General features: G+C 43.6%; 1 protein-coding gene and 1 pseudogene across 1 annotated transcript in view; both read right to left on the minus strand.

Annotated features, from left to right (window-relative positions):
• Positions 1-31,539: 31,539 nt before the first annotated feature.
• On the minus strand, positions 31,540-32,190 carry LOC113628143 (uncharacterized; annotated as a pseudogene).
• A 23,324-nt stretch (positions 32,191-55,514) lies between these two features.
• Positions 55,515-72,089, minus strand: part of ERC2 (ELKS/RAB6-interacting/CAST family member 2) — a 759,104-nt gene continuing 742,529 nt past the window's right edge. Inside the window, exons 14-15 of the mRNA XM_027121473.1 lie at positions 70,607-70,741; positions 55,515-55,664 (exon numbers count right to left, since the gene is read on the minus strand). Coding sequence (XP_026977274.1) covers positions 55,515-55,664; positions 70,607-70,741 — 285 coding nt within the window. The remainder of the gene's footprint in view (positions 55,665-70,606; positions 70,742-72,089) is intronic.

The following is a 72,089-nucleotide window of genomic DNA, read 5'->3' on the forward strand; positions in this document are numbered from 1 at the left end:
ATGTGCCAGGCACTGGTCTAGAACCTGGGGCCATAGCAGTGAAAAAATGGAAATAGACGAAACAGATGAACTCATACACAGTAAATCATAAGCACGTGAATTAATATACACAACCTAACTGGGAGGCAGATATGCATTATTCTCATTTAAAAGGTAAATGAAGTTAATAAGTGACTTGCCTCTTGTGCCCAGCAAGTTGGGGGCAACAAGCCAGGAGATGAGCTCTTGTAAAGTTGTCGCTGAGACACATTACTGTTATTCTAATGCATAGGCTTCCAGGTGATTAATATCCTCAGACTGTAACAACTAGATTATCAACCTCATATTGCCAAGATGAGTAAAAACAATAATCTCTAACATTCAGATAGCACCTTTTCTATCTAATCTCTTTCACTCTACCATTATTTCATTTTAAAGATAAGGAAGGTGAGGCCTAAGGAATATCTTACCTAAATTCACATAGTTAGTAATTTCGGATACTTCTTAGATATATTTTCTTAAATATGGAATATGGATTTTGTTTTGTAGAATATATATTTGACCATTTAATCTTTTACTTCTAGGTTATCTATATAACTTATTTATTGAACAAACATTATTGAGGCCCTAATATACTCGGGGTACTGTGGTAGATTCTGAGGATACTTGAGGGGATAATTTATACATGGTTCATTTCCTATAGAATTTACAGTTTGTTGGGGAAAGACAGTTACTGAACAAGTTTTGATTCTTATAAAACACTTTCAAGGAATTCTCTTCCAATTTGCACCCTGGTTAGTCACAGATATCACATGTATCTTTCCACTTGCCTTTTGTGTTCTATAGCCTACTGGTAGACCCAGATACATTGGCCATTAGTTAGGTGGAAGAACCAAGACTCATCAGCTGCACATAAAGAGGGCCAGTGGTGTTCAGGGTACAGGGATTGAAATTAAGTATTCTAGAGGTTCAGTGAAATGGGTAGGCTCTAAAGTTGAATTCTAAAGCAGAAGCCTAGCGGTGAACATAAGCAATAATACGAAGGTGGAATTTCCTAAGGCAGGAGGAGCATGTTGTTGGGACCAAATTCAGCATATGCAGGGACAGAGTCCATAAACGATATATTCAGTAGAAGCGGGTGAGGGGTGGCCAAGACAGGGTCAGAAGTAAAGGCCATAGTGAATCTCAAAAGGACAGTTGTGGCATAGATGGCGGGTGGACTGACAGATGCTGCCTGTAATGGGGTAACTAAAGGCTTCCCTTGAGAGCCTGCTCTGGGACTAGACAGTCCCTGAGAGAAGAATATTTCCTAGTGCGCAACTCAGGGTCAAATGAGAAAGCCCTTTATAATTCTAATGAAATTGGGAGGGGGAAGGGTGGGTCTCATTTTTCTTAGCAGAAAAATCTCCTTCTAGGTAAAGACTCACTTTTGTTGGGTGAATATCTTAATATGACTGAGGCTGCCAAAAGGCAAGTTGAATAACAATGGATTGTTGATAAATTGCCTTTTAAGAAGGATGCGTCCAGTCAACCTGAGTAGTTCTTTAAGGTCATTTAAGTTTTGAGTAGAATCTGAATTTTTTAGGACGATAGAACATAATTTAGAGATTTATGGGGAAAACATCAAGAAGGAAAGTCTATTCGTTGGTATACCTATTGGCTAGTAGCCAAAGAATCACTCCTGGAGAAAAAAAATCTAATAGAGATTATCATTAAGCGGTCTGCTGTAAGGTATGCAATGTAAATTTACTCCTTTATTTCTTCAATTAAAAACCGTATCTTCTCTTTAGAAATTCTTAGATCAGGATTTTACTTTTTTCACCTACCTCAGAAAAGGTATCACTTTCATTTTTATGGGAAATCAAGTGAATGTCATATGCTTAATATGTCATCTACTCTTCTGTAATAGAACATGTCCAACCAAAACATCTGCATGAGATATTTAAGGGGGGGATTACAAGGTCAATTAGTGAAATTATTAGTTTTCCAAACTGGAAGGTTCCATATCCCTGTCTTGCCATATTTATTTCTGCTCTGAAGTGACAGCTAATGTGAAGTAGAATATTCTAATAAAACCTGAAAAATTGAGGAAAAAAAATCTGCATTGCTCCTTAATGCTTCTGTGAAGTACACTTGACTTTGGAGCACATGACCAAGTACTGAGTCCTTACTAAAGTTGGTAAAGGAAAAACTAGAGGTTATTCATATGGGGAGTCATATACAGATTACAATATTAATAATAGTTGATGCTACTTAGCACTACTATGTCTTAATGCTTTCCTTACATTACCTCATTGAGTTTAATCTTTACTCCAATGATATGCTTTAGAGTATAGCTATGGTGTTAATTACCTTGGCCTTGAATGGACACACATTACTACTTCTCATTTTCCACCGGCAAAACTTAGTTCTGTGGTAACATTAGATAGAAAAGAAGCTGGAAAACGCATTCTCTTCCTAGAAATAATTCTGTACTTTGAAAGAGAGAGCACACACTTGACAGACAGCCGGTCATATTGGCCATATCAGCCAGGTGGATAGTATCCCCATTATATAGATGAGAAAACTGAGGCTTAGAGCAACCAACTTCCTCAATGTCTCACAAATAGAAGTGGAAGAGCCTGCTCCATGCCGGATATTTTTCTAGATGCTTAATGCATTTTTAAGTTTAAGGCAAAGATCCGTTAAGTTAGATGAAACAAAGTTAAGCCAATAGTCGCAACGAACAGAAGGAAAAGACAGCAGGAGCCATTAAATAGAATAAATAACTTCTCTATTTACTGATAAGGAATGAACTCCAAGATATGTTGTTAAATGAAAAAGAAAGAGCAAACCAGGTTGATACAATCTGTATATCTTAAAATCGTCTTTATACACACTCATTTGTCCTCATGCATACACAGGCTGTCTCTGGAAGAAGGATACACAAACTGCTGGCACAGTAATTTCTTCTGGGGAAGGGAAGTGAAGGCTTGGAGAGGAACTGACCTTTCATTATAAACCCATTTATACCTTTTGAGTATTCTATTTTGCACATGTAATTACCTATGAAAAATTTAAGATTTAAACAAAAATACAAAAAGTGATCAGAAGATGGCATAAACCTTTGAGAAGTGCCGCTCTTCTTCCAGGCTGGAGAGAACTCCTCTGAGCTGACCTTCCATCCACACTCTGACTGCTGCCCAGTTTGCAAGAACACTATCCCTGACTCCCTTTGACCTGACACCATAGTGTCAGACCTGACAATCTTAGGGGACGCTGACCATGGTGCCATTGCCGATAAACAACTCTTAGACATGGTTCTGCTTCCCCATTTCCTGGCAACTGAATGATCCAGGTCGACTAATCACCAGTCCAACCCCCCCCCCCCCAAATTTACCACTTGTGTCTGCATCTACTTCCTGATGACTGACTAGCCGTCATCCTGGATAACTGGCCCAGGGCAGCACACACATAGAAAATCTGCAGAAATAAACGGAGATGTACAGCTTGGTAAAAAAGTGATTTTGAGAACATTATCCTTTGAGAACAAAGGATAAGGAAGTTTCAAATGTGAATTTTTATGATTAAGGATTTTAAAAGAAAACAGGTATCACTCTTCTCCATTCTCGCTTATCAGAGCAAATCATTAGTGATTTTTATGCCAGCTATCTCATTAGGTCAAGCTTTACCTCAGCCAGAACTAATTTTCACAGACATGAAAGGAGGTGCAAACAACCTAAAAAAAAGAGAGCGGGAGCGAAGTGTCTGCCCTTATGGAGTTTACTTACATTCTCCTGAGTCCAGGAAGAATAAATACATTTCTCCTTTGACCCTTCATGCAAAAGCAAATTTAAACCTTAAAGGACTTTGTCCTTGATTCTTTTTAATCAATACAAAGATGATTCAGATACACATCTCTCCAGGCCCCTTTCCTTTCTGGCTATAGGCCGCATCATAAAACATACCATGCCTGGGAATAAAGGATCTCAGATGGGAAAGGCCTCTTGCTCTGCCTACCTCCCACATGGCCCGCTAGTGGCTCCATTTGTGTTCCAAGAGCAGGGGACCTGTCACTCCAAAGGGGCCCCTTCAGATGTGGTGAGTTTGTGACACTTATCAAATGCTGCAGAGACCTCTGCATTAGGCCAGCTTAGTACAAAAGGGTCTGGTTCCCTTCTCTTCTCAAGTCTGTGGTTTTTACAGGGGATCTGAAGGGGTGGTTAGGAATTCAGGTCATGGAATGCCCCAGACATGAATGCCGTTTATAAGAATCTGCTCATGCCAGAAGTAATAGACAAAAGTTGAAGTAATTTATCTCCTTTGAATATTACATTTTATGCATTCATGCATCCTCCCAGGATATCCAATCCACAGACTGCCTTGAAGCTACTTGGGATGTATGTACCCCATACATCCACGCTCCTACTATTTATTGGGACCAGCTTGCTCCATTTCTACCATCCTGTCTGATTCTACCTATTAAATATTGTCAGTCTCGGCTGTAACGTAATCCTGGCTGAGATTCACATGCGAGATGTAATCTTGACAAGCCATTTGGAATCTCTTCTAAAAAAATGTAAAAGCCAGCTTTCTGCCAGAGGAATGAATCAATCTGATAAAAATGTATACAGGGGAAGCCTAATCAGTTCATATGAGAACTTGTCAGTAGAACCTCTACTTGGACTGTAAGATTAAACCATCTTCATAAATTGTCATTAGAAGGAGGCATGGTCCATTCAGCTGTCCTCCTATTTCTAGTTAGAAACTCTGGTTTGCATTTCTCGGGTGGAGACGTTGGCAAAAGCCAGGTCAAGGATGAGCATCAGAAGGATAATGAAATCTCACTTTTACTCACTAATAGTGGTTCATTTTTTATTTTTCTTTTTTCTTTTTGCTGTGTTGGGTCTTCGTTTCTGTGCGAGGGCTATCTCTAGTTGTTGCAAGCGGGGGCCACCCTTCATCGCGGTGCGCGGGCCCCTCACTATCGCGGGCTCTCCCGTTGCGGAGCACAGGCTCCAGACGCGCAGGCTCAGTAGTTGTGGCTCACGGGCCTAGTTGCTCCGCGGCATGTGGGATCCTCCCAGACCAGGGCTCGAACCCGTGTCCCCTGCATTAGCAGGCAGACTCTCAACCACTGCGCCACCAGGGAAGCCCAGTGGTTCATTTTTAACCTGTGAAAGCAGGATGGTAGCTCTTCCCTCTCCCACAGCAGTTTGGAGAGTTCTGAAGGGGAAAATCTGCCTCGCTTTATTATTTCTTTCTTCTAAACATCCTCTTTTTTTGACCTCTTACCAGATAATCACCCACTGATTATTTTAAAAGTATGCTAATATTTAGACAAATCCTCCAAGATCTCTCTCAGGTTGGAACAGGAAATGCTTTATGTCATTTTAGTGTTTATCAACATTAGTGGTGAAATCATATCATTATGAAGGAAAACATTTTCAGATGATTTTTTGATACCGTCCAAAGCGATCTGTGTGTGAGTTCGGGATGACGCACAATGAAGAAGCATCTCGAACACAAGCTTTGCCAAATGAGTTAGCGATTTCACGCACCTATCACTTTAAATAGCAAGACTTTCCATCAGAGAGTTAAAAAAATCAATTTTCAACCTTTCTATCTTTCTTCCCTTCTCACAGTAATCCACACTAACAGGGGGAGATTAAGGACAAACGTGAGCCAGGTTGTCAGAGAGTGAAGTTGACAGCACAGGATTTGGAGACTAACAGGCCTGGTTCCAGCCCTGTCTGTGGCTTTCTGGCTTAATGACCTTGGGAAAGTTACTCAGCCTCCCTCAGCCTCCATTTCACCGTCTGCAAAATGGACTGATAACATCATCGACTCACACAGTTGTTACAAGGATTGAGCACAGTGCCTGAGATACTCTGTGGGCCTAGTGTGGTGTATAGAGCACCTTGATGATGGGTGATTATTTGTTCCATGAATTAATGAATGGGTCAGTGAATGAATCTATTCCCACCAAAACAGTAATGTTTTAAATCAGGGGTTAGTTGGCAAACTTTTCCCGCAAGGGGCCAGAGAATAAATGTTTTAGGCTTTGTAGCCCACACGGTCCCTGTTACAACTTCAGCTCTGCTTTGTAGCAGAAACCAGCCACAGACAAGAAAGGAATGGGTGTGGGCTGTGCTCCAATAAAACTTTATTTGCAAAGACAGGCAGGGGACTGGATTTAGCCTGCAGGCCATAGTTGGGAGACCCATGTTCTAATGATAAACCAGACTGACTTTCAAAATAAGTGCTCAGTCATGACTGAGAAGCCCAGTGTCAGAACAAAGCATTCACAGGGAAACTTGGAGGTGATTTGAGGTCAGACCCTCCCAGCTCTACTCCAACCATTCCCTGCGCCCTGTCACACTCTCCCCCACCATTTTCAGGACCCATCATGGTCTCACAGTTATGCCGGGGTCCTCCTATCTCCCAGTTCCTCTCCTGGGGACTCACCCAGCCAACAGACCAGCCTGTATCCAGTTGCTCCCTGGGACCAGTCCTGTGGTGAGGTTCTGGCAGGGCAAAGGTCCTCTGGGAACACATCCCTTCTTTTTCTACTCAAACCACTGACAACCCTCTCTTGCCCCAAATCCTCAGAGATGGAAATGGAAACCTTCTTGTCCACAGCCAGGCCAAGAAATGGAAATGCTATTCCCTATCACACTCCTTTTAATCTCAGGAAGATGGAAATGTTGCTGAAGATGGAAAGGCATGGGCCAGAGCTGCTAAAAGAATGGGTTGCGGCTTTGTTGAGGTAGCATTTCTATGTGCTGAGCGCCTATCGTGTTCCAGGCACTGCCGAGAGCCCACCCCCCATACCTTACCGCCAAAGCCCTCTGTACAGAGGGAGAAGCTGAGCTCGGAAAGCCTGGAGGACTTGTCCAAAAACACAGCCTGAGAGCAAGGACTGGCACCAAAGCTGCAGTGACCCAGGTCTGACCAATTCGAAAGCCCAAGTTATGAAAATCCATTCTCTGCCCCTGGGCACACATGGCAGCTCTAACCCACTGAGTATTCACTGGAGTCAGGCTTTCAAATTTAGTACAATCTGCAAGCATTTTCCTTACTGACATGTTCACTTGTTTTTTGCCATCTTCCCTGCTAGACTATAAACTCAAAAGAGATTGGTTTGTATACCCAACATAGTCCCTGGCACACTGTAGGTGTTTATTACATATCTGTAGAATGAGTTAAGAAAGAATAATAATGAGGACATTAGATAGTAGTACTATTTATGGGCCAGGCACTGGGCTGAGAATTTTTTTTTTTTTTTGCGGTACGCGGGCCTCTCACTGCTGCGGCCTCTCCCGTTGCGGAGCACAGGCTCCAGACGCGCAGGCTCAGCGGCCATGGCTCACGGGCCCAGCTGCTCCGCGGCATGTGGGATCTTCCCGGACCGGGGCACAAACCCGTGTCCTCTGCATCGGCAGGCGGACTCTCAACCACTGCGCCACCGGGGAAGCCCTGGGCCGAGAACGTGACACACATCAGCTCAACGATGCCTCCAGCTCCACGAGTTAGTTACTGTTTTTTCCCGTTTTATTGATGATAAAACTAAGGTTCTGAAAGGTTAACCCTGTAGCTCAAGGTCAGAAAGCTAACGAATGGCAGAAGCAATAACTGAACCCAATTCTGTTGGTCTCTTAACCCAGATTCCTCTTATTCCATTCAGTTCCTACCACACAATGATCGCCCTTGTCCCAACCCAGGCAGTGAGCCCGCTGGCCCAGGGCCCTGTTCCTTCCACGACAAAAAGTCATCTTTTCTCTTTCTCGCTGACCATGTTTGTTCCTAGTGTCTGGAAATTGCCCTCACCTATAAAATCAGGATAATTTTCCATTGTCAACACACATCCCAACCTCCTCCATGGGGTTTTTGTGAGAACTAACTCCATTTGCAGCCATTAATTAAGTTGTTAAAAGTACAAGTAGCTTTTTCTCCATTTTTACATGGCTTCCCAAATGGTTAATGCTGATTTCTTTCTTGATGCAAACACAAGGCGCTCATAACTTTTCAATGGATTATGAAAGTTATTCCCCCAGGGGCTCGGCAGTCATCGCTGAGCATAGCTTTGACATGATGTCAGTGAATTTAGTCCTTACCGCCCTAATAGTGGTTCTTAATAATATTATTGGAATTGTTATTACCTTCAATTAAAAGGTTGGCCATGAGTGACTTACTACTTCAGAGAGATTCCCCAAAGATTCTCATTAGAGTTTGCCGTCCTTTCGCCAAAGGGCACCATAAGAACAGGAACCAAAGTCCTTGCCCATCCCCCAAATAAATATATTAATAAATACACAGCAGTCAAATATTTTATGTTTTTGGCTGGCTACCAGGTTTTAAATTGACTTCCTTAAAGGTGGCTAGGGCTGGCTAATCACTACCACTTTGTTTTTAAAAACAAAAAGGAAATCAGAAAACCGTTAAATTTTTTTCTTCATTTTTACTCACCAAACTATATTAGAATAGTATTAAGAGTGCAGCTGCAGCCTTCACAAAATGGTCCACCTCTTATCTTGCTAGAGACTCGGCAGCACAGAGGTTGGTTTCAAAGACAATATGATGCATGGTCCCTGGTAAACACTACCTATTACATCTCCCTTGACCGTACTTGAGGGTTGAGAACACCCTGGAGAAATGCCTTCGAGGTCAGGTGAATGGCTCATTGGATTCAGGGTCAGTGAGCTGACTCTGTAAATGAGCCTAGAGCTGTAGGTAGGTCTCAAGAGAAAAACAGGAACATGTAGGTTGGATCAAAAGAGGGCTTAGACTGTGCCCAGAATTTGATGCTCAGACATCAAGGAAACATGTCACCCACCTCTGGGGAGACTGAGTCCAAGTGCTAGGACAGGAACACTACCTGCATCTTCAGAAGGAGTATCAGAATGCCCCCAGACCTAATGGACAGCGAAGAGAACTGTCTCAAGGATATGGGAATGAATCCTGGGGACCCAGCTGCAGAGCTTCAGGGGAGGGTTTTTTTAGGGCAGGACAGACAGTCAATCCATACCCAGGAGATCAGGGAAGCTGGAGTGCCCACAGGAGAGAGAGAAAGCACAAGCTGGGGCCAAAGAGGAAGAAGACACTGGAACACAGTATCTGGTCCATAATGGACACACTCACATTTGTTAGATGGATGAACAAATGGATGGATGACTGGGAGAGACCTAATATTCTGCTTGGCCTGAAAGCTCCGTCAACGTAAGTCTGCATCAGCTAAGAAAGGTTATCTGTGTGTTACACCCAGGCTCATTTCGTCATATATTCCAGAAAACTCTCCCCTGCTTTTAACCCAACCAAACCCAAGCCGACCCACTTGCATGAATTTATGGTACTTTTGTTCCTGTGGGGTATGCGTGTGTTTAATCTTTGTTTCTAAAAAAATTACTTACTTAACCCCCCGGGCTGCTTTTGAGTTTATCAAGGGCAGGAAGCAGATGTTTTCACACTTGGACCCAGGCTGTGAGAGAAGAGGTGCTGCATCACTGTGTCGAGTAGGCAGACCCACGGAGGGCTGGAGCCCCGAGGAGAACCATGTCAGACTGGGAGGAAATGACTTTAGGAGCACTGCCTAGGAAATCCTGCACTGCCTGATATTAAAGAATGCCACGATTCACAGGTCCTGCGGATGCATCTTACCTCCCCGGGAGAAGAAGTCTGTTGGCTGTGCTGGGGCAGCCAAGCCTTGGCTTTGATTCTTTGTCTGCCTCTTTGGTGGCTAACAGGGCCTTCCTGCCTCTTTGACACCCCATTCTTTGTTCATCCATCTTTGTCAAGGAATGACATTCCAGGTCTTTCAGCAAGCCTCCCATTCCAGGAATAGCCTTGCAGCCTGGTTCTGCCCAAATTTCTTTCTGTTCTCGACACATACTAATGCTTTCTCTGTCATATTTTTCTAGAGATCCTACCTTATCTACAGGCCTCGAAGGAGAAACCCCACAAACAGCTTGATCTGTCCTAACTTGCTAGAGTTGACTGTACCGAGAGAGGACTCGTGCTTCAGGCAAAGACATCTGTAACTCTAGCCAGTGACCTGTAGCTTGTGGCCTGGTTCTGAGATTGACCAACGAGTTTCCTCCCCTAGAGATTGAGAAAGAGGGATTTCAAGAGACTGAGTCAGTCCAGGAAAAGGTTGTGGGGACATGCAGGCCATGGCAAGAGTATAATGAAGGTAGAGTAAGTTGGATGAGAGGGGAACAAAAGAACAGATGAGAAAATAGAAGACAGACATCTTGATATTCCACTCTCCAGATCCAGTCCTGTACAGCTCGGCTATGCTCCCAGCCCTTCAACTCTGTGACAGTCCCCTGCAGATTTTCAACAAATCCCTTGCATCAGATGCTCTTTTTGCCTGCACGTCGTTAAGTATAGTTTCATTTTGTAGCAGGACCTTGATTTTTCCTTTGGGGCATCACAGTCCCCCCACTGTCAGACCCTGGGGAGGGAACGTGACACAGGCCTAACTAATCAAAATATTCTATTTCTTAGCTACACAGTGATTGGTTCAGGGATGGGAATGTGACAAGAGTTGCTGTGGTGAGATTCCAATATAGAGATTTTTGCTGGAACTATTGGGAGAGTGAGACTTTCACATTTCTCGGGTATCTATACAGTTATATAACCATCTGGGGATGTCAGCAGCTGTTTTTCTATCTTATGGTAAATCTCTTGGTGGAATTCTGCTAAGGAACGAGATTTCTTTAGGGGAAAGCAAAGCCAAGAGGTGGTGAGAGACAGAGTCCGAATAATATATATATATATATATATTTTTAGCCCCTGGATCCAGCCATACCTGAAGGCATGACATCTTGATTTTTAAGATATAAGAGCCAATATATCCCTCTTCCTTTTATTAAAAAAATAGTTTGAACTGATGCAAGAGTCCTAACTACTACATATTCCTTTTGAATTCCGATAGCCTGGATAGGTCACTATACCTTGCAGCACAGAAGCCTTCCCTCCCAATCCTGTCCCCCTTTTCCTTCCACCACTTACTCTGTCATGAACAAGGTGTTAAAAGAAGAGCAGAAATTTTGACTTTAGCTATCTTGGTGCCTTTGTAAACTGCATATTCACCATCTGACCATCTTTTCCACCCATCTTGCTATCCCATTAAGTTTCTCAGTTTGATTCATGTAGTCTTAAATGTGTTCTGAGAGCATAAGAGGGTCATGAAGAATATTTTACGGTGAAGAATAGAAGTGTTGCCCATCACTTCCATCCAAACCCCGTTAGCCATTCATTCTGCAGAATCAAGCCCCAGTACCTCCATTTTACTATCTGCAAAATGAGAATAGTAATAATACCTCCTCTTTCTTCAATTGAAAATGAAAAAAGGAGAATGAGGAGTACTTCAAAAGTGAAGAGTTACAATGTGTAACTGTTCTACAACAAGCATGCATTTCTTACGTAATAAGGAAAGACTTTTAAAAGTTACTTATTAAGAAAAGAAGTCAGTGTAATATGTGAACACACAGAGTTGACTGAATGCTACAGAAAAAGTGACAGTTTAGGCCTTAGAAAAACTTAGTGGTGTTTGAAATGCAATACCAGACACTTACTATGACCTTAAGTGAGTTACCTAACTTTTTTCAAGGTTTTTCCATATGTTGAAACTAGGGCAATATCCCACATGCCATAGGCTCACTGTCAGCAATAACAAAAATAAATAAACATACATAAAGTGCTTTGGCACTTAGTAGGTACGTGTGTGTGTGTGTGTGTGTGTGTGTGTGTGTGTGTGTGCGCGTGATAAACAGATAATATATGATGGGAAGACAGGGGTGTAGATCAAAGTTACTTATATCTATGATCAAGTATCTCTGTCCATGGATAGACATCAACAGTGTCGGTGAACCCCTTCAAATTTATTTTGTGCATGGGGATTTTCTAGAAGGCGCCTCCTCAATTATCATGTTCTCCATCCAAACGGTCCAAGACCTTGGAAAGATTAAGCATCATCAGTGTAAACAGAGAGATATAGACTGATGGATACTTTGTTCCCATGTTGCCCACTGCCCCTAATTCAGAGCACATAAACAGCAGTCATCTAGAGTAAGAACCTCTCCAATGGAAACACACCAGGTTCTCCTTATTGGAGTTAAACTGGGACCTGGATGAGAACACCCCTTTGACAGGGATCAAAATTTCAGAGTACATATTGGAGAAGAGAGTTGGGACATCAGAAATGAGACTAAAATTTTTGGAAATTAATACACATATCTTATTCTTAATAAAATTTAGGTTACAATTTCAACAACTCACTACTTCCTGTAAAGCAGGTACCAGTCCGTGGCCTGTTAGGAACTGGGCTGCAGAGCAGGAGGTGAGCAGTGGGTGAGCAAGCGAGGCTTCATCTGTATTTTTTTTTTTATACAACTTTTTTTTTGAATTTATTTTTTTATACAGCAGGTTCTTATTAGTCATCCATTATATACACATCAGTGTATACATGTCAATCCCAGTCTCCCAATTCAGCACACCACCATCCCCACACACACCCCCGCCGCTCTCCCCGCTTGGTGTCCATACATTTGTTCTCTACATTTGTGTCTCAATTTCTGCCCTGCAAACTGGTTCATCTGTCATTTTTCTAGGTTCCACATATATGCGTTAATATACGACATTTGTTTTTCTCTTTCTGACTTCCTTCACTATGTATGACAGTCTCTAGATCCATCCACATATCTACAAATGACTCAATTCCATTCCTTTTTATGGCTGAGTAATATTCCATTGTATATATGTACCACAACTTCTTTATCCATTCGTATGTCGATGGGCATTTAGGTTGCTTCCATGACCTGGCCATTGTAAACAGTGCTGCAATGAACATTGGGGTGCATGTGTCTTTTTCAGTTAGGGTTTTCTCTGCATATATGCCCAGTTGGGGGATTGCTGTGTCGTATGGTAGTTCTATTTGTACTTTTTTAAGGAACCTCCATACTGTTCTCCATAGTGGCTGTATCAATTTACATTCCCACCAACAGTGCCACAGGGTTCCCTTTTCTCCACACCCTCTCCAGCATTTCTTGTTTGTAGATTTTCTGATGATGCCCATTCTAACCGGTGTGAGGTGATACCTCACTGTAGTTCTGATTTGCATTTCTCTAATAATTAGTGATGCTGAACAGCTTTTCATGTGCTTCTTGGCCAACTGTCTTCTTTGGAGAAATGTCTATTTAGGTTTTCTGCCCAATTTTGGATTGGGTTCTTTGCTTTTTTTTAATATTGAGCTGCATGAGCTGTTTATATATTTTGGAGATTAATCCTTTGTCCGTTGATTCGTTTGCAAATATTTTCTCCCATTCTGAGGTTTGTCTTCTCGTCTTGTTTATGGTTTCCTTTGCTGTACAAAAGCTTTTAAGTTTCATTAGATCCCATTTGTTTATTTTTGTTTTTATTTCCATTACTCTAGGAGGTGGATCAAAAAAGATCTTGCTGTGATTTATGTTATAGAGTGTTCTTCCTACGTTTTCCTCTAAGAGTTTTATAGTGTCCGGTCTTACATTTAGGTCTCTAATCCATTTTGAGTTTATTTTTGTGTATGGTATTAGGGAGTGTTCTAATTTCATTCTTTTACATGTAGCTGTCCAGCTTTCCCAGCACCACTTATTGAAGAGACTGTCCTTTCTCCACTGTCTATCTTTGCCTCCTTTGTCATAGACTAGTTGACCATAGGTGCGTGGGTTTATCTCTGGGCTTTCTATCGTGTTCCATTGATCAATATTTCTGTTTCTGTGCCAGTACCATATTGTCTTGATTACTATAGCTTTGTAGTATAGTCTGAAATGAGCGAGTCTGATTCTTCCAGCTCTGTTTTTTTCCCTCAACACTGCTTTGGCTATTCGGGGTCTTTTGTGTCTCCATACAAATTTTAAGATTTTTTTGTTCTAGTTCTGTAAAAAATGCCATTGGTAATTTAATAGGGATTGCATTGAATCTGTAGATTGCTTTGGGTAGTACAGTCATTTTCACAATGTTGATTCTTCCAATCCAAGAACATGGTATATCTCTCCATCTGTTGGTATCATCTGTAATTTCTTTCATCAGTGTCTTGTAGTTTTCTGCATACAGGTCTTTTGTCTCCCTAGGTAGGTTTATTCCTAGGTATTTTATTATTTTTGTTGCAGTGGTAAATGGGAGGGCTTCCTTAACTTCTCTTTCAGATTTTTCATCATTAGTGCATAGGAATGCAAGAGATTTCTGTGCATTCATTTTGTATCCTGCAACTTTACCAAATTCATCGTTTAGCTCTAGCAGTTTTCTGGTGGCATCTTTAGGATTCTCTATGTACACTATCATGTCATCTGCAAACAGTGACTGTTTTACTTCTTCTTTTCTGATTTGGATTCCTTTTATTTCTTTTTCTTCTCTGATTGCCGTGGCTAGGACTTCCAAAACTGTGTTGAATAATAGTGGTGAGAGTGGGCACCATTGTCTTGTTCCTGATCTTAGAGGAAATGCTTTCAGTTTTTCACCATTGAGAATGATGTTTGCTGTGGGTTTGTCATATACGGCCTTTATTATGTTGAGGTAGGTTCCCTCTATGCCCACTTTCTGGAGAGTTTTTATCATAAATAGGTGTTGAATTTTGTCAAAAGCTTTTTCTGCAACTATTGAGATGATCATATGGTTTTTATTCCTCAGTTTGTTAATATGGTGTACCACATTGATTGATTTGCGTACACTGAAGAATCCTTGCATCCCTGGGATAAATCCCACTTGATCGTGGTGTATGATCCTTTCAGTGTGCTGTTGGATTATGTATGTTAGTATTTTGTTGAGGATTTTTGCATCTATATTCATCAGTGATATTGGTCTGTAATTTTCTTTTTTTGTAGTATCTTTGTCTGGTTTTGGTATCAGGGTGATGGTGGCCTCGTAGAATGAGTTTGGGAGGGTTCCTTCCTCTGCTATAATTTGGAAGAGTTTGAGAAGGACAGGTGTTCGCTCTTCTCTAAATGTTTGATAGAATTCACCTGTGAAGCCATCTGGTCCTGGACTTTGGTTTGTTGGAAGATTTTTAATCCCAGTTTCAATTTCATTCCTTGTGATTGGTCTGTTCATATTTTCTATTTCTTCCTGGTTCAGTCTTGGAAGGTTATACTTTTCTAAGAATTTGTCCATTTCTTCCAGGTTGTCCATTTTATTGGCATAGAGTTGCTTGTAGCAGTCTATTAGGATGCTTTGTATTTCTGCCATGTCTGTTGTAACCTCTCCTTTTTCCTTTCTAACTTTATTGATTTGAGTCCTCTCCCTCTTTTTCTTGATGAGTCTGGCTAATGGTTTATCAATATTGTTTATCTTCTCAAAGAACCAGCTTTTAGTTTTATTGATCTTTGCTATTGTTTTCTTTGTTTCTATTTCATTCATTTCTGCTCTGATTTTTATGATTTCTTTCCTTCTGCTAACTTTGGGTTTGGTTTGTTCTTCTTTCTTTAGTTCCTTTAGGTGTAAGGTTAGATTGTTTATTTGAGATTTTTCTTGTTTCTTGAGGTAGGTTTGCATAGCTATAAACTTCCCTCTTAGAACTGCTTTTGCTGCATCCCACAGGTTTTGGATCGTCGTGTTTTCATTGTCATTTGTCTCTAAGTATTTTCTGATTTCCTCTTTGATTTCTTCAGTGATTTCTTGATTATTTAGTAACGTACTGTTTAGCCTCCATGTGTTTTTTATGTTTTTTCCCCTGTAATTCATTTCTAATCTCATAGCGTTGTGGTCAGAAAAGATGCTTCATATGATTTCAATTTTCTTAAATTTACTGAGGCTTGATTTGTGACCCAAGATGTGATCTATCCTGGAGAATGTTCCGTGCGCACTTGAGAAGAAAGTGTAATCTGCTGTTTTGGATGGAATGTCCTATAAATATCAATTAAATCTATCTGGTCTATTGTGTCATTTAAAGCTTGTGTTTCCTTATTAATTTTCCGTTTGGATGATCTGTCCGTTGGTGTACGTGAGGTGTTAACGTCCCCCACTATTACTGTGTCAGTGTCGATTTCCTCTTTTAGAGCTGTTAGCAGTTGTCTTATGTATTGAGGTGCTCCTGTGTTGGGTGCATATATATTTATAATTGTTATATCTTCTTCTTGGATTGATCCCTTGATCATTATGCAGTGTCCTTCCTTGTCCCTTGTAACTTTATTTTAAAGTCTATTTTATCTGATATGAGTATTGCTACTCCAGTTTTCTTTTGATTTCCATTTGCATGGAATATCTTTTTCCGTCCCCTCACTTTCAGTCTGTATGTGTCCCTAGGTCTGAAGTGGGTCTCTTGTAGACAGCATACATACGGGTCTTGTTTTTGTATCCATTCAGCAAGCCTGTGTCTTTTGGTAGGAGCATTTAATCCATTCACGTTTAAGGTAATTATCGTTATGTATGTTCCTATTACCATTTTCTTAATTGGTTTGGGTTTGTTTTTGTAAGTCCTTTTCTTCTCTTGTGTTTCCCACTTAGAGAAGCTCCTTTAGCATTTGTTGTAGAGCTGGTTCGGTGGTGCTGAATTCTCTTAGCTTTTGCTTGTCTGTAAAGCTTTTGATTTCTCCGTCGAATCTGAACGAGATCCTTGCGGGGTAGAGTAATCTTGGTTGTAGGTTTTCCCTTTCATCACTTTAAGTATATCATGCCACTCTCTTCTGGCCAGTAGAGTTTCTGCTGAGAAATCAGCTGTTAACCTTATCGGAGTTCCCTTGCATGTTATTTGTCGTTTTTCCCTTGATGCTTTCAATAATTTTTCTTTGTCTTTAATTTTGCCAATTTGATTACTCTGTGTCTTGGTGTGTTTCTCCTTGGGTTTATCCTGTATGGGACTTGCTGCGCTTCCTGGACTTGGGTGGCTATTTCCTTTCCCATGTTAGGGAAGTTTTTGACTATAATCTCTTCAAATATTTTCTCAGGGCCTTCTCTCTCTCTTCTCCTTCTGGGACCCCTATCATGCAAATGTTGTTGCGTTTAATGTTGTCCCAGAGGTCTCTTAGTCTGTCTTCATTTCTTTTCATTCTTTTTTCTTTATTCTGTTCCACAGCAGTGAATTTCACCATTCTGTCTTCCAGGTCACTTATCTGTTCTTCTGCCTCAGTTATTCTGCTATTGATTCCTTCTAGTGTAGTCTTCATTTCAGTTATTGTATTGTTCATCTCTGTTTGTTTGTTCTTTAATTCTTCTAGATCTTTGTTAAACATTTCTTGCATCTTCTCGATCTTTGCCTCCATTCTTTTTGCAAGGTCCTGGATCACCTTAACTATCATTATTCTGAATGCTTTTTCTGGAAGATTGCCTATCTCCACTCCATTTAGTTGTTTTTCTGGGGTTTTATCTCGTTCCTTCATCTGGTACATAGCCCTCTGTCTTTTCATCTTGTCTGTCTTTCTGTGAATGTGGTTTTTGTTCCACAGGCTGCAGGACTGTAGTTCTTCTGGCTTCTGCTTCATCTGTATTTACAGCCGCTCCCCATCGCTCACATTACTGTGTGAGCTCCACCACCTGTCAGATCAGTGGCGCCATTAGATTCTCATAGGAGCGTGAACCATGCTGTGAACTGCGCATGCGAGGGATCTAGGTTACACGCTCCTTATGAGAATCTAACGCCTGATGATCTGACGTGGAGCTGAGGCAGTGATGCTAGCACTGGGGAGTGGCAGCAAATACAGATTATCATTAGCAGAGAGGTCTGACTGCACAGAGACCATAATAAATCAATTGCTTGCAGACTCATATCAAAACCCTATCAGTGAGTGGCAACTGACAATTAAATTGCATCTGGTGGCAGGCTTTAGAGTGGCAAGTGAGTTGATGTACTTCAGTTGTAAAGCTGCATCTGGTGGCAGGCTTTAAGTCAGAATCCGACACTTATTTTAGTCTGCGCATGGCCTGCCCATTATTTTATTTTCCACTTCCTTCCGTTCCTCTTGTCTGCACTGCACACTTGTCTCAGTCACAGTTTTGGTAAACCCACAAGTTAACCCTAGCCAAAATGAGTAAAAAATAAATGTCGCTGGAGAGCTTCTTTGAAAAGGAGGAAAGACCCAATCATGAAACAGCAGAAGACTCTAAGACTGCCAACAAAAAGAAAGCTGCATTTAAAAGAAAATACCAAGAGTCCTACTTAAATTACGGGTTAATTGCAACAGATGATTCACGTTCTCCAAGCCCGCTTTGTATACTATGTGGCGACCAGCTACCCAATGAAGCCATGAAACCTTCAAAACTGCTTCGCCACACGGAGACCAAGCACCCTGCATTAAGAGACAAGCCTTTGGAGTTTTCCACAAGAAAAAGGCGTGAACACGAAGAACAGAAGCAATTATTGAAGGCCACCACTTCATCAAATGCGTCTGCACTGAGAGCATCATTCTTAGTGGCTAACCTCATTGCTAAAGCTAAGAAGCCCTTTACTACTGGTGAAGAGTTGATCCTGCCTGCTGCTAAGGACATCTGTCGTGAACTTTTAGGAGAGGCCGCAGTTCCAAAGGTGGCACGTGTTCCTCTTTCAGCTAGCACCATAACTAGAGAAGCTGATGAAACAGCAGAGGATACTGAGGCACAATTGTTACGAGAGGATTAATGAGTCACCGTGGTACGCAATCCAGGTTGATGAGTACGATGTTGACAGCAAGGCCACAATGCTTGGTTTTGTGCAATATATTTTCCAGGAGGATGTGCATGAGGATATCCTCTGTGCACTTTTGTTGCCAACCAACACCACAGCTGCAGAACTATTCAAGTCTTTGAATGATTACATACCAGGAAAACTGAATTGGTCATTTTGTGTCGGTATATGCACGGTTGGAGCGGCTGCCATGACTGGACGGCTTTCTGGTTTCACTACTCGGGTCAGAGATGTCGCTTCTGAAATGTGAGTCTACGCACTGTGTCATCCATAGAGAAATGCTGGCTAGCCGAAAAATGTCACCTGAACTTAACAACATTTTGCAGGATGTGATTAAAGTTATCAACCACATCAAAGTACGTGCCCTTAACTCACGTCTGTTCGTGCAGCTCTGTGAGGAGATGGACGCAGAGCACACACGTCTTCTCTTACACACAGAAGTGAGACGGCTTCCTCAAGGTAGATCACTGGCCAGAGTTTGTGAGTTACAAGAGCCACTCCAGAGATTTCTTTTAGAAAAACAGGCACCACTGGCGGCACATTTCAGTGACACAGAATGGGTCGCAAAACTTACTTGTGTGACATAGTCAACCTGCTCAATGAACTCAATCTGTCACTTCAGGGGAGGATGACAACTGTGTTCAAGTCGGCAGATAAAGTGGCTGCATTCAAAGCCAAACTGGAATTACGGGGGTAATAAGTGAATACTGGGATTTTTGACATGTTTCAAACATTAGCAGAGATTTTGAAAGCCACTGAGTGAGGGCCTTCTTTCTCCCAGCTGGTGCATGGTCACCTATCTCAGCTTTCAAAAGAGTTTGAGCATTACTTCCCAACCTCAAAAGACGCCCGGACTGGGAAGGAATGGGTCCATGACCCATTGGTGAATAAGCCAGGTGAATCGACTTTGTCCGTGCTAGAAGAGGATCAACTGCTTGAGATTGCAAATGACGGTGGCCTTAAAAGTATGTCTGAGACAACTTCAAATCTCCATACGTTCTGGATTAAAGTCAAGGCGAACATCCTGAGATTGCCACAAAAGCACTGAAAAGCCTGCTTGCATCTCCAACATCCTATCTTTATGAAGCAGGGTTTTCCGCAGTGACAGCGACCAAAACGAGATCACGGAGAAGACTGGACATAAGCAACACACGTCGGTGTCATCGCCTCCCATCACCCCCAGATGGGACCATCTAGTTGCAGGAAAACAAGCTCAGGGCTCCCACTGATTCTGCATTATGGTGAGTTGTGTAATTATTTCATTATATATTACACTGTAATAATAATAGACATAAAGGGCACAGTACATGTAACGTGCTTGAATCATCCCCAAACCACCCCAGCCCCGGTCCATGGAAAAACTGTCTTCCACGAAACCGGTCCCTGGTGCCAAAAAGGTTGGGGACCGCTGCTGTAAAGAGCAAAGAATAAAATGTGTTGACTTATTTGACCCATTTTTTGCTTAACGTGGCTGTATGAGTGTATGATTTGACATCCTTTACTTCCATTAGCCCAGGCATTAAGAGGGTGACATTTGCAAAAATATTTGAGACTTCTGCCATTTCCCCAAGGATATGTCATAGCATCTAACACCCAGTCACTCACTTTGAAGCCCCTGATGTGTCATCATGCTTACTGACTTTTCTCTTTTTAACTGATACAAGTTGTCTTCATTCGTTAATGAATGTGCATGTAATACAAACTTGGTTTCTAACATCGCGATAAACGCTTGCATCTTGTGAAAAATTTGTTGCTTCATCTTGCAAGTAATGTATGATCTATTTTCACTGTATTTCTGGATGCTGGATAATCCAATAAAGACAGATACGCAAAGGAGCTGACTCTTAACATAGTGGGAGGCCCAACATGAAATGGGGACGATGTCTAAGTGAGGCTAATTTGATAAGTGGTCAATTAATTCATGAATGTTTTCATGTTATGACAATGTTGGCTTTCCTGCAACCTTTAAACCACTGGCCTCAGAGGGTGAATTTTCGGATAAGGGGACTCCTGTATAGTTAGTACAAACTAGTGCCAGGTTGGTACAGGGACAAGAGAGCCTTTCAGTGCGTCTTCCCATAAAAGCCATGTTGCACATAGCGGCTGGTGAGGGGGAAAGAATACATTTCAGATAAGTGCATATTAAGTAAGCCCTTGAGGATCAGTCCATGAACTCTAGACTAGTGAAAATGAGGCCCACATTCCAAAACAATTTTGCAACCCCCCCTTTTTTAATAACAACTCATTTTTACGTAGGGGTTTGCCTGTTCTGCAATTCGGTAATAGTGAATTTTTGTTTATTGTGTTTCTGGATAACAAGGTGTGCCTGTGTTTCTTGCTTGCTTGCATATCAGTTTGCAGAAAGTAACTGCCCTGCAATTCTTAATCCAACCCCTTCACGCATTCCTTTCTGCATTGTTCCAGTTTGTCATGTCTGAGCTGTCACCTGAGAGCTGATCTTCCTTTGCTCAAGTCCATTCAAGAAGCATCTTTATCCTTCAAGATGTCTGGTGCATAGATGGACTGTTTTGACTGAGCTGGCAAAACATATACAGAGCATCTTTTCCCAAAGTATGCATGGGTTACTTCCCAAAGAAAAAAAAGCTTATAAAATAAAATAGTGGAATTTAGATTCATGACTTTTTTTTAGGGTAGGGTGTTACTTTGTAAATGGACCTAAAAAACAATAATATTAATATTTGCTCCTTTTTACCAAAATCTTTTTACATGCCAGACACTGTGCTAGCCATTTTATATGCACAATCTATTTTGGTCCTTATAATAAATAACCTTCCCTGAAAGTTTTTTTTAACCAGTAAAATGGAAGTTCCATAAGGGCAGGGATTTTTGTCTTTCTGTTTATTGCTGCATCCCTGGTGCCTAGAACAGGGCCTGGAATAGAGCATTCCACAAATATTTGTTGAATAATGAATGAATCCCTATTTGCACAGAGAGAAACTGAGGCACAGAGATGCCGATTCTAAGCAACTTGCCTAAGGTCACAGAGGTAATAAGTGATGAATGATATTTCAAACAAAAATCGAACACCCAAACCTACCGTCTTAAAAGATATGCCCTCTCTCCCATCCAATACACATACATACACCCACACATTCACACACACCAACACACACACACACACACAGGCCACGCAGCTCATCTGCTTCCTCAGCTCGCTACTGGACAATTGCTGAAGGACAAAAACCCAACCCCTACCTCTACAACGTGTCCTCCTCCACCAAAGGTCCTCCGTGGGCCCTTTTCGCTGGCAGTGTTCACTACTGTTTGGTGACCTCCCGGCCCAGTTCTCATTCCCTGTGCTACAGCCCCCCGAAGACTTGTTAATCGTAACCACCGCACAGTCTACACCCGTCCAGGAGACAGGCTGTTTGTCAGCCGCTGCGAAAGCTGAACTAAGTCATTTGGGGATTAATCCGCTGCTGAATGTAGTCTTACAAGCATGGCTTTGGGGGAAAAAAAAAAGATAAAGGGAGCTAATGCCGTTCGTATAAATGTGAACTTATATACAACACAGACACAGGCACACCCCCGAGCACGTTGACTAAAAGTTAAAATATGATTATCAAAGGATAAGAAGGACTTACAACTGTAATGTAAAACATTAAGCAATACGTCCCAGCTTTTCTGTGTTCTGCAGGGATACAAGTATGCTCTGAGCCAAGGAGGGGGGGCGGGGAAGAGAGAGAGCAAATTGAAATATCTTTAGGTAGACTTAAATATAGCTTCGGAGATTATAATTCAGATCAAGGCTAGAGCTCCATTTCAACGTTCCTTAACTGCTAGTAATATGACAAAGGCCTGCAAATTGGGAGGTACGTCTGCTTGGGAAGGGATGCTTATCTGATCTCAGCCCATCTTTCTTCATGTTTCAGTCCCAGAACAGCTGCCCTTCTCTTGCTGAGAAACTCAGCAGTGGCACCGTAAACCGCAATAGGCTGAAACCCCGGCTGAGATCCAGCTGAGGCTGCCTCGCCCTGGGTGGGGGGGGGGGGTGTGTGCCCACCGGTGGGTGGAATCGCTGTGGGCTGCTGCTGGGACAATAAGGTGGTGCCCACTTGTAACCTGGTGGGAGGGGATGACAAGACAGAGAGAGAGAATGTGACCTTCAGAGAGTGGTGGCTCAAAAAGGGCATGGTTGCTTTCCCCCATGGCCAGGCAGGTTTCCTAAAGCTGCGGGTGAGATGGTGGGAGGTATCCTTCCCTCACACGTTCATCCATTCACTCATTCATTCATTCACCTTCTACTCATCCAAACATTAATAGAGCAATGCAGTACAACCATCCAATGCAGACCTGGGGGGCGGCCTTGGGTGGGACTCCAGCCCCCACATGCACTGGCTGCGAGACTTCTGAGGAGCGACCTGACCAAGCTTCAGTGTCCTCACCGTTCAGTAGAATAAAAACAGTGCCCATACCTCATAAGGCTGCTGACAGGAGACTATGAGTCAGTGCAGATAAAGCTCTTTACACACTGTCTGGAGCATTGTAAGTGCTCAAAAAAATAGCAGATGTTAGGATGAGGATAACAGTCATGTGGGCGCTGTTAGAGACGCACCATGCACACAGGCTGGTACCTCCTGAGGCATCTCGCGTGGCTGCCAAGGAGCAGAGAAGGCTGATAGACAAGCAGTAAGAGAAAATGTAAAAACTGAAAAGGCCCCTAGGGAACATTCCAGAGAAAACTCCAGGGAGAAAGAGAGACCAGTGGACCTAGAGTTTGCCTACCAAAGGAGGATATCACTATCCTACCATCCAGGGTCAGAGATGTGGCCACTGTGGTCATCAGGCAGGGGGAGTAGCCTTCTCAGAGACTGGAGCACAGGACAGGCTCCCAGTGGGCCCTGGGGGAGAGAAGCTGTTTCTGCAGTCATGCTCCTTCAGAAGACAGCCTCTGTGGGTCTCTGGAGGGGGGCAGCGGAGAGAGGGTGAAAGTGCTGTAGGGGAGAGGGCGCACACCACCGAGACACAGGACAACCGGTCGCTCTGTGCCACTGTGGGACGAGGCCGGGAGAGGACATGAATGCAGGCTCCTTTTCATCTCCCTTGTCTCATCTCACAGACCAGTTCCCTGAGAGTGTCCCGAGGAGCACAAGTTCTATGAGGTGTCCTCTTCCAAAGCCATCCAGGGCCAAGCACATAAATACACCTGTGATGTGCATCGGACTGTACTTCCCTCTTGGAGTTTGACAGTGCTCGTTAGTATAGTAAAGGCTCTGAGAAGTCCTGCCACAATCTGTTTACTTTAGTTCAAAATTACTCAAAGTAGTTTTTTTCATAATGCCTATGTCCCAATCCTCTCATTTGACACATTAAAAAAATGCAGGTCCACAGTGAAGAAGGGACTTTCTCTAGGCCACACGGTCAGTCAGGACAGAGCTGACCCTGCTTTCTAGCTCTGGTGAACAGCTCTTGGCCTTCCTCCTCATTTCCCCACGGAGCCAGGGTTCCCTTGGCACGTGCCACTACTCCGTGGAGTAGGTGGTGACAGTGCCGACACTTCTGTCAAGCAGAAGTCATTCAAGGTGACTGCCTTTTCACACAACACTAAAAACAAACCATAAAAGACGTTTCTGAAATGTCTGATGGGGAATGGATTTTAAATCTCAGTCCCTGGAAGACAGGCAGGTGGGTAAGGAGGCAGAGGAAGCAGGCGGGGACGAAGCACAGGAAGCAGCATCCCAAATTCTGGGTCTGGGCCCAGCCCTTCCCCTGCCCAACTTGGTCACACGTGTTGACTCTCCACACCTCAGTTTCCTCACTGTGGAGCACAGGGACTGCGTTGATTATAGTTCTGCCTGTTTGCGATCCTAAAGAAAGGCTTGGTAGAATTCTGCTTGACTACCTGGCATTGTGGGAGGCCGGAATCTGCCGCTGCAAGCCCATCTCCCGCCTGGTGATTTTTATGCTTCTCTGCCTCCTCACTCATATAGCACTGCATTCCCCTGCTCCAAACCCTCCCAACGCTCCCTAGCTCTCCTGGAAGAACGTTCAGCCTACGTCTTCTAGCCTGGGTACTGTGAAAACCGGCTAGTGCCCACCGCTCCAACTTCACCTCGCACCACCTTCCCCATCTCACTTGGTCACCACCGCCCTGGCCTTCTTTGTGCTGGCTTCTCCTCCATCCAGGTGTCACAGCACCACATCAGCCTTTCAGATGATTTTATCTGAGGCAGATCCTCACCCTTGGGCTTTTCCACCACGTCCCCTCGTCTCCCTCTTTGTACTTATAGCTACCCAAAATCATCTCACTTAGTCTTTCATTTACCTGCTTAATTTCTGACTCTCCCCAAGAGAAGGTCAAAGTCCCTAAGAACAGAGTATTATTTACTGTTCTGTATTTACTGCTTGTTTACCTGGCACAAACACTGGCAAAAAGTAGGTGCTCATTAAATTTCAATTAAACGAATGAATGAATTTTCTGCCAAGAAGTTACCCCTTGAAGACCCAGGTCAAGTAAAGCTGTCCTTGAATCATCTAAGCAGAACTGAAAAGCCAGCCTCTTTGTGTCCTCAGAGCCCTTTCTGCTTGCCTCTCAGAGGACACTGAATATGATTCTGTCCTCACTGCATCAAGGGCACACATTTGCATTGAGGAAAGGGACCTGTACGTGCTATACTGTAAGTCCTAGGTCTTTGTTGGAGGCTGGCCCTCTGCAGGTCCTCCACAGTACTTAGAGAACTAATGAATCACTCTTCTAGAACCCAAATGTTTCTATATGTATACAATCAGAGATTTGCTTCCTCTCCAGAAAAGATCAGCCATTGGAGTTTTAAAGCTTATATTTAAACTGCTTATATCTTCATGTCTCTGTGCATCCCCTAAGAGAAAGATCATCTAGAAGCCACGCAGTCTAGTGAAAGAGCATTTAATGGATGCCTTGTATCCTGGGTTCTAGTCTCAGGCCTCACTGAGGATATTGAGCTGGACTCTTCACTGTCCTGAGCCTTCGTTATCTCTTTATTATATGGAAGGGGTTGAAAAACCAGAATTTGAAATACCCTCCTAGCCCTTCCTTGTTTTGACTTTGTGGTTCAGTCCTCTGCGCTCTCCCTCTAACAGCCCATGCATACAGTTTGACACAGGGGTACGTCTGAGTGTAGCCAAACAAGTATTTTGCCCAGAAAATCCTCTCCTCAGAGAAACAGGAGATCATCCATTGCACTCTAATTGGTGTTTTAATTCAGAGTTAATCTGCCATGCACAAGCCTGTACCAAATGAGAGGATTTTCATATCTGTTGAAGTGTCAGAACTTTTCCCAGATTGCCAAAAAGTCAAAATCACAGCAGCTCCAAACCCTATTGCATTTCATTTTACCCAGCCTTGCACATGAGCTTCTAAGCCTGCTTGGTCAGCAAACATTTCTACTGGCCTGGAAAAGCTCTTCAGTTCTCCCCAGTCATTCCTACCAGGACTGTGGCACCATAGCTAGGAGGAGCGGGATAAGCCAGTTTCCATTCCTGTGAACATTTCAGGGTAGGAAGCCTGCCTTCTTTCAGACTCTGTGGGCCTTTGCTAATTTGTATGACAGCTTCAATGTAAATAGCACACATCTGCATGGGTTAAAAAAATAGCCACTCATCGCAAAGGGCAGTGTACTGTGTTTATTTATCATCAACAACTGGAAATCAGGTTCTGTTTCTGGTCTAGAACAGCTGATGGTTTGCGACAACCTCCACGGCATTTTGAAGTAGTGTTAGTTGACTGTTGACTTTAAAAATTATTTTTTACTCATTTTATTTTCCATGATTCTTTCTCAACTACCCAGCTGGGAGAAAACAATGAGCACCTATCAAGTTGGATATTTATAGTGTGTGTACTGCATATATCTCATCAGGCATACATACCTGACAGTTGTCTGCTAATGACCACACTCTCTTTCTACTACTAATAATCCCTATTTGCTGGGCAGGCAGGGTAAGGGCTTCTCTCCTTTAGTCCTCCCAACCACCCTAGGAAGAACATATCCTCACTGTGCTTTGAGAAATGAGGAAACAGAGGCACAGAGAGAGTTAAACACACTGACTAAGACTGTATACTGGAGAGCATCAAAATTGGTATCTGAACCCACAGCGTATGTTTTTAGTAAGCTATGGTATCAAGCAGTAGCCTCACACTTTGCTACTGAGCTGGGCTACCAGTCAAAGAATACATATAAGCATAAAATTCATTCTTGGCGGGTGGGTGAAGGAATTCATTCAAGAACAGTAACTCAGGTACAGAAGTAACATCTTTAGTTTTACTGAGAGTCAATCATCTCTATTGAATTTTATTATACTTTATACACCCCCCCACACACATATATTTCACATGTGTATATACATGTCCCAAATCGCTATTTCTAGGGTCATTTTTCTCATGAATTTCTCCATTGTTCACTTTAATTCTATCAAATTCCACAGGTAAGATAAAAGATTACTCCTACTGGCAATAATGAAAATAGCATCAGCTGCTCACATTTTTGGTTGTTTACCACAGGTTGGCAATTTGGGAAGCAATCTGAGAATTCGTTTTGAAAACTGTAACAAATTATTATAATCTGTCAAAAGAGCGCCACGAAGCAATGGCAAAGATTATATGACATGGAAAGATGATCAAAGTATGTGACGTGCAAAAGAGGGACTTATAGAATAATGTACATAATACAAGCTCATTTCTTATAACATGTGTGTGGGGTGTGTGTGTGTGTGTGTGTGTGTGCACCAGTCTAGAAGAATCTCTGGGAGAACACAGCGGGGATGGAACTGGGGATGTCGAAGAGGAACTTTCACTTTTCTCTTCATGCATCTCTAGTCTGTCTAACCTTTTATGAGCATGTCATTTAAATTTAAATAGCAATAAAGATGACATTTAAAAGCGTTCCCTGCCAGCTGACACAGGCAGCCCATGTCACCACTGGTGAACTCCACGTGGTAATTCCTGCCACCGAGGCCACGTCTGCTCTCCCGGGTCATGTATTCACCCAGCCCCAGCTCTGTCTTGGAATGCTCACTCCATCGCAGGCTCTCAGGGCTGGCTAAACCAGCTAAAACACACTGAACATCTTTCTGTGTGATTCTCCACCACCCAGGTCTCCCCCCACCCTCATCCTCTGCATGCAGCAAAGACAACGTAGCTGAGAACTGTCTGCCCTCCGGACAAGGGTGCTGAACGTAGCCCTCTGGATGAGGAAGGCTTGCTTCAACCCAGCTGGTCAAGAGGAGATCAAAAGGAAGACACAGGTCTCGGCTCCTCCAGACAAGCAACCCTCCAGGTTCCAGTCCTCCTTCGCCCCTGGCCTGTGCAGCTGGCCTACCCATGCTAAGCTCGAAAACTGGCGTGAAAAACTCGCAAGCTCAGTTTTTCAGAAGGCGCGCTGCCTGGCCTATCTGCAGGACACACCTCGGGTGCTGGGTGGCAGCACCTGCCAATCAAATGGCTTTTCCGTGTGAGCCTACTTCCCCCGAGCTTTGAGAATGTGGTTTCCAATCTGACTTTCATGTTTCAGGGCTGAAGTTTCAAGGACGCATCTGGACAAAATATGCTTTCCATATAGGCCAACAATTTATTTATTTATTGCTTATGACATTGTACTTGGCAGCTAAGGAGATATAAAACAATTTGAACCACTCTGCAGAAAACGGTTGCAGAGTTGCCACTGGAGACCCCTGTGGAAGATAATAGAGGAGAACGGAATCTCGCAGATCTTTCTGTAATTGACAGACAGAGCCTCAAGAGGCAAGCGCGGCGAGCGGGCATTCCTGTTAGGAGCTCACATCTCTTTCCAACCTCAACTCCTGCTTTGGCACAAGCAGGAGACCAGAGGCATGTGCTGGAAGCCTCATCTGACGAGGCAAATGAAGCCCGTGTGAAGGACTTCGTCATCCACCCCTAGCTGCTGGACTAGATGGAATGTTTGGAAGGGTCTCTTGAACGTTTGCTAACGTGGTGACTAATGCTGACTGCTTCCTTCTGCCAATTTCCCACGGACACTGTTAGTGTCCCACCTACGTCCCACTGCTGATCCTGGCCTGCCTTTGCCTGCCCGCTTCTCTGGCCCCCAAGGCCCACCCGGCACAAGCTTATGGCAGGGGAAGGGCGTGAAGATGCTGACGCCGCCGGGGAGCAGCCCTCAGCCAATGACTGATGGGAGGGAGTGTACGTTTACCCCAGCTGCCTCACGCCTTAGGTGGGTCACTCTGAGGCATGTATCCTACATTGGCTCCCAGAGGTCCCTACAGGATTAAGCTGCAGTCACCAGTCAACCACCGCGATGACTTGCTAACAGCTCCTCTATTGGTTGCTTTCCCATCCCTGTCCTACTTCCCCACTGCCCTACTGATGTTTCCTGGGATCCCATCCCAAATAAACTACTTGTACTGTATCTCTGTTGTAGAATCTGCTCCTGGGGGAACCCCAGTTCAGACTCCCTTACCCCAATCCCGCCCAGCCTTTAAGGTAGAGATAATAAATTAAAGCCCCAAGACCAGTTTCTGTCAAATGGGATGATTGTTTGGCTTGCAGTCTTCAAAGGGAATTCAAATTAGTTGCTGTAAAGTAAACAATGGGATATTTCACAAAGAAATCTGGATTCTTGGTTTTTCTTTTAAAAATGCACAGATATGATCATACTGGGCCTGTGTTCCCTCATGGCATGTGAGGCTGGAGCTGACATGTGATGCCTCTGTAAGCCAGGCCTGACCATCCATTCCAACCCATTTCTCAACCGGTCTAGTTCCCTTATTGACATTTCCAGTCTGGACCCTGTACACAGCTGCATTAGCCAGCCTACCTGTAAGGCTAGGTGCGTTCTTTCTCTGAGTCTCCCTGCCTTCCTGAGGGCCTGTACTGTCATTGTATTGCTCACTCAAGCCTGGACCATACCTAGAAAAGTATGTGAGCAGAGGGGAGTATCCTGCCAGAGGAGGCAATGATATAGGTAACCAGATAGAAGCTAACAGCTAATGAGTGCAACCATGTCAGATGCCTGCTAAACCTTTGCATCTTTTTCTTTCTTTTTTCATTTTAGTCTTCATAGCCATTCTATGAGGTAGATCCTGTTATTATTCTCATGCTTTACAGGAGGAAACTGAACCTTACTAGGGAGTTGGAAAACTTGTCCACATACCCAGTAACACTGAAGCTGGGATGCAAGTTCAAGTTCACTTAATTCCAACATGCATGCCGTTCTTTCTGTCTGCTCAGCACCCCCTGTCCAGGATGTAATAAATAGTTACTATTCCATCATACAGGCCTGGCCTCAAGTCCGGGAAGTCGTAAAACCCACTCTGTCAGTGCAAGGAAGAAATCCACCTCTAAAAGGGAAGTTTCCAGAGTTGCCGGCACCAGGATGCCTGGTGATTACTTTACACGGAGAACTCTAATAGATGTATGGCCCCCGATGCTTGCCAGCTTCTGACCAACCCAGTCTCTCATAGGCAGACTCATGGGGAAGCCAAATTAGACTTCGAAAGCCAATTCGTTCATTTACGATGATATTAAGCCATCACTGCAGAACCTGCATTGTCTATGTATGGCAAGTGCAGTCCTTTCCCTATAGATGCACCCTTCAGGGAAGCAGTGTTTTCAAAATGATTTAAAAGGAGAATAGGAGGGATCATGATGAAAGGAGCATGGTGTTTCCAGTACTAGGGCTGTTGGCTGAAGCAGGCATTTAAGGGCATCATGCTAAGAGGCCCCGTGTGCTAATCCACAATGAAGACAGTAGCTTTCATGGGAAGAGTGACTGCTGGGTTCTATGGCCACAGCCTCCTCACTCATCCCTCCATAAGGATAGACCAGCCCTCGGGAAGCCCCATGGGTACGGCTCCCAACCGCTGGAGAGTGCCAGGATAGGCGTCCCCAAGATTCTCCTCTCCAACCCCTCTTTGCTCTTTGCTTCCGTGGTTGGGTGACCCCTCTCCTGACACACTCATTCCTTCTTTGCTGTCAATGCATTTAGGCAGCTAGATCCAGCCTGGTTGGCCAGGAGCCACTTTGGCTCTTTAGGGCAAGTTGGCAAATCTCTGCTCTGATCCATTCTATGCTGCTTTCATGGGTATGCAATCTACTTTCTTTATTTCCAAGTTCTTGGGGTGGGAGGGAATAATCTCACCTGTCCTGCAGCACACAGTGTATTTCCTTTATGTCTCCCTGGCCAGAGCATGAGTACACAAGGGTAGGAGGCAAGAAAGCCAGGTGGTGAGAACACAGACTTCGGAGTCACGGTAGATCACAACTCACATCCTACCCCTTCACTGACTAGCTATTTTTTTTTTTTTTTACTATTGTTATTATGATATTATATTGGATATATTTCTTAGCCTCTCTGGATCCACGTTTCCTCCTCTGTAAAATTCAAGTAATTATTTCTAATTCAAAGATTTACTCAAAGGATCAAATAAGTAATGTGTGTAAAGTGAAAAGGAGTGTCTGGTAACAGGACAAATGTCCAGTTAATAGAACAATAATAATTATAATACTTATGGCTGTGACTACACCACGTCTCGTGTGTTCCCTACAGCTCTGAGGTACAGCTCCCACCATAGATCTCAACAAATACTTGCTAAATTGACTTGAACCAAGACTCAGTAAGAGACACATCAGGACTCAAACTGGCTTACTGAAAAAGACATTTATTAGCTCTTGTAACTAGATCATGCAGGACTAGGCTGGCTTTGGGCACCGCTGAATCCAAGGGCTCAGACAATGTCCCTAGGGATCTGTCTCTGCCCCCCCCCCCCCATCACTCATGTCTGCTTTCTTCCTTTTTACTACCTTCTCAGGCAGGCTGTGGCCCCCAGTACCCCAAATGCCATCATCCCAGCTTGCGATTCTATAGAACAAGCATTTCTTTATCCAAACAGTCCTAAACTCAGAATGAGACTAGCTGGGTCCTGTGCCCACCCCTGAGCCAATCACTGTGGCCCAAAGGACAGCTCCCTCTGAGTGATCAGGTCTGGGGGTCGAGGATTCTGATTGGCTGGCTTGAGCCAAGTGCCCATACCTGACACAGTGCTGGGCAAAGAGTAACTGCCCCAGAACTGTGGAAACAAAGGGATTTCCCAAAGAAAATCTGGCTGCTGGTTTCAGAAGAGAAGGAGACCGATTATGGGCAGATCAAAGCAGCAGATAGCAGCTGTACACCACTGCTAGGCGCTGAACATATTTTACACACTTGCTCGCGAAAAATCTCCCTCTCCTGATGCAGAGTTAGAGCAATAGGAAGACTGAAGGACCATCATCAGTAAGTGGATCTCAGGAGCCCTGACCTGTCAGCCTGTGACAGGGCTTAGCGATGGCGTCACAGCAGCCACAGGTGTTTAACCAGGCAAATGTCACCAAGTCTCAGGCCTGCAGGCTCTTCCCAGGGTCCAGTCCCAACTGACTGGCAGCCCTGACAGGACCTGTCAAAGCCAAGAGTCAGGACACCTGTCCAGACATTACAGCACCTCAAGACACATGGAGTGGGCAGGTTATAGGTGCACCGACCGTTCCCCAAACCCACAGGGCAACCGGCACCCACCACCTTCAACGGCAAAGGCCTTCTTCTCTGCAGAAAGCAAGAACAAAGAAAAGACAGCGAACATGTGAAACTGTTCATCATTTCCTGCTTCACTAAGGAGTTGGGACGTCGTTTTCCTGAAAGCTTTTGTTCTTGTCAGCGTATTCAAAGCAACCCAGAGGAGTCACCTGCTCTGAAAGCCCCAAGACGCCCAGCCACAGAGGCGCTCTTGGCTGCCCCACGCAGCAGAAGGAAGACATGCTTCCCGGCTGATTCCCTACTCATCAGGCCTTCTACAAATTGCAGATTAGAACCCCATCTCACCTCTGTGGACCACAACTCGGGCCTGTCAGCCTAGAAGAGTATTTGCAATAAGATTTAGCCAAGTCAGGCCTGGCTGTCATCCTAGACTCCCTTTTCTCCCTCCACGTCACAACCAAATTCCATTGACTCTCCTTCCCAGATAGGTCTGGAATCCAGCTGCCTTTCTCTATCCCTAATCCCAGCCTTCCTCTACACAGACCACACTTCTCTAGCCTCCCAAGGGTCTCCTTGCATCCACTCACTCTCCAACACCCATTCTTGATAGTTCCACTGGAGGGATCCTTCTAAAGCAGGGGTCCCCAACCCCCAGGCCTGTTAGGCACCGGGGTGGCACAGCAGGAGGTGAGCGGCGGGGCGACAAGTGTAGCTTCACCTGCCGCTCCCCAGCACTCGCGTCACCGCCTGAGCCATCCCCTCCCCGCTCCCCGCTCCCGCCCCTGGCCCTTGGAAAAGCTGTCTTCCATGAAACCGCTCCCTGGTGCCCAAAAGGTTGGGGACCGCTGTTCTAAAGCACCCACATCTGATCATGTCTCTGCTCAGCTCTTTATTACAAGGGAACCTGGAAACCACTGAAACAAAGTTCAAACTCCCTAAAGCAGTAGAAAGCCTTTCTGACCTCAGTCCTCACTGACACCTTCAGCCTCATCCTTCGCTAGTCTGCCTCTTTGCCTTCCATACTCCAGATAGATTTATGGACTTAGTATGTTTCCAGATCAGACCTCCATTATGACATTCCTTTGGTCTGGAACATTCTCCTCCACCCCGTATTTGCCTGTATTTTTCCTGTAGGTCCCAGTTTAGGGACGCCAATTTTTGGTTTCTGAAGCTGAGTTTGGCATCTCTTCCCCATGTTCTCGCGGCATCCAGTACCTACTCCATCACAGCTTGACTAGACCGGCCTGCAACTGCCTGCTGATCCATTCTTCCTTCTCTAGGCTGGAAGATCCATGAACACGGAGCCTGTCTTATTCATCACCGTATCCTCAGCTTCCAATGCAAACTCTGGCACATGACAGAAGCTTGGTTCCTATTTGTTAAATGTTTGAATATGTGAATGAATAAAGGCAAGGAGGGGTCTGCTGCATGCTCTGACTTCCCGTTGGCTGAATTTGAAGTCACACTTTTTGTACAGACAACTGAGATCAAATCAGCACACCGGCCCGCCCTAGAAAAAATGTCAGTCAGTTACGCATCACATTTGCTCCACTCGATACTCCTTTTGGTTCCTGATGTTTATGTTCAAGGTATAAAAATGTCTGCATCACAGCTTTCACCTCTAGAATTGAGTGCCTGGTGTGGGGAAGAGTGTACAATCTTTGACACAATCTAGAGCAAGTGGGACCTCCAAGGATTTGAAGAGAAATATAAGAGTGTGCACTGTGCTTTGACTTGAAGGGCCTGGAGTGGGGGGAACAGGGGTCTCCTGTTTCCTTGACCAACCAGCTTTGATTTTTTTTCCCTCCTTGCTCAGCATCTGATGGTGTAGCATTCCAAGGGTATTAAAACAAGGTCAGTAGGCTTTATGTGACAAAAGGCATTCTTAAATGTGAATGTTTAGTTAGAGTTTAAATATCAGTGGTTTTGCATATGGAAACATATTAGCCTCATATTTAATTGTGAAATATAGTGTTCATGTGAAATACAGGCTAGGCTGTGATGTCCCATAGGTATGGGTTTGAGTCCCAGCCCTGCTATTTATAAGCCGTGTCATCCCTGCCCATGTACCTAACCTCTGTGAGGCTGAGTTCTCTCGTGTATAAAATGGAGATGATAATAAAAGCACCAATTCTTGCAGGGCTATTGGAAAGAATAAGGTAAGGAGCTCACAGAAAGCACCCAGCAAAGCATCTATCGCGTGGTTAGCATTTAGAAAATGTGACCTACCCTTTGTCATATTATAACATTGGACTCTACCCTGCTTCATATGCAAGGAAGTAAGAAACACAGCAGCCGGCTATAGGTCTCCATTTTTGCTGTGTCCAACACACAGATGTTGGTTCAACCTCTGTATTAGTTTTCTATTGCTGTCATGACAAATTACAACATATTTCGCATATTAAAATAATTTATTTATTATCTCTCTGCTCTGGGTCTCCCAAGACCAGAATCAAGGTATTGGCAGGGCTGCTGTCTTTTCTGGGGATCTGAGTCATTCAAGTCATTGGCAGTATTCAGTTCCATGTGGTCATAGGACTTTCCTTGGTAGCTGTCAGCTAGGAGTCATTCACAGCTTTAAGAGGCCTTCTGCGTTCTCTGGCTCATGGCTCCCTTTCTCCAACTTCAAAGCCTCTCATCATACTTATAATCTCTCTGACCTCTCCTTCTGCCCCCCTTCTCATTCCTCTTTCGTATTCCACTGCATCTCTCTGACTCTTCTGCTTTCCTCTTCCACTTTTAAGGGCCTATGTCATCATATTGGGTCCACCTGGATAACCCAGGATACCCTCCCTATTTCAAGATCAGCTGATTAATAAGCTTAATTCCATCTGCAAAGTCCCTTCACCCAGTGCCTGGATAAGTGTTTAAATAACCCGGGACAGGAGTCTTGGGGAGACACCTTTGGAATTCTACCTACTACACCCTGTTATTTTTACTTTAAAATGTGCAGCAAAATCCACGTCAACACAGCACACTCATTAGGTATTTAGTTTGGGCTGTTTTGTAGAGTTGGCTTAGCTGGGAAGAAAAACATGGAAAAGTCATTTTCTAAAAGAATGGCTCACCTCCTTTCCTGAGAGACTAATGCTCTTTTCAATACAGAGTTTTGCATCCACTTATCAAGGAAACTCCCTCTATTCATCTGCTTTTCCACTTTCTGCTCAATAAAGTCCATACTATTTTAAGGAATTTTAAGATGTAGATCTAAGGTTTTTATCTACGAAGCTCAACTCCAACTTTTAAAATGTCAGCCAGCAGTGTCCAAGCATGGAAGACTCTTAGGCAATCCTGGATTAACCCAAATTGAAAAGTATGGGCTGAGAAACTTGAGATTCAGGTTGAAATGTATTTGCCAGTTGGCACCCAACCCTGTTCTCATCAGCTTATCGGATTCATTTGACATAGAAACTTAAAATGCTGGGTCTCCATTCTATAGAAATACGTGCCTATATCTTCGAAGACAGATACACGAAATTGTTTACTGCAATCTTGTTTGTCATAACAACAAATGGCAAACAATCTAAATAGCCATCAACTCTGAGTGGCTAAATAAAACTTGGCAGGGGAATTCCATGGAATATTACTATAGCTATTGGAAAAGAATAAGGCAGATTCACATGTACAAAAATGGAAGGCTTACCAAGACAAATTGTTAAGTGAAAAATGCAAATCACAGAAGAAACTGTATAATAGGACTCAGTTGGTGTTATCAGTGAAATGTGTAAATGCATATATATTTTGTGAGTGCACATGAAGGGCACATCTATGAATAACCGGCACACGCTGCTTCTGAGGAGAAGTGTGAAGTTGGGGAGCAGAGGAAGAGGGGCATCTGGGGTTCAAGCTGTTTCCTTCAATATAGCTTAAATCTTTTACAATGAGAATTGTTTGAATAATGAATCAATCATAGACTAAAATAAATCAGACTAAAATAAAAATTGGGTGAAATATACCAGGTTGGACATACTACTGAGGAGTAGGGGGCATGCATTACTTCTACAAATGGGACTTGGAAAATGATCTTATTTTAAAGCTTTTTCAGAAATTAAAGCCTGTCAAAGTGCTAAAATAAATAATCTCTGAATATTTCAGCCCCAGATCCCACGCTTATTAATTGCTGCAGTAGAGCCAAGCATAAAACAGGCTGGACGAGAAAGGGCTATTTGTTCTCTAGTTTCAGATGACTGTAACCTTCCATAGACCTAGCACAAAGTAGGTGCTCAATAAATACTTGAAGACTAAAACAAAACGATTCAATTTGGGAAAGTAAAGTGGCTGCCTCTGATTAATTAAATCAAGCATACTGAAGTCATGGTACTGTATACAGATATACAAGATTCGACCCAATCCCAAGAATGAATGGACAGGAGGGAAATGATTCCATTACGAAATATAGGCAAGGAAGATTTCGAATGTCGGCAATCCTGAGTGTAGTACTTTAAAACAGAACAAAACAAAAAAGAAACCCCTAAAAAACAGAGCCTAAAAACCAGATTCTAACCGTATGTAGCAGCCCGGGATAAAGGTCTTACAGGCTGCATGCCAGACTGGCCAGCAAAGGGGAAAGGGGCTCCGAAGTTCTGTCCCTCCATATGTGGAATTCAGGGGCTGGAATAAGTGACTGTCAAGCTCCCTTTCAGGGCCAACCTCCAGCAATCTGTAAGTGGCTGCTCCGGTGGGCCCAGGAGCCTCAAAGGAGCTGGAATCAGTTCTCTCAGCTTCAAAGGAACAGAGCCTTGGGTTTGCATGTCAAATGTCAGAGCGAACCTAAGCCTGGCCCCCACCTCCTCCACAGATCACCTGTCAGGGGCTGAGTTGCAAGAGTCAAGGCAGCCCTTTCATTGCAAAGGGGAGGTTGGGAAGGGAGGCAGAATGTGGCAAAATGCCACCCGAAAGCCCTCAGCATAAAACACTGCATAATTTTTCGTTCTTAAAAAGGCTTTTTTACTCTTACTCTTTTTATTCTGTTACAGCAGTAACTTTACTTTGGCCTCACCAACATTAAATAAGTGACTAAGTGAATAAATACATAAAGCAAACATGAGTACCACAGTGGCCCCTAGATTCTAAGCGGGGGAATGCAGGGGACCCCATTTCTAGAGATGCATGCACACTCTTTGCCGCTGTTGGTTTGTTTCTGGCAATAACCGAGCAACGTTTTCTAGTGTGCCTATCCTGTGAGCCACAGGCTTGTTTCTAAATTGTACCAGATGCTCTTCCACTAACTCAGCCTCGTGTTTTCATCAAAGTTTTATGTTTTGATGATGTACATCCTTGCTACTCAAAGTGTGGTCCACACACCAGCAGCAGCAACATCGCCTGAGAGTAAGGTTGGCAGATAAAATAGAGGAAATTCAAATTTAACTGGGCATCCAGCTTTTCTTCTCCTCTAAATCTGGCAACCCCACCTGGGAGCCTGTTAGAAATGCAAACTCTCAGGCTCCATCCAGACCTGCGAAATCAGAATCCACATTTAATAAAATTCTGGGTGGTTATAAGATCCAAGAGGCATTGTTCTACTTTGTTCCTGCGAATTAAATCTTTTACTCTTAGGTCTTGTTGGCAAATTCTGATCTCATATCTGTACCAAACCCAGATGAAAAGAGTAATCCATTAACAAGGTTGGTTTGTATGTCTCCCTCGTTGGAGGGTTTCAGAGTGTATTCTGTTTGTAAATGCAGCATTTTCCAACCTGGGCATACCGCTCACTTTCAATCACTGATCAGCCAGAGCTGGTCCTGCAGGCTGAATCCCCATCACTTCGGAGGAGACGCCAGGCTCTGTTAATTGCTTGCTGGGTGGTGGGGAGGAGGGGTGGGGTTACCATCTCGCCTTTGATCAGGAGGGAGAAGTAATGGTTTTACTTACATCCTGCTTTGTCTCTGCACAGGCCCAGAGCCTGAGGATCCATTTCAGGCTCTCTCTTTCTTCCTGGTATTCTGTTACTGCCTACATACCGTGGCCCAGGGCTTGGGGGGTGGGGGGAAAACCAACGCTCTTTGTGGTACACCCACATGACAGGCTTCAAAATGGAAACAATATTTAAGTCAAACCTGGAAGATCAAGTTTGCTCAAATCTCACAACACAGGGAGCTTTTGAAAACTTCAGCAGCAGGTCTGGGTTTTTGATGGGGAGAGGCGAGCTGGGATGGAGAAGCAAGACCCTGTTAAGAGATGCTGAACCCCCACATGGGAGTCAACATTTCCCTTTATTCCTTATACATAGTGAGAATAGTAATAATGCACCCAGATAGAGCCTCGAGAGTTTCAAGGTGTCTTTAGAGACACACTCTTCTTCAGTCCATAGAATAATTTTGGGGGAAGTGAAGGTATAGGTGACCATTATTAGCCTCTTATGACAGAGAAGGCACAACCAAGTAAACACATTTTAAGAGTCAAACAAGTCAAGACACTTCCCTCAAGTGGCACATTTCCTGACTCCTAAAACAATGTTCTTTCCCTGCTGATAGAGGTTCACTTATTTGGTTGCCCCAAACTATTCAGACCTCAATTATCCCTCATGGGACTGGAAGAAACCTTAAAAAGATTCATAGAATCCTGTTATGGGTTGAATTGTCCCCCCTCCCCCCAAATTCATATGTTGAAGTTCTAACACCCAGTACCTCAGAATTTGACCTTATTTAAAAATAGGGTCGTTGCAGATATAATTAGTTAAGATGTGGTTGCACTGCAACCTTAATTCAACATGATTGGCATCCTTATAAAAAAAAAGAAATTTAGACACAGATACACCCACTCCAGGAGAAAGCCATGTGAAGATGAAGACAGAGATCAGCCTGATGTATCTACAAGGCAAGGAATGTCGCAGATTTCCAGCAAACCAATAGAAACTGCAGAAAAGGCATGGAACAGGGCTGTGTCACAGCCCTCAAAAGGGACTAACCCTGCCGACACCTTGACTTCTAGCCTCCATAACTGTGGGACAATCAATTTCTGTTGTTTCAGCCACCCAGTTTGGGCCCTTTGTTATATCAACGTAAATAACTAACACAAATCCTGAGGTGGAAAGTACCACCTTGGCGCTAATGCTGATGCTGGCACTGGGCAGAGGGCTTCACGTGCATCATCTCACAGCTTCCTCACATCAAATCTGGGATGTAGGGCGATTAGAAAGGTTGAAGCTGAGGCTCACAGAAACTGAGCTACTCAGTGAAGATGACACAGCCAGCACATGGCCAAGCTCGGTTGACACTCAGGCAGCGTGAGTCCAGATCCTGTTCTCATAACCAGTAAATATCACAACTTCAGGTAGAGTGGCCACGACAACAAACTAGCATCATTAAGCCCTTTCCCTAAGTATGCCAGGTGCTTTTAGGAACTCTTAACACCACACTGAGGTGGAAATCAGCATTGTCTATATTTGACAGAAGAGGAAGCAGAGGCAATGAGGCTCAGTGACTGGTCCAAGGTCACATGGCTCATCAGTGGTAGAGCTGAGGTTTGAACCAAGTCTGTGAACTCTAGCAGGAGCCCAGAGAGCTCAGATTTGCTGAGTGTGTGGTATGTCTCAGTGGCGGGTGTGTGTCCATTTCCAGATCAGCACTGCCCCTCTCTCATGTCACCATGCAGGCATCATCTTTCTGTATTTCTACCCACTGTGCACATCCTGAATGCCATTCTCTCTTTCCAATCCCAATGCTCACAAGGACATTTTCAAAAAATTCATTTCCCTTCCCTTGCTCTATAAGAAAGCTCTGCTTCCTCCGAGTACTGCAGACGATGGCTTCATGGCTATAAAGTCTGTGAAGTTACTTCAGTCTGTGGGTCAAACTCTGATAACGCCCTAAGTCACTTCCAGGAATTTTCATCAGCCACGCGTTTAGAGCGCATCTGAATGTAGGGCAGCGGCTCTCAACCAAGGGCAATTTTGCCCCTAGGGGACATCTGCAATTCTGGAGTCATTTTTGGTTCTTACAAACGGGGTGCTGGAATGCTACTAACATCTAGAAGCTAAATGCTAAACATTCTACAATGCACAGTTGCACGACAAAGAATTCAGCCCCAAATGTCAATGCTGTTGAGACTGAGAAATCCTGACATAACGTGTATCCTCCAGAGGCAAAATGCCCACATATAGTCTCCAGCTCCATTGCTCACCAGTTCTGCAACCTGGGGCAATTTTCTTAAACTGTCTAGGGTCCCGTGTTCTTACCTTCAAAAGGAGACTAATGATAGTACCCACCTCATGGGTTTGTTTGAGGGATGCAATGAGTTAGTACATAGCAAGGGACTAAGTAAAGTACCTGGCACAGTGTAAATGCTCAAGATAGTCACCCTTACTACTTGCAAAGCTGGAAGTTAGGCACCCGACTGTGGGGCTCCAGCAGCTGCTCGGCTGTACTACTCTACGATTTTAGCTGAGGTGGGTAGTCTCAGATTTATGGATGCCTGGGCACTTGCCATTGCACAAACCCTAAGTTGCAATTTAGTTGGAAACCATGTTTCAAAGTAAAATCAGGCAGGAGAAATAATTGAGGCCATCCCGCTCTAAAATCTTTAGAAGTATTCAGACATTCCCTTTGGAATCTTTTCAAGGTCTCCATTCACCTATGCACCTAACATTTACATCCCTTTTACAACATGCCCAGACACTACGTGGTTTAATGGATTTAATCCTCGAAACAACCTCAAGAGATGGGCACTGCCTTCTCTTGTTCTTTCTAAACAAAACCGCTTCTCCTGAAGTATCGGGACCCAAGATTAACCAATACCTTATTAAGTTTTTATTCAATATTATTGTTTTTCCTATTATATCATGGGTGTTATCTTCTTGTAGGTTCCAACTCTCTCCACAAGCATAGGGATTTTATCAACAGGACACAGGCTTTGTGGGTTAGCCTGGGCACCTAACACGCTGTTTAACATACAATATGTATTATATAATAATACACAGAATATATACAAGTTATAATAAATTATATAGATATACATGTGAAAGATAGACAGACAGACAGAGAGACAGGTAATACTGACTTATAAATTCTTGGAACTCAACCTGCTTTCAACCCACGTGGGGACAGACTTCAGTATGTGGTTTAAGGAACTGGGTCTGAAGAACCCCTTGCTATATAGTGGCTGGTGGTGGCCACACACTACTGAAGGGAGAACATGGGATGGGGTAGTGAATGACAGAATGGGGTTCCAGCCTGGTCTCTCCACCTCCTAGCTGTTGACCTTAGCAGTGTGATTTAACCTCTTCTGTGTAAAATGGGACAACCTACGAGCTACATGTTAGGGTGGAAGGCGAAGTGGCGTTTCATGTAGAAAAACTAAATGCTTGGTAATGGCTGCTTTCCATCTCTGAACAAATTCTGCGCCTCATCATGACTTGGATTCATGGCTAGGAGGCTTATGAGACTCTGCTGGTGTCAGTTAACTGACTACAACCCCACATTTCAATGATGTTGTTTCACTTTCCTATCCTTCCTTTAGTTACTATGGGTTATTCCTCTCTGCTTCCAGCCCTCGTATTCAGGCCACATCGAACAGTCCTCTGTGCCAGCCAACTGAACTGCCCATGCTAACCCATGTATATGCAGAGTCGATGGCAATATTGATCATACAATGCGAAGCCGCCCTGTGATAAATGGCAGAGTCCTTGAATTCTTCTTATAATCTTATACTGACAGACAATTAAGAATATACCTTACTTGGGTAAAAGGATTCAAGGAGATCAGGGACCTTATCTGTCTAGTTTCTGTTGAACTGCATGTAGTAGGTACTCGGTAAATATTTGTTGAACTAATTGCTAAACAGGTGAGCATTAACAGGTTAAGTCCTACATAATATGGCCTGTGGCATTTTTTTTCCCAGTATCTTCTTTCATTTCTTTTCAAATAATCTGAATAATTTGTAGGCAGGAGCACAAGAGCTTAGTTTTTAATCTCATCAACAAAGGACCTTCCAAAGAGAAGGCATTCCTTTGACTTGGTTGTTGGCATTTCAGATGTAATTACATTTTTCACCCTAAAATTTCCCAACGAGATTAAGAGTCAGGTACAAAGTCTCCTTAACCCTCTGCTCAAAAGTTTGCACAAGGAGCTCTGCCCACTTTTCATGGGATTTCAGAAAGATGCCAGCTGCTGGCAACCATGAATCATGAAACACAAAGGACTCATAATCTCCTGGAACATACCCTGCGTGCACAATTCCTTAAGAGCCTCTCTAAGAATACACCGGAGTCTGCAAGCATGTACTTGCTTTTCTGCAGGTAAAGAAGATGCAGTATGGCCGTTTTCAACAAGTTGTATCCAATATTCCCTTTATCTATTCTGGATCAGTCAAGATAAGAGAGTACACACGTCTAGGAAAAAAGGCAGCTTTAGCATTTTCTTTGTAATTTCACTTGCCTTCTGGCCTCTGGGTTTCCCCCGACTTCACATTATGGTGATATTTCTTGTAATGACTGAAAAGTTTCAAGCTTCTTCGTGCATCTAATTCCAACTGGCTATTAACTGTGCTAGTTTATTGGAATTGTGTATTGAGGGCTTTTGAATCTGCAGGCATATGTTTTTGTTGCCTAGATCATTTGCTTGGCCCTAAGAAAGTTATATCCAACTTATTCCAGGCAGGGGCCTCAAGCATGAAGACCCCTAGGGAGACTGGGTCCACGTTTTCCTTTGGTCACGGGTGTTGATGCCAAATAGTTTCAATGGTCAGACTGGTGCTCAGTTCCCAACCTGATTCAGGAGATATCCACTAAGTACACTTCTAGGTCTTTATAACACACAGTAGATAATTACAGAAATACTGACGCTGCAAACTCTAAGGGGTGACCGATGAAGAAGGTATCAGAGGAGGTAGTAGTAAATAAAGAAAATAAAGAAGAAAATAAAGACAACCAGGGCTAGTATTTATTGAGCGCTTACTATGCACTGGTACTGGGCTAGCATTTCACAGCCTTATCGCACTTGATCTTCATAAGAACTCAGTCAGGGAGGAAAATAAGACATCATTTTCCCACTTTCTAGATGAGGACACTGAGGCTCAGAGCAATTAAATAATGTGCCCAAGGTTACACAGCTATTAAGGGGCAAAGCTCGGAAACAGAGCTCTCACTCGCATCCCATGGACGACTCCTACAAGCAGGCTGGACATTTTATTCATGAAAAAGGAAAGAACAAGAGGAGGAAGATGAGGTGAAATAAGGTATGAGGAGAAGGAAGATGTGATCTACAGAGGAAAGTCCCGAGGTGGAGAAGAGGAAAATGATGAAGTCTTTGTTGGCTGTCATCATGATTCTCGGAAAAACAGGCCCATCTTCCTTTCCCATGAGAGGGGGGCTGGGTGGGGAGTATGAAGGCTAAAGCAGAGATCTGAAAGGGTCACCTTGGGGATGCAATGTGGGTCAATGCAGGAATCAGGAGTCCTGGTGAGCAGCTCTGGAGTGAGACACACCTGGGTTCAAATCCCAGCTCTGACATTCCTGATCTGTGTGACTTTGGGCAAGGAACTTCCCTGCTCTGTGCCAAAGTCTCCTCACCTGGAAAACAGCATAACAGTAGTACCTACCACACAGGGGGAGGTGAGGACTGAACAGCATGACCAATGTGAAAGCAATGAGGATGGGGGGCGCGGGTGGAAAAGTATGGCCCACCAAGTCACTTGCAGCTTGCCACTGGTTTTGCATGGCCTACAAGCTAAAAATGGTGTTTAAACAGTTGGGAAAATATCAAAAGAAGGACGTTCTCTGATATATGAAAATTATATGAAATTCAAATTTTCTTGTCCATAAATATGGTTTCTACTGGAATATGACCATGCCCATTCATTTCCTTGCTGTCTTTTACTGTTTTTGCATGGAATGGCAATTGAGCAGCTGCCACTGAGATGCTACGTGGCACTCTCATGGCTTTGCACTGCTACTCAGCCCACTGCAAATGGCAGTGAGGCAGTGAGAACGTGACAGCCTTTTGAGTGACATGTGTATCATCCATCTGTGTGCAGAGACATTTTCAAAGACGAAATACATAAAATACCATTACAGAGCACTGTTTACAAATGAACATCTGCGAAAGATTCTGATGACAGAGAATACTAATGTTGAACACCAATTAAGTGAAATGTAATTTCTCTCCAAAGAATCCAATTCTTCTCATTAGTAGACATGTCTTAACAAAATTTACACTCATTATATTTTGAATTTCATTAATGAAAAACTTGTGAAAATTTGCTTTCTTTCTTGTTATATAAATACTTATATAATATTCTTGAGTTTGCCTTCTGGCCCCCAGAGTCTATAACATTTCCTATCCGGCCATGACAGAAAAAGTCTGATGAGCCTTGACTTAGGAAAGTGGCCAGTGTGTGGTAAACAGCACAGGAGAGGAACTGCTGGTTCTCACCTCTGCTGACATCATAGCCCTGCATCATTCCCATCATGAGGGCAACTTGGCTAAAGGCCCCAGATTCTCCTTTATAGGTCTTATTCAACACTGGGCATATATATCCCTCAAGTTTCAGGTAAATACTGGATAAAACATAGCTCTTCAACCATAGTAAGGAAAACAAAAGCTTAATGGTGGGGCTGGGCTACGTGCCTTCTCCTTCTCAGGCCCATTCATTCGTTCTTTTCGGCACAGGATTCTGCCAGCTCCTAGCTAACGATCTCAAACAATGGTGGTAGCTCCACCTGCTAGGGCAAACAGCCCATCCTGAAGCCCAAAGAGACAGCAAGTTGCAGCAAACCTCTCCCCAAATATATTCCCAAAATACATTTTCCCCAGATAGAGTCTATATAATTCTAGATGAAGGTCTGGGAAGAAAAAGGTCCATGAGCAATAAGCATGGTAGACCCAGCCAAACCTCTCTTTCTTTCAGCATGTGACAACTGGCCTGAGGACACTAGCCCATCAAAGGCTCTGAGAATGCCTGCAGTGAAGAAACCTATTTGATTCTGTTTAATCCAGTTTTACTCAAACTTGTTTGAACATAGAATGCTTTTATTATAATTTAAAAATAGTGGGCTTCCCTGGTGGCGCAGTGGTTGAGAGTCCGCCTGCCGATGCAGGGGACACGGGTTCGTGCCCCGGTCCGGGAAGATCCCACATGCCGCGGAGCGGCTGGGCCCGTGAGCCATGGCCGCTGAGCCTGCGCGTCCAGAGCCTGTGCTCCGCAACGGGAGAGGCCACAACAGTGAGAGGCCCGTGTACCGCCAAAAAAAAAAAAAAAAAAAAAGTATTTCTTAATATCAAGTACCATCAGTGCTCGGATAAACATCCTTAGGGACTTATTACCACAGGGGAAGGAGCAGCTGACCGAGAGGCAACTTTCTGACTTTGTAAAACAGGCACGGTGCTACCCGCCTGCTACCCTCATAGAGCTGATGGGGGGATCAGAAGAAAATCAGAGACAGACGTGGTCTATTTTCTCTAAACTGGTGAGGGAGCTGTGTGAGTGAGACAGAAGTGGGAGAAGTGGCAATGTCAGCCCTCAGAACTTTGAAGATGTCTGTGGTGATGAGTGGGCTATGCATGGTGCAGTCAGGCTGAAGGCCTCCCTTCAGCCTCCCCTGCCCCCAGCGTGATTTTTGGGAAAGCAGTGCTCATCCCAGGGGGAGATGGAGACAGCCTGTCCTTCCCTGTTCCATCCCATGCCCAAGGTGAGAGGCACGCCAAAGGCAGACACCCAGTTACATAAAGCTCCCGAAGGCCTTGGTGGGTGGGAGTCCCAAGCCTCAAACCAGGTGCTTCCCGCAAAGTGTGCAAACAGCTTCACAGTCTGGCCTTGAAAACATGTTAGTGCATTCATAACTTAAAAAAAATAATAACAACGAGAAAATTCATCTGGCGTGTCTCAGCTTGCACTCTCACATGCAGCAACCGCCTTATCTGACATATCAGATTTCACCGAGTCCCAAGCCTGTTGTACAAGGACAGACAAAGATTACTCTTTGGTTCCGAACACTTCCTCATTCTCCCTCTCTCATCTCCACATTCTGCTGACAATTGTACTGAACGACCTCTGAGGCTGAATCGAGTTTCTGATCGGCTGGTGGACATGCTGTCAGTGGGGCAAGCCGTCCCTCTCTCAGAAGAAAACAGGTGTTCTTTCATTTCCCAGGGTCACCTGCCTTCGGAAAGAGGAGCGCAGAAGATTTCCCCTGACATGGTTTCCTCGTGCTCCCAAGCTAGTGCCATGGTGCCAGGAGATACAAGTATAAAAAATAAACAAAACCATCAAAGTAACCAACAAGAGCAGCAAAAAGCCCTACAAGCAGAACCTAATCACAACCCAATGCCACGCAAGCGACAATGGGGAGACTCCCTTTTGAATCATGGAGGGGTTTTTGTTTTTGTTTTCTGTAGAGGGATTTGTACAGAAACTCCTCTCAAATAATGCAGTTACATCAGAGATCAAGGTGTGTTGAAAGAAGAAAGGATGCTGGGGAATAAGCAAGGCTGCTAATTCCACCACGTGCTGACTCAGGGCAGCCACAGGCATCCGGGCTACCTGGGCTGACACCTGAGTGCAGAACAACGAAGCCTCATTCCGCTGCCAGGAACCAATGCACTGGGCAGTATAACTATGCCCCTGCTCCCCAGAGGGCTGCAGTAGGCCCACCCTAGCCTGCAGAGGCTCTTCCCACTGCCTGATGAAGGGCAGAAATCAAAATGATAAACCGATTTCAATTTGTCAGTGTGGAAAATCAGTCCCGTGGCACTGAGTAAATAACAACCACCCTATAGCCTTTGCTACTTTAAAGGCTTAAAGCAACACTTAAGAGTGGTGGAACCAGTATTTGAACTGGGTCTGTGTGACTCCAGAGCCTGGGTGCTACCGACCACTTAGCACCAAAGACTATGCAAAGTCGGATTTGCCTCTGCCAGTTATATATTTACACGACCGTATCTGACAGGGAAAATGCGGTTTAAAATGGCACCTTCTCTGAATGAGGACTTTAAGAACGTTTTTCCTGATTCCTCATTAAACTTTCTGTTTTCTGCAACGAACATAAAAGTAGTAAATGGCGAAAATAAAGCAGGGGCCGTAAGGGGCTCAGGGTTTTCCAGAGAAAGTGATCTTTGTAGTTTTTGCTTCAGAGCCTCATCCTACGTTTTCCTCTGAAGGATGAAGGTGCAATGTGTGCCAGAGGGGTCTTCAGCCACATGTGGATATTTGTTTTTTTATTCTGAGTTTAACAGGTTTCATGGAGCAATGGTCTTTTCTCTAAGAGATGACAACAAACTCTTCTACATCCCTCTGGGAGCTCTGTTTCCACCACTCCGCACATATACACAGTGACTGAGGCACTAAGGACCTGTGACCGCTGACACAGACATAACAGGAGGGGCCAGACTTATTAGGACACACAGTGGGGTAGCAAATGAGCCAGGCTGATCCTCAGTCTGTGAAAAGCTCCCTGAAGCTGAAAGAAACAGCAGGCCTCCTCCTTATGCAGATTCAGCATCTCAGTGATTTTGTTACCATGGGAACAGGTCTGTGAGAGGGAAGGCAAGTGTGGCCTAGTGTTTGTGAGGGCAGGATCTGCATGGGAGAGATCGGGGCAGTTTAGACAAGGGCCTGGCAGGAGAGAAGTTTCCGTTACTCTATGATGTTATTCTTAGCATTTGCATTATAGTTTCTGGAAAACAAAGCTAGAGGGAATGCATTACCATCCCAATGTCTCTGACAGACATGTTCGTGGGGAAGGGACCTTGCGGCCACCCAGGCAAAATGGATCCGTAGTATCTGTTTCATGAGAGCATCTGATAGCCTAGTGGGCCAGCACGCTTCCTTCAGAGATCATGTTCCTCTGGGGAAGGCATATATGGGGAAGGCCTGAGGATGGAGTTAAGACCCATCTGGGCGTGGTCAATGGCTTCTAGTCAATTGATGACTCAGTGGCAGAAAGGAATAGTTCAATCATTCTGGTTGAAACACCCAGTGGTGACCATAAGTATATACTCTTGTTTTGGATGTTGTCTGGTTTTCCATTTTGTTGAGGATGTGGAGATGACTGGAAGGAGATGGGACTGGGGTTCCTCTCCCTGAATCACCAAGAAAATTCTGGCCCAGCTTATTAACACTGCCCACCAACTGGACGGCTGCCCAAAGCGGTGTCTACTCTCGGTCTATAAGTCTAGGAATGAGACCTATGGGTGATCTTCTGGAAGAGAGGGTGTGTAACATTTTGATGTCCCAAGCGTAAGACAATTTACGGGCAGGATTGTCACAAATGGTGATGTACGTCCCTCTGGCACCCGCTAATGCGCAGACAGTGCTAAATGCCATCGGCTCCTCTCTCCACGTTCTCACCCATGGCTGGATTTTCCAGTGTCCACTCAGCTTATTATTTTTCTTTTAGTGTTCAGTTTCCATACCCCTCCTACCCATTGATATCTGTGTCTCAGATTAATTTTCACCAGATGTGAGTATCTGAACTTCTCCAAGATTTGTTACTTTGCCTTCATGATCCTAACCTTCTTTGGGCCATTTGTGTGATTTCTCTGACCTCCCTAGTGTTTCCAACACATCCCAAATTAGTGTCATCTGCGACCTCCCTCCACATGCTCTTTTCTCTCCTTTACAGATCATTAATAAAAAGGCTAAACAAGACCAGACCAGCACCACACTCTACAGCAAATGACAAAGGGGTGGAGAGGCTGAAGAGCTCCCTGTGAGCCAGCCCTGGCACAGGAAGGATGTAATGTAATGCAGCAACACTCTGCTAGACGCCTCCCACCTCTGGCCCACAGTCATTTATCACCACTGTTTGTTTATGATTTCTCAGCCAGATTTCAGGTCCTTAGAGTGTGGTCATATCCAAGCCAACATACACTGCTTTGCCAGGTAACCCTTACAAGCTCCAGAAGAACCCATAAGAACTTAACTTGCTGCACTCGATTCTGCTGAAAAGCTTCTCCCCCTGCCCCCAACCAAGTCCACCATACTTGAGAGCAGAAAATGGTGGACTGCGACATCATCACCCTTTTCTCTCTTTCAATTCATCAGCTCACAACTGTTCATCAAATATTTGTTGGCTTTTCATATTATTCACTCGATTTTTCTTTGAGCTGAAAGAGACACTCTGCTAGACATGGACTAATCCAGAGCCTCCAGCAATCAAACCTTCCTTTGCTAGACCTAGGTGTCATTATAATCAAAAGTAACCAAACAGGGTGTGTTTTTAGGGTAGTGATGCTTTAAGACCTGCTAGAAAATGTGTAGCTGGCTCGTATAGCTTTGGTCATAAAAACAGATTTCGCCTTTTGATTTTCCTTTCTTTTGTCTTTTCTCTTATCCCCCAAAGTCACCCATCCCAGAGTATCAACTGCTTTCTTCAGCTGGCACATAGAGTCCACTCTTCTGAGCACAGTTGCAATAATAACAGTGATATTCTCATGAGGACTGGCCTCACCATGCACCAGACATGGCTAGGCATCTCATTCACCCCATCTCATCTAATCCTCACCACAGTCCTGGAAGGTGTGTATAACCTTCTCCAAATGGGGAAATGGAAGAGCGGAGAGGGAACAACGCTTGCCCAAGGCCACCCAGCCAAATAGACTCTGGATTCAGCCCAGTCCAAACCCAGACTGGTTTGAATCCAGAGACCACACTATGAGCCACACTGCCACACTGTCACCCAGTTTCCCATAGATTAGCGGTTCTTCATCTTTTCTGAGGCACTGGCCCCTATGAGTATCTGTTGAGGATCACAGATACTCTCTCTCCTTGGGGGATGCGCACATACCCACATCAAAGTCTGTTAACCATGTCCGGGGGTTTGCAGGCCCTTGGGGGTTCCTGAACACCAGCTTAAGAATCTGTGTACTACTCTAAATTCCTCCAGGGTAGGAACTGTCCTTTCTTCACTGCCTCAACTCCAGTACTGAGATAAAGAAATATCTTTTGAATGAGTTATTGATTGAAAGAACTTGGGGTAGGACATTCAAGCTGTGGCTCTGAAGAACAGCTTTACAAGCCTGAATAGAAGATATAAAAATACAGATATCTTCCAGAGGAGCAGAGAAGCCACAAAAAGAAGGTAAAGGGGGAAGAAATAAAGCAAAAACATCTCATTCCGCCCAGGAATTAACTGTGCAATTGGAAGTAGACAGAGTCCTTGTCAATGGTGGTTCTGAAACATCTAGCAGCTACTTCTAGTTACTTCTCACCCTAACTCCTGAAAACTGGTTACCGAAAGCTTCTTCTGCAGGAAATAACATACTCGGAATTTTAAGATAGGAGCCAAAATCTCACGAGGTTTGCCTTAACTGACAGAATTCTTGATGACTGAGGATCTTAGGAAAAACTGCAAGAACCAATGGCATCTTCCTCCTTTTCATCCTTCTACAACTCATCTCTAAGTCCTTTCCATCCTTCTACGACTTTGGGCGCTCGGTTTTTCTGGAGACCGCTGTGCCCACATGTCTCCCTATGCTATGACTGCTGATTTCTCTTCGCAATCTTCGCAGTCATCGATACTCAATTCTCTCCTTCTCTTTGAGGGTCAGAGGAGACACACACTCTGGAAGTTGGACTCCAGCTACGCTTTAAACTTGACAGCCTACACGTCACTGAAATGAGAGGCCAAAGATTCCCCTGATGACATACAGGCAAACGGAAAACAGGAGATCAAAAGTCTGCCTTTCCTTGGCCAGTCTGACTGGACACCTGGGGAACACAGAACAGAACAGGACTCCTACTCAGCCTTCAGCCTCCAGTAATGGCGTGTCTCAGCATTGACACCCAAGGTAGAAATCTGGAGGTTCTTGATTTAATCCTCTCTCTTAACTCTTCATCAAAGTCCTGCTGACTTCACTTCCTAGTCTCATCTCCAACTTATCCACTTGTCTGCATCTCCCACACTGCTCCCCTGGGTCAGCACCATTAATTCTTCCACAAATGATGGAAGAGCCCCTACTTCCGCTCTTCCTGCCAAGACAATTCAACCTCCACACAGCAGCCTGGGTTGTTCTACAACATGAATCGAATCATGTCATGCCCCTGCTTAAGATCCTCTAATTTTCTTTTCATTTTTTTTCACTTTTCTTAGGCTAAAACCCAAACTCCCTACCTTGGCCTAAAAGGCCCTACATGATCTGGCCCCTTCCCACTTCTTCATCTTCATCTTACTGTCTTATTTGCTACCCAGAGTTATGGTTTTAAGCTCCTTCAGCCCATAAAGCTCTTTCCCACCTTCAGCCCTTTGCTAAAGTAGGTTCCTCTTGTTAATCTCAGTATCTTCCCAGTTTCCATCAAAGCAATGATCAAAATGTATAAGGTTTCCATTCATATATTTATATTCGTATCGTCTGTTTCCCTAAACCAGACCGTAAGACCAACAGGGTTAGCAACCGTGTCTATCTTACGCATCACTATTTTCTCAGCACCTAACCAAGAATTTAACTGTTTAATGAAAGAACAGATGAATAAGTGAAAAACGACTGAATGAATGGATAAATGAATGAAGGAAGGATAATTCTTAGGAGCCAATGGCACAAGGAGGAGACGTATCAGATCCTCAGTCATAGGAGATGTGGGTTGAATCAAAAACACTAGTTGGTATCTGGTACAGTTGATGTAAAAGCAAGCCTCCACTCTGCAGAGAGTTCAAGACTTCAGTTGCGGAGGCTGAGCACAGGCCTTGTGCCCAGACCGCCTCTGCTAAGAGAAGGCGCGAAACGTAGAAACTTCCCAGCCACAATAAAATATCTCCTTCCTCATTCTTCCTGAGAGGACGCATGCCAGGGAGTTCCACAGGCCTTCGAGCACTGTTTCTGTGTGTGGAAAAACCCCTTCCTCAAGTCTACGTGCTCTGTGATTCATACACGCACTTACCGTCCACGTGCTGGTGGCGCAGAACGACAATTCTTCATTTTGACGGGATGCATCTACTAGCATCGTGGCCCTGTGCCAGAACTTGTTAATGCCCACATCTGTATTTTTACGAATCAGGTCCTAAACATGTGCATATGTTTTCAATGTAGAAAGACTTTTTCCTTTCTAGTGGTTTAAGAAACAAAAATGATCTTGTGTTCCATGTCTGCTCAGTTACGAGAGTTCACAATAAAAACTCAAGCATTCAAATGTCAAGGCAGATGTGGCACTAGATCTCGCAAGGTCCCTCACTATCCCACCTCACCGAATATTCACAAACCAAAGTGCCTCTTGGGGCTCCAAGGAAAGCACCTTCGTTCAGTGGACATGCAGAGTTATTTGCTGACACAAATGATTGCCACATCAAGTGGATTTTCCCGAAGCAAAGTAACAGAGAATGAAGCAGCTGCTTTTCCTGTATTTTCAAAGCAAGACAGAAAATGCAGAAGGGCTCCAAGAGCACATTTTCACAATCAGACTGGGGGGTGGGGTAGGCAAGGGGACAGTGGTTGAATACACACTTCACTGATGCCCGTGAGGGCAACAAATTACTGGAAATGTGATCCCATGGGGTCTCTGCAAGAAAACCTGAAAAATAAGGTAGGCCGAAGGTAAATTCCAGCCATAAGAAAATAGGAGTGGGGATGAGCCAAGAGGGAGGGGGACTGGAGAGGAGTTGGAGGCAGAGTATAGGAATATATGGTGGATCTAAGCAGCACAGACTACATAATTTGTGGGGCACAGTGCAAAATGAGCTGCGGTGTGCCTCGTTCAAAAACTATTCACAGTTTTCAGACAGTGACAGTAGAGCATTACACCAAGCTCAGGGTTCTGTGGACTGCACAGGTCACATGCTGATAATGCTGGGCTGGGGTGTGAGGTTTATGGGGGGAACGACTAGCTCTAGGGGCTGTCAAAACTCTTTAGAAAAGCAAACTTCTCCCAGTCCACTTTGCTCTCAGAAAACACCACCCTTGAATGATCACAGTGAGACGAATAAATCATGCCTGGGGTAGTATCTGGAAGTGCCAAAAAAGGGAGGAGCTTCCAGGGTTGTTATGTTAATTCCAATTTGTTGTAATTTTTGGAGCAACTTTTCCTAAATTATGATTCATTTCAGCACCAAAACACCAGATTCAAGTCAGGGCCTTCTGTTGCTATTATAAGCATATTACTGATGCCTAGTAAAATAACTTCTTGTAATGTTTCTTTTATAAGGGCCATAAATCAAAATATTCAAAACAGTTAATTTTTAATGAGCCACTATTATCCATCTTTAGTTATAAATGTAACGTCTCCTTGGGCCCCGAAGATTGTAATGCGACTCAAAACATGCAACGGCTGTTCAGCAATAGAAGGCTCCCCCAGTATCTCATTATTTAAATCCTTAAGATATGGTTTTAAAAGCCTGAGGATATCTGAGCAAACTTGTTTAAAGGAGTCATAAAGAAAGATAAGTAGTTTTCCTCAGAAGCCTATAAAATTTATTACAGCATATAAAGCAGGATTATATATTGACTAATTTTCAGAAGACATTTGTTTTCTGGGGTACATGGCGCTTGGGGAAATTTCATGAAAGAATAAGGAGGATGGGGATTTAACACCATTGTCTCCATTTGCCTTGAGCAAAGCAAAGCTGCCTATGGTCCTTGGCACCAGTTCCCCCCTGAAGACGACAAGGTTCCTATCTGAGGGGATGGCAGGGCGGGTGTCAAGAATCTTGTGAAAGAGCAATAAAATTTTTTATCATTCAGGAGGAGACACAGATGCAGCCCAGGGTCCTAACACTTCTGATAGCAGAAGCAGCTCCACAAAAGAGCCCCAAGAAGGACTTACACTTCTCTAGGCAACCCCCAAACTCGTAGAACCTTCCTTTGCCTACCTATTCCACGCACATTGTGGGCAGGTTTCACGTGGTCACTCTTTAGCGTTATAAAATCTTTACCTCTCACTTAAAGTTGTTTTAGGTCAATTTAGTAGCTTTTCTGTATGAGTAAATGCAATGTTTCTCTTAAAGTTTTTCCTAGATAGGGAGTCTCTCAAACAGAATCTTAGGAATTGCTCTGGTTTCCCTACCTCCCCACATTGATAAGCTTCCCTTTGGAACCACTTTGCTCCTGGAAGAGTTAATTCCAGTGTTGTTTTCCACTTTACCCAGGAAAGGGAGAAGAGAGGCGATAGTCTGATGTGACCAGGAAGCAGGTTCTACTGGCGGCAAATGGGTCCGGGAAGTGTTACTTTTTTACCATGTGGGAAGATGTCGTAAAGGAAAATCAAACTCCTGTGTGTTCCCTGAAGGACCAGAGAAAGCAGTCTGACTCACTGGTGGGACCTACAACAGGTTCAACTGAGCAGTGAAACACATCAATGAAACTGTCACCCCCAGGCAGAACACACCAGTTACTGTTTTAAAATTCGTGTGAAGCACCACTGTTAAGGAATATGAAGGCAAGACTTGGAGAAGGGCACACCTGTTGAGTTATCCCAAAGAACTGCCTCTCTAATCACAGACCTGGGACGTTTCACGTTTGTCCCAGAAAAAGAACGGCACATTGAGTACTTTTTGACTGTGGCACACAATCTACCACATTTCTTGTTCTGAACACAATGGCATATACAATGTCACCAACTTCAACAGCATATTCTACATCGCCATACGTACATTCAACTCCATAGTGTTGCGACTTGGTGTTATACAGCCTGCAGTATCCTGAAGAGATGTGATTCCCAGCAGCAAAAGTCCCTAGAGTTCAGAGTTCCATTTTATAACACATAGCAATTACACACACCACTATTCAATTATAATGCAGATAGCCCAGACATAAAGAATGGGTTCTTAATAGCTAAAAATCAGCCTTTAAAGGAGCAAAACTCTCTGAAAAGTTCAATGCATGAAACATAATGCAAAACTCCACAGAAGCTCAATTGTCCAAAAACAACAGATATAATACCACTCATGAGACCTGCCAATATTAACATTTCTATTCTAAGTCGCTTAAAGAGCTACAGTTACCCATTCACCATTACTATGCCTCGATCCTTGTGTTTTCTTCAGAACTGCCATAGAAGAGAGTACAATCCATTAAATGGGCTTCTTAGAGATGACAGTTTCAGCTCCATGAAGATAAACAGTTTTATTTCCCTTATTCCTTGAGCAACATGTGATACAACCAGAAGGACGTGAGAGTCACACCACACTGGCATATCTGGTAAAAGCAAGCAGTTGGCTGAAAACCACGACTGCAGAATCGTGACAATTTCTGAGTCCACAATCATGCCTTAAAAAGTGTGGATAAATCCTAACGAGGGCATAGTTCACATTTTACATAACATAGAAACATTCGACTCGTGCTCAACCCAGCCCCAACAAGGCAGCACAATAATGTGGTTGCAGGGAGGGGGCGCAGGAAGGAGGGAGCTCTTGGGGGTGGTCACAAAACACAGAAGCAAACATAGGGCACACTCACGAACATCAGCAAACACAATTGAGCACACATACCATACCACACTAGAATGCAATTTTTAAAAGAAAAATGATATAAAAGATGGTTTCTCACCCCTCAAAACAAAACTGGAACTTTGGTTTACAGGCCCGGCTATGCCCATATGCCCTCCTCGTCATCCTGCGGCCGGCCCAGGGTAAGGAGGTGCACGGAGAGGAGGGGAACACCGGAATGAAAGAAGAGAAGGTTAGTTACACTGTGATGCACTACAAAGGCACACTGATCTTCACTTTGTTTTTTAATCTTAAAGAGCAAGGGAAAAAAAATCCACAGTAACTTAAGTGCCACATCACTGACTTGTCAAATACATAACTGAGTTTTGTATCTATGGCAACCCCTACACAAAAACATTCCACCCACCTAGCTCTGAGTCTGTGTCAAGATTGGATTAGAAGATTAAAATTAGTCTACATTAGCAGATGATTATTTTTTTGGAAAGCATGCAATCTGAATTGCATATGCCTAAGGAGTAGATTAAACCTTTTAAGTAAGCAGAGAAGTAATTATAGTAACCAAATACCCTTAATTTCCCTTAAGCTTCAAGTATCAATAAAGGCTGAAGAAGAATTAAAAAAAAAAAAAAACCTCCATCGACTTGGGTGGAACAAACTCCTGTAGCATGCGATAATTCACATTGGTTATTTCACAAAGGCTCCAACATGCTGTGATCTTCTTGATTTGTCAGGTTCTATTTTGCTCTCAGCATAAAAGAGGATGTGCCCGCCGTGGAATGATTATACATTTGCATGGAATGATTATACAATTGCAATCAAATAAGTTTCAAAGCAAAGAGAGTAAACTTTCAATTCAGTAAAATGCTTGTAGAAAGGAAGTTTTGTTTAACTTAAAATTGTGTCCAACTGTGGATAAATGGAAACTTATTTGGTCTGAATTCTTGTTGAAAACGTTTCCAGAATGGTTCAGGCCATTTTCCTCGCTTAGTGAAGAAGCCGATAGGTAGGGAAATTGAATCTTTGAAGACAGAAGTATATCGACCAACACAAGGTCCTGTTTTGAACAAGAATTCTCATCGTTTACTGCAAGGATAGAAACAAAGTGTAGAAAACTGAGTGGTTCATATCCTGGTCTCACACATAATTTGGGAGCTGTGTCTTTTAACAAGTCCCTGATGAAACCAGGTTTTCCCATGATTTGCTTTTTGTTTTGAAAACCTGGAACAGGAAAAACAATAACTCGGAACATTTTCACGTCATACGTATCCTTATTGCTTAAGTTGTTGTAATATTAGGTTGAATAGTATGAAAATGTCTATATTTGACCATTTTTGATCTAGAAAACAGCAATTTCATACAGTTCAACCTAATATTGCCGACAGGTCAAGGTAATTTTCATCTACTCAAGAATTTAAATCTGTGGTCTTTGAAATGAGTTTTCAGATAATGTCTTCCCTTTATATTTCTGTAAATTTTATTTTGTGCATTTAAAAATATTATTCTGATAAAAAGAGTTCACCAGACTGCCAAAAGGGTCTGTGGCCCACAAGGAATTAACAATGCCCCACTGATTTGAGTCAATCAAGTGATCTGCACAGAGTCTGAATTGAACAACTCAGTATGAATTTGTACTGACAGTTTGGATAGTAATATTCTGGCAAAAAATAAGGTACAATTGATCATCTTAGCTGGGTCTTCTCATGTGAAATTTACCTGTGTTTATTTATCACGACACAGTCTAGTAATTGCTCCCGGCAATAAACTTCCCTTTTCCCTACATAACTTGAGAAATATGGATTTTTACATTCATTAAACTTCCTCTCAGTTCCTGGAGAAAAGCAAAGTTGATGTCCTTTTTTATGCTAATTAAGAAGGAAAGTCTACAGCATGGGACCCTCAGGCATCCACAAATGGATTTCAAAGGGTCTAGCAACCCCTTGTAATTCAATGCAGAATGTTGTAGGTATGTGTGTAAGTATATTTCTCTGGATGGAGGTCCTAGCCTTCATGATAAGGTTCCTGACCCCCAAAGTCACGGCTACAGGAAAACTCCAGGCTCAGAGTCACGGAACAAAATAGAAGGTCTTCCCTAAAATGCAGCCCACAGCCCCTGCTGACTGCTTCTAAATGGCTGTAAAATCACTCTCCTTGCAGAGCAGTTTTGTATTTAAAACCCAACAGCATTTATAGATTCAGTTTGTTTCAAATCCATTCATAGATGTTTTAAATTTTAAAAAAGAAGAAAGAACCAGGAAAGAAAGCCATTGCCACCAAAATCTACCACTATTTTCTTAACAGTGAAATGTGGTCTAATGCAAATCACTTTTAGCAAATTAAATATATTAAAAAGTAGTAATTAATTATGATTGAAGCAGACAGGAGTTGTAGCTCGAAAATATACACTGCCAATATCACTACTGTGCCTCGTCCACCATAGGAATAAAAAGGAGCTCCCAGATGTCGAGGGTTATTAAAAGCCAGATGTTGAGATCGACATCTTATATGCTGGTGAATAAAATAAAGAAATATGACAGTCCAATATAAACTTTGCTAACATTTAACATGGCAGAAATGTGGATAAATTCCTTCAGTGAACTCAGAATATTATGCATTTCTTTCAAGGTTTTAGTTTCTAAAGTTTAAAGTTTTTAAAAGAAAATAGAAAGGGAAGTGGTGGCCATTTCTGGTCTCTCTAATCTTCAAAGCTTAAACATGAATTGACCCTAATCACCAAGTGATCTGGGTCAGAGTGAGTGTCCGCTTGGGGAATAAAAACAAAAATGCAGGAGCTAATCAGAGACGGAGCTCCAAGCATTTCCAAACGTTCGCAGCTGTTTGACTCCTGCACTGCCTGCATCTTTGTATGCAAATGTTAATTTGCTCGGGAAGCTTACTGCACAGAAATGTAAATCTGGGGACCAAAAAATAAGAAACAGATAAATGTCACTTGATCCCTAAGTTCATGCCAAGTTATTTAGAAATTCTTGGAGTTTTAAAATGTATCTATCAGGGCTGGGAGAGTCTGTTTCCTTCCCTTGTTTTTCTGTTTTCAAATCGACTTTGCAGTCGAGTTTCTGGATGTTGCCTGGTGTTTGCTCCCTTGTGTGTTCTCTGGGAGTGATTGCTATGCCAGGAGTTGCCAAAGTATCTGGCTGGGAAGAAAGCCTCTCTAGTCCATCCGTCATCCGCCTGCTTTTGTCCACAGCATCTGGGGATGGAACATCCAAGGTGGGCTGAAGCCCAGAGCATAGTGACCACAAAACACAGCAGGTATTGATGAGGGGAGAGGCTTAACTATCAAACAAACTCAAGATGTATCTATGGCTCCAGAGATGATATGAAGCCATGGTGGAAATCCTGCAGTCCCAGATGCTGTGCTCTAATAGGGTTCTCTAAATACTGAGATAAAACAAAATCCCTCACCGGATGGGCTGCTCACGGGGCTATGCTGATGACAAGATCTAAGGGCAAAGTGACTGAGTCATCACTGACAAGACAGGAGACCTGCCATTGTGGGGGACATTTATTAGCCCCAGCAAAGAAGGTCTGGGAAGGAACTCCATATTATGACACGATAAACGGCCCAGTGTAAACCTTTAATTGGTCTTTATTTTGAAGTATTAGATATAGCCAGCAGGCAAGCCCTGGCCCATCACAGGATTTTTTTTTTTTAAACATCTGCAATTTTCTTTGAGTTGATAGCTGGCTTTTTTCCTGAAATTGAAGGACTAGGTTCCTAATGGGGACCTTACTGTCACACTTGTCCTAGATGGAAATGAGAATGAAATTATGGAAGCATCACTTTCAAATCCGCCTACTGCCTCTGTAAAGAATTCAGCCAGCCGTCTCTGCAGGAAGTGCAACCTGGTCTCCTTGTGGAAAACGCAGGGAGACTGTCCTGGTTACTTACAGGGTGTGGCGTGGACAGTCACCAGACCCACCCCTACTCCTACTACAGTTCATGGCTTCTCTGACGCTTTCTGCAAACTTCAAGCCCCAGGACTCTGCAAACTTTGGCCACGCGAGCCACAAAGGCAGGACCATAGAGCAGGATTTATGATGTGCTCTGTGCCCGGGTTCGAGCAAAGCAGCTCCTCTTGGCATTTCCAAACTGCAGGCTTGGCCAGAATTGGCAAAAGAAAGCACGTGTAGAGGAAAGCAGTGGGCGTGAACCTGGCAACAAGGGTATTGAGCCTCAAGCCTCGAGCCTTGTCAGGGCACTAATGTGTTTTCTCCCAGGGTCAAGTCCAAAGCTTCCCTCTGGAAACCTCCCATTTGTGTCTTCCACCTCTCCTGCCTCCTAGAATGCTCAGCCCATAAATGGATGTCTCTGTTCAGGTGATAAGGTCAGGAATGGCTGGAAACTCTTACATGATTTGTATCTGTTACAGCCTGTGTGACCCATTTGCAGACAAGTTCTCCCAAAGGATAGAAAAGTCCTATCTAGATTCAGATAGCTGCTCTGTGCTCTGTATAAATATAAATGTTAATTTATTTCTGACCTGGGCTAGAAATCAGCCAGTGGGTATTAGCACCAGCTCCAGGTTAGAGAGAGTGTGATGGCTTTCCACGTTTCTTCACTAAGTCTCACCAAGACACAGTTATGGGGAGGCTCTTTGTGCAGACAAGGAAAGGCAGGCTCAGGGAGAAAGATGAGGTAGCTTGCTAAAGGACACCTGGCCAGGAGCTGTGGAGCCGGGATCAAATTTCAGCCTGTCTGACCACAAAGGTACACTGTCCTGACATGTGAACTTTGAAGCCACAGAAAGAAGCCTCACTTTGGCCCCAGAAAACATCTGATAGTTCTGCTTAGCTCAGCTCTGAAGTCCTTAGGACTCTGCACTGCCCTTTTGCAAGCTGTTGAAGGTCCTGGCTGGAGCTGGATGGTACAACTTAGGTGGGGTCTCTCTGGCTCTTGGAAGAAAGAGAACCTCACACGCACACAGCAGCTGTCCCTGATAGGGCAGAGCAGCACCCCAGCAAATTTCAAGGTCCCTGAGGGAAAGGCAGCACCTCCACTCCCTTCACACTGCCTCACAGCATATGTGGGAATTTAACATGTCTTTTCAAATGAGTAAGTATGTAAGGATAGGTCCTTGCTTTTCTGAATGACTCCACTCCACCGAGAGAGAAGGCCGCCTGGATTGCAGAGTTCCTTAGGGCTGCCAAGATCGCGTTTACTTGTTTCTCCCCAGAATGGCTCCGCCCCCTTCTCATTGTACTAGCGGCACCCCTGATCTGTTCTTCTAACCTGGGTTGGAGAGAGCTGAACGGCACTGGCTAAGGGGCAACGTGATGGGCGATATCCCATTTTAAAAGACATTTTAAAAATGATACCTTTGAAAAGATATCTTTTAAAAAGATATTTTAAAAGACACATGGGCTTGTTTCTCAAGGGAGAGGCAGAGGCTGCGAGCCGGTGCAGCCTGGTGGGTTTTCGGCAAGTCCACCTCACAGGGACCCCCTGAGGCAGGCAGCCACCTAAGCCTTCTTTGCCAAGCCATGGAGAATATTAGAGAAGCTTGTGGGGCATTCTCCTTCACTTCTAATGTGGCATCTTTCTCAATTTTTTGGACTATCATTATAGGGTGACTTGAAGAAACTAGTTTTCTATTTCCTTCAAGCACAAGTAATTCTAACAAACCAATCTCTAGCGCGTGGTGCCCGCTCTCCCAGCTGAAGATGGAAATGCTGGAAGGCTGTACTTTGGCCAACAATAGTTTTTTCGGAGCCCAAAGTCAACATCTGCTAAAAGCTGACCCACTGCCAGATAGCCGTAAAAAAGGGGTGGGGTGGAGACAGGCTTTATTTTCACTCCCTCATCCATCAGTCATTAACGCTTGGCTTTGTGAAACAGTGAAAAGTGTGTTTTTTAACAAGATTCTGGTTCTGCTGTTTCCTGGCTGGTGGGCAACCAACCCGCCTAGCCTCTTGACTTTTCACTTCCTCAGTTGCCTCAAAAAGAAGATGGGATCAGAAGACCCTGACACTTCATAGGGTTGCTGTGTGAATTAAACTGGAGAATGTAAATTAAACCACCTTGTAGACATTACAGACGTATACAAATATAACTGGGCACACCATCCCTGTTGGTAGCATTTGATAGTTTGTCACTATTATAACACATTATTTGATACTGCCCTAAGACCAAAGGCAAAAGGCTGTATGTAAAAAGGATGTGATAGTGTATTAAACTATCCGTAGTTATTTTAACATCTCTGGGCTGTTCAAAGCTAGGGTTTATTCAGTTCATTAGTATATAGATGCTGCAACAATTTTTAAAATGCTACTGTTCCATAAATAAGGTAGTTTTCAGAATCTGTGTGTGTGCAGTATATGTTTAAAGAATGTTTCCAATTCTCTTTTCTGTGGTTCCTTATCTCCTGAGTGCTGCAAGTGCCTGGGGTATGGAAGACCAACACGATCCTTATTACATCAGTTCAAGAAAAAAGGAGAAGCATCGGTGTTTAGCAATAGAAAATGGATTTCCCTGCTTCCAGACCTTTCAAGGTTGGCCACCCCCTTTCAAAGGGGGAGCTGAAGAGCTGCCTCTTAGACTAATGTGACTGGATTAAAGCAGCAAGTTGAAAAGGAATCAATGCTTCCATGTTGCCAAGATGAGTTACGTCTACAAGCTGGGGAGGGCAGACTGTGTCTGAAAACCCCTGCTGACTCCAAAGACGCTGCAACAAATCTCTTAATGAAACCCTAATACTGCAAACAAGGTTTAAAACTAAGAGGAATCAGGGAAAGGGGAGAAAAACAACTCTACCCGAAACAGAGTAAGACTGGAATCTTCAATAGGCTCAAATCGCCTTTGAGGAAAAATCCTTTTCTAAGAGGAGGATCCTGATGCATTAAGCAGCTCTGCCTTTTTCCCAGACATGAAGACCCTACCTGGCAGGGTTTATCAAATCGTGCCCTCATGTGCTTACATGTAAGGAATTAACATCACACCCAGATTAAAGAGCTTTGGCAATAACCTGCTCATCTGCAAAGCCAGCTGCCTGAGGGCTGCATCAGCCCCGCCCCCCTTCCTCTCCTGTGGCTGTAATGGTTGGGTGAGCACGTAACTGCTAGTAGAGGAAGGAGCAGTTAAATACCCTCCTCAACAGTTCGGACACTTGTCCTCATTTCCTTCTTTACCTGTGGCCTCACAGACAGCCATGACAGGGTCATTCCAGAGCTTCTGCTCTTAAAAACAAGCAAACAAATAAACTGCCACCTTTATTTCCCAATGGTGAGAAATCACATATTCCTCTGGTTCGTGTTTTAGTAGCTTTGGGGATTTTTGTTAGTCTTTGAGGGAGAAAGAAAAAAACGACATCTGAGCTATCTTTCTACTTCATGCACTTAAAGAAAAATCTGTTGAGTTTTAAATACAGCATCTTCCAATCTACTTGTGATAAAAGGAGCATCAGACAAGGGGCAAGTGAGCACAAGAAAAAAAAATTCGCAATTATGTGTGCTGAAGGATGTTAACTAAACTTATTCTGGTTATCATTTCATAATATAACCGAATATTGAATCATTATGTTGTATAACTAAAATGAATACAATGGTAAAGGTCAATTATATTTTGATTTTTGAAAATTAATTTATCGTTTACAAAAAGAAAAGAGGCAAGTGGCTCACAAGATTTAATTCAAACTGCATTCCAGGATATCTCTGACTCCAATTCTCAGAGGACTGGCCCAAGAGTGGGAACAGTTGAAATCTCTGAACCCTTATCCCATCCAATAAACATCAGCCCAACAAGAGGTTTCTTCATGGGTTTTTGAATTTGAAGGCTTCATCCCTACTTGAAGCCAAAACCCAAAGGCTTCTTCCAAGAGGTGGTCCATGAAATTAGATTTGCAATGCAAAAAACCTCTATCGTCTCTTGTTCAGTCAAGCTTCAGACATACTAGCTTGGATGGGAAACTGATATTAAAACCCTAAGACATGTAACTTTTCTTATTAGGTTACTGTCATGGGGAACAAAAATTTTTTTGTTCGTTCTGAAACTATAGTAAGTTCTGATATGTGGTAGTTAATTTTTCTTCTATGTAGGAAACATGAAAATGTATTTACATACACATACATATATGTATATACAATGTATATTCAAACACGCACTCAGGGGAAGTTAGGGAGAGAAATTTCTAGTTAAACATGATCTTGAGAAATTCTTCCATATGTGGAAAAGTCCTCAGTTCGTCTGACATATAGCTATACATACATATATACACACAGGACACTATGTATACATTTATCCCACATTCATTTAACCTCAAAACATAAAATAAATTCTTTTTTTTTTTCCTTCCCTAAGCAAAAGCTAGGAATAACAACTCCATATACAGAATCCATCTTCTGGGGGGCAATGGAGCAAGTTAAACCCCTCGTCTGTTTGTTAGAATTCAAAGGGCTGCACTTGGGCTAATCTGTTGGTGAAAGTGCAAGGAAAGCAGGGCATCAATCACAGAATCCCAACCAGCATTTCACAAAGAGGGCAAGTGGGGAATCCCAGGGCCTTGAGTCGGCTTTCTGAGAAGTAACAGGGCCCAGGGAGGAAATGCTGGGACTATTCCTTCTCTGGGGGGACAGTGAGACTCCAGCAACTCCTGTTAACCAAACATAAAGTTCAAGGCCCTGAGAGGAAGAGGAAGAGGAAGAAGAGAAAAGCAGGGGGGTGGGTGCGGTGACAAGACAGATCTGGGGCCAAGAAACACGAGGCTTGGAAATGTCACCTGCCTCCAGCCACACCTCCACGAGGACCCGACGGCTGGCAGTTCCCCTCCTATGCGAATGCTCTGCAGGACACTGGCTAATTCAATCTGGGAGCTCGGGAGTATGCAGCATGGACAGGGGTGGGAAGGACAGAGAGCAGGAACCTTGGCTTTATTTTCAGAACTAACTCTACCTTATGGCTTTTTTGCCTGAAAGAAGAGGGTAGAGGGGACGTGTTCTGAGACCAGAAATCTCAAAACCAACGTAGCGAGCGTTGCAGCCTCTTTGAAGAGAGCATAGGTGCAGTCAGCATGGCAAGAATCACTGGGATCATTTCATTATATCTTAAAATACGACCTGTATATCTCTCTCATGACCACTAGTTTGAAAAGAAAGCCAAATCTAGGTCTGGGTTCTCTGGTGAACAAGTTATTTGATGGCTTATGGGAAAATAACATGTGTCTCAAGCAGAATTCTACAGGAATTTTCAGCAGAAAACGAAAGTGGACATTCAGTGCTCTGACATGTGTCCAGTGGTACAAACTCATGTTTCAGCTGAGAGCGAACACATGCTGGGACCACACAGTAAACAGGAGCAACAGAGAATGGACCAAAGATCACTCTTTACATGTGCAGGCGGATTCTGGAAATTGCCGAGTGGAGTGGGTAATATTTAGGATTAGGGCAATCCAATTTCTAGGAATAGATTAGCAGAGGAGACACCCTAAAGCTGAGGATGCAAAATAGAGAACCCAGCTTCTGCCACAATCAGGTCACTATCTGAAAGTACTCCAATAGCCCTGGCTGCTGTGATGGCAGCCCTGGGCCAAGGGAAGCATCCTCTGCTCTGCTCTGCGGGCCTGACTTGTCCCAGGCCTTGTGTGTACAGAGGCTCATGAACGAGTAAGCAACAGAATGTGGGGCCTGGTAACACTGCCAAGGGCCCACTGTAACCCGGAGCAATTCCCCTCCTTCTCTGTGCCAGGCTCTCTACTCCTTGAGGATCTCACTCTTGTGACTCTAGGGACGTGGGAGAGTTGTAAGAGGCCACATTTTCTCTGGCACAGTGACAGCAGGAAGAGAGAAGAGTAAAAGGGCAAAGGGAAATGGGGGAGAAAGAAGTGAATGGTCACACACAGAAGAATGGAAATAATGTCGATGAAGGCTGGGGCAAATGGGAGGAGAACTGATGGGATGACGTTTTAACTCAAATTTGGAAAATAAAGCAAAATAAGAGAAAATCTGCTACAGTTGGACAGGAAAGGGAAAACACACATTTGCATTCTAGAGGAAATCAATATTGTAGCCATGCAACCATATTTAATACATGTGGTTGCATAAATATATCCAGGCTGACATCCAAGGAGGTTTGCCCCCAGGGTACAGCACTCAGAGACTCAGGCCCTTCTCTTGGGCCTGTTGATTTTCAGGTGTGTGACTCTGAAAAATTAACAGCCTCTCTAAGCTCCAGCGTCTTTATCTGTACAAGGGGGATACTCCCATCTGCCCTATTTCCCGAAGGTACTACAAGAACAAGTCATTCAACAGACATTTATCAAGTGCCTACTGTGCGCCAGACAAGTGTGCCTGTGCTTTGCAATACGTAACCAAGAGTATGAATATGACATAAGATACGGCCCCAAATTTCCTTAATCAATTTAATAAGTCTTATGCCTCCATGCTCCTGGACTCCGCAGCCCTCCTTTAGAAGTAAGATTTCTATAAGTAAAACGTGAAATTTAAATTTCAATTGGGATCTGAAAGTCTTCAAGGTGGTCAAAATGCCTTGATCTTTCCAACCCCTGTGAGTGAGAATTTCCATTCAAAGAAGGAGGGAGAGAGAGGAGAGGCAAGTTCTAGGCTTGGAAAGTGGCCATATATTCTGGGGTTTCCAGTCCAAAAAGAACGTTTACGTTTTTGCCAGTTAGGCCCCCACAAATTAGAATCAGAATGGCAGATGCTTTACCAAACGGAGGTGCATTTTGCACACAAAAAAGCAGTAAGATCCAGGTCCTTAAAGACCCAACATCCAACTCAAGACCGAAGGACAGAAGTGTGAGTCCTGGAAGCCAAAGGGCAGTCTGAACAAGCCTGGCATTTTGAGTTGGCTGAAGTGTGGTGTTCACCCTGACGCCACACTTTTCTTATCCATGGGGTTATTAGTCCATACCTGGGAGCCCCTGGAAGGAGATTAATGAAATATGACTGTGAAAAGCATACGATGCCTAGAAAAATAAGTAAAAAATCTTGGCATCATGGTAAGACAAAGAAAGACGCTACTTAAAGAAAATGACAGAAAGTGACAATGACAGGTACAGAGGGCATTTAGGAGAAGTTGCGTTTCCACTGAGCTTTTCTAAATCAGTCAGACTCGGTAACTTCAATAAAATAAAATCACGAATGAGTCTCCAGCATGTACTATTTATTCTTCGGTCTTAATTATTTCTCAAAGCTCACCAGTAGCTCGTGTCATGGGAAATATTTGTTGTCTGCCTCTGTGCCCGCTTCTTGGTTTGAAGGATTTCCTAAGGCATTACTGGTGTTTCTCTGAATGTTCGGCTTGAACATATTCAACGACTATGGCTGTCCTGGGGGTCACAGGCCACCAAATATTAACTGTTCCTTTCTTGGGTAGGGGGTCTAGGCTGTTGGACTGCCACACCCCACTGACTTCTCTTACATGTTCTCCATATTCTCTTCCCCTTATGACACTCACTTTCAATCTCTGAAGAGCCATGTATTTATGATTATCCTTATTTTCCTGGGTCCTCATTCTTGTAATGGTTCCCTTAATTCCAATCTATTGATTTTTTTGGTGGGATAACTCATTCTCAGATGTTAGAGTCTGAAGAAAAGTTATCCTAAGAAACGAACACTCTCATTTTCTGCTATGCAAAGCATAAGGAAAATTTGCCTTGAAACTTCACCTTCTGGTGAAAAACACTGATGGAAACTGGATCAGTCCTGTTTTAAACTGGGTAGTCTCTTTCTTCACCTGATACTCTGAGAACAGTATTTCTCAGAGCACAGATGTTACTAGAAAAGAAGAAGAAGAAAAAAGATTCCATGATCAAATAAATCTGGGAAATGCTGGGTTACATAAAATTGGAGAGCTTTCTTTCTTATATGGCTTTATAGATCCTTTGATCTGCTAATTGTACCAAGATTCTCCAAGATCGTGTTATAATACACAGCACTTTCCCAAAATTCTTTGCCCACCAAATCCTTATTTCAAGACTTTCCTCATGGGACTAATGTTCCAAACGTTACTTTGGGAAATCCCAGTCTAGACTTATAACCCTTGGATTCAGTTTCTCCCGAGAAAGCAAAATCATAGTAAAGGAGAGAGGGATAGGGAAGAAATGGAAAAAGAATCTAACTCTGCAAGTACCTGGCAATACTTAAGTTGAATTTCCTAAGGAAAAATTAGTTTCTCTGGAAAAGTAGAAAAGTGGCTGATTTTTTATATTTCTTCATTTTCACATGTATCTGACCTTTTAATAAAGCTCAAAAGGCAATGTCAACATTTTGTAGCCCCTCTTCTAGAAGATACAGATGGTCAGCCTCATGGCCACAGGAAGGTCAGGGCTGGAAGATTCATGGGAAGGGAATCAGGAATCCCTGGAAGAGACCTTTCCCCTTTAAGTCAGTTCAATTAACATCAAGAGTGTTTAATTTAAATCTCATCCAAATCAATCCATTATTCAGACTCTAATGTTGTCACATACTGATATGAAGCTGTCACTTTCTCCAAAGAAGTAGTTCCACTCCATACATACTAATATATATACTTACACAATTACGTGTAGCTTTTACAATCAACGGGGAAAGACTTCCCAGCCATTCAATAACTGTTACAGTCTGGGACTTACTTAGATTTATAACAATGCACATATTGATAGATGAGTTGGTGAATATGAATCTCAAAATCCCGTACAGGGGAAGGCATCACTGTCCAAGACCTGGAATACCTAGTCAGAAAGGGCAACCAGCCCAGGGGATCTTGCCATCTCCATCACTGGAGTCAACCTATTCCTACCAGGGCTCCTAACTTAAGCCTCCTTCTCTGATTGAAAAAGTGCACCAAGGGAACTTTACAGCCTAGCTGACTCCAGTTTAAAACCACAAAGCTATCCTTCTGATTAAGGGTATTTCACTTTCACAGTGAACCCCACTGCAGTTCCTAAGTCATGGGCCCCCTAATTAAGTTAAAACTACCTGTTATCTGTCTGGTTCTGATTGACAAGATCCTGAGCAGAACTGAATGAGACATCAGACTTTTGCTCTAAACCAGACAGCAAACCCCTCGAATACAGGGGTATTATCCATCATCCTCTTCCCCAAGCCCAGCAAAGTGGCCGGCGTGGAACATGTGCTCCAAGTATCGGCTGAAGAAGCAACGACCCAGCAGCAGGACTCTAGTCGGTTGAGGACCCCCTCCTCTCAGGGCCTGGATTTTTCATCTGTAGAAGAGGATGAGGCTCTCTGCCTCTATGTTCATGGTTTGCTTAGAGTAGTTACTGACATGGAGAATGTGAAAGCGGAGTATCATCACCACCTTCCTAACAGTGCCAATGAGAAATGCGTACCAGAGGTCCTGACCACGTGTGTTAGTCAGACATTCCTCAAGGAATGCTAATTCTTCTGTGGAGGGCACCACCCCTGAGCAATTATTTCTGCCCCATGACAACCTCTAGTGTCTGTAGACAAACTTAAGAGGGTCAACCGAACAGGCAAGTACTCTAGTCTAATAATTAAAGATCTCTGGAAAGGTATCCGGAGACTAACTTTTGTAAAAAATATCACTCACAAGGAAGGTAAATTTGAACTGGTGCCGTGTTTCTAGCAGGACACATTAGTGTATGTGTCTCCGTGATGAAACAAGACGGTTATCTCAGCAGGTTCTTGTGCAAACCACTTCCCCAATTTGCCTCCAAACCTTCTTTCCGTCCCTATAGTGCTCTGTGTTCCTGTTTCTCTGGGGGAAATTCCAGGATGGCCTTCTAGCACCAATAAAGCCTTGCACTTACACCTCATGGCAGAAGGTCAAGGAGCAAAGGGCAGGGATCAAGAGTGAGAATGAATTAGTTAGCAGGATGCCAGGTATACTGGGGCAGGTGAGTGTGGGGAGGTGGTGGTGGCTGTGAGGGATGAGAACTGAATAAATAAAACCAAATCAGACCCAAACCACAGACATATGAGATAATGACATAAAATTAATCTCTCTCTCCATTTTGCTGATCTCCAAACTGAGAACCATTTTTGAGAGCTAATGACATAAACCAGTGCCTTTCTGCACTTGGCTTCAGAAACTAAGATGTCCTACGTGGACATCTTCTCCAGGGTTGAGGTCTCTGAGGGCAAATGTTTCCCAGTACGAGGATAGGGCCAAGCTGGGGGCGGGGAGCCCTCCGACTGGAGCTACCTCACTGCACAGCTCCAGGGGGTATATTTTATGTTGTGTACTATATAAATGATGCCCCCTGGAGTTGTACTACTGGGAAAACACCTTGGAGACTTGGAATCTTAACTTCTCCTATGGGATGGAGTGACATGAGGTAAAAAGGAAACAGAGCCACCTGAAAAAAAATTTTAGGAGTACAATAAGCACCCCTTCCTCCAACAAACAGGTAAACCCCTCCTCACACAGGTAATTCAAATAAGCCCTTCCCTCACATATTTAGAAATATAGAACAAAGGCATTCACACTTACCCAGATGATTCCATTCCATTACCTATGACCCCATCCCTCTTAAAATTTATTGTATACGTTAAACTACTTTAAAAAAAGGTCATGGTACAATAAAGGAGGAATTACTGTCAATATTGATTATATTATCCTGCTAGTTTGCATTTCATTTCATAATTTCCACAAAATTTACCTTCAAGAGTGTTAATGCTAAACATAAATAGTTTTTGCATGTGGTGGGTGAGCGTGAATATCGCTGAAAACCACAGGAGGGCTGTGCTTTTGTCAATCCATCTCTTCACTTCTTTACTTAGTTAAGGGAGAAGATAGGGTCCAAATCAAATAAACTGGACCCCTCGACTTCACTGGCTAAAATGAAGCAAAACTGATTTCTTTTCATGTTATTTTACCCCACTTTTAATTTGCATCACTAAGGAACTTTCTAGGACTGTTCTCACCAAACTCAAGGCTTCTCTGATTGCCAAGCTCATGGAAACAAAGTGCTTTCTCTTAAAACTCTGAAACAGACATTCCAAAGTAAGCCACCATTAGATACTGAGCCAGCAACAGACTACATATCTATGAAAGAAGAAAGGAGAGGAGGAAAGAAAATGCATAACATAAACAAGAACAGACAAAACCTTAAAGAGGAAGGAGAAAGGAAAACATTTAGATTCCTTGAGTGATGGAAATAAATACCAAAGCTATTAGTTTCAGTTCAAAGAACGTATCACTTTATGCTGTTTATTATTTCTTGAGGATTATTTATTTTATCTTAGAATATCCAAAGGGTAAAAGGGGCCTTGGAGGTAAGCGGCAATGAAACTGACCTGGTCAGGAGAGGGCCTGTGATTGGAATGTTGCGACCTCCCAGGAGATCGGTGGTGGTGGTGATGGTGGTGGTGGTGGTAGTGGTGGTGGTCCTCATCATAGTTGTCCGCCATCAGCTTCATTCTGTTCTGGGTCTGCACAGAACAAAAACCAGGGAAGATTCCGTCAGGAGCTAGAAGACCAGCCAAAGAGACTCAGGGCATAATTACAGCACCTATAGGGCTCCCTTTGTTCCTTTTTTAGGAACAGTTCTCATTTTTAGTTACACTGAAACTTAACAAAGAATGCACCATGCCATGAGCTTTGGCGAAAGAGGTTTTGTCACATCCTTGAAGCCCCTATGTTGCTGGATCTCCATTCAGAGCCATAAGTGTACTTCCCCCACGAGATTTAAAAGGCAATAAATGGACACATACTAAAGTGCTTTGTTTTATGTTATCAAGCGATCACAGAGGTCCGGAGTAAGCCTGCAACCACATATCATCAATGGTCACATCCGACACTCTAGAGCAAGCAAGAGAGGGAAGCCCTGGATGAAAAGATGGAAAAGGGCTGGATGGAGACACAGAACTATAGACAAACAGTGGCCTTGCAAGACAAGGCCGAGAAATCCACTTAAAAGCTGCCGAATGCAAAAATACTGGTGGGGATGGTTTGTTACCATGATGACTTCCAGGGAAAGGGCACTCGATGGACATTTTAACTGATATTGTTCTTTGAAGAAATTAAGCAAAAAAAAAGCGAAGTTGATGGAGAAGAGCTTTACTCCCTGTTATGTTTGTCACATGAGACAACTAGGTGTCAGAGTTAAACCCCAAGGGCCATAGAATTGTACTGTTTTATTATGTAGGGCAAGAAAGAGACCAACGGATCAATCGACCTAACAGGGTCACAGAATCTAGAAAACTGCCTAAAGACCATGGAAAAAGGCAGATAAAAATATCCAGCTGGGAAAGCCAGGAAATGTAGGACTACAAGTGTGGGTTTGGAGATAAGGCCGTCTGGGCTCAAGTGTTGCTCCACCGCTTTGCCGGTTCCGTGGTCTCCTGAGAGTTAACTATTTCTGTGCCCCAATTTCCTCAACTTCAAAATGGGAGTAATAGTACCCCCTTCCCTGCGGTTGTTCTAAGGAGAAAATGATGCGATGGACTTCAAGTCAGTCCAGGCTCTGGCACGTAATGGGCTTGAAATAAAAGTCATGCTGTTATTACTATTACTGTTGCTGTTGTTTACTGGAAGACACTTCTCCTTCTTAATACATGTGGTTTCCTTTGCCTGTGACACCTCCCCCAGCCACCTTCCCTTGCTTCTAACTTCTGTCTCTGGCCTTTTCCTGACCCCACCCTTGAGAGCAGGTGACGTGTGCCTCCTACTTACCACCCCTCTCTAACCACCGATTTATCTGTCCATTTGTCAGTAAACTTGAGGCTGTTTCTTTCATCTGCCTCTCTCCAGAATCTAACACGGGGCCAAGCAGATGTA

The sequence above is a fragment of the Aethalodelphis obliquidens genome, unplaced genomic scaffold (assembly GCF_003676395.1).
Source record: "Aethalodelphis obliquidens isolate GAN/ISIS:26980383/991018 unplaced genomic scaffold, ASM367639v1 scaffold22, whole genome shotgun sequence".
Lineage (NCBI taxonomy): Eukaryota > Metazoa > Chordata > Mammalia > Artiodactyla > Delphinidae > Aethalodelphis > Aethalodelphis obliquidens.